Source organism: Odocoileus virginianus, chromosome 3 (assembly GCF_023699985.2).
Source record: "Odocoileus virginianus isolate 20LAN1187 ecotype Illinois chromosome 3, Ovbor_1.2, whole genome shotgun sequence".
Taxonomy (NCBI): domain Eukaryota; kingdom Metazoa; phylum Chordata; class Mammalia; order Artiodactyla; family Cervidae; genus Odocoileus; species Odocoileus virginianus.
In genome coordinates, this window is record NC_069676.1 from 11,334,709 (window position 1) to 11,406,797 (window position 72,089).

At 39.1% G+C, this 72,089-nt stretch overlaps 6 protein-coding genes across 6 annotated transcripts; 1 reads left to right on the top strand and 5 right to left on the bottom strand.

Annotated features, from left to right (window-relative positions):
- Positions 1-3,674: 3,674 nt before the first annotated feature.
- On the bottom strand, positions 3,675-4,613 carry LOC139032157 (olfactory receptor 7G1-like). The gene has a single exon (XM_070458455.1). It carries the CDS (start codon positions 4,611-4,613, stop codon positions 3,675-3,677), a length of 939 nt encoding a protein of 312 aa, XP_070314556.1.
- A 5,157-nt stretch (positions 4,614-9,770) lies between these two features.
- Positions 9,771-10,709, bottom strand: LOC139032162 (olfactory receptor 7G1-like). Its single transcript, XM_070458461.1, has one exon. The coding sequence runs from the start codon at positions 10,707-10,709 to the stop codon at positions 9,771-9,773; it is 939 nt and encodes a 312-aa protein (XP_070314562.1).
- A 7,415-nt stretch (positions 10,710-18,124) lies between these two features.
- On the bottom strand, positions 18,125-19,048 carry LOC110127097 (olfactory receptor 7G2-like). Its single transcript, XM_020877174.2, has one exon. The coding sequence runs from the start codon at positions 19,046-19,048 to the stop codon at positions 18,125-18,127; it is 924 nt and encodes a 307-aa protein (XP_020732833.2).
- Positions 19,049-28,016: 8,968 nt separating this feature from the next.
- On the bottom strand, positions 28,017-28,955 carry LOC110123202 (olfactory receptor 7G2-like). Its single transcript, XM_070458477.1, has one exon. It carries the CDS (start codon positions 28,953-28,955, stop codon positions 28,017-28,019), a length of 939 nt encoding a protein of 312 aa, XP_070314578.1.
- Positions 28,956-56,367: 27,412 nt separating this feature from the next.
- LOC110123201 (olfactory receptor 7E178-like) lies at positions 56,368-57,297 on the top strand. Its single transcript, XM_020870954.2, has one exon. It carries the CDS (start codon positions 56,368-56,370, stop codon positions 57,295-57,297), a length of 930 nt encoding a protein of 309 aa, XP_020726613.2.
- Positions 57,298-67,963: 10,666 nt separating this feature from the next.
- On the bottom strand, positions 67,964-68,899 carry LOC110144084 (olfactory receptor 7G1-like). Its single transcript, XM_020903922.2, has one exon. It carries the CDS (start codon positions 68,897-68,899, stop codon positions 67,964-67,966), a length of 936 nt encoding a protein of 311 aa, XP_020759581.2.
- Positions 68,900-72,089: the final 3,190 nt, after the last annotated feature.

The following is a 72,089-nucleotide window of genomic DNA, read 5'->3' on the forward strand; positions in this document are numbered from 1 at the left end:
GTATATGGCTGAGTCCCTTTGCGGTCCACCTTAAACGGTGACCACATCGTGTGTATGTGTGTGTGACCATGCTCAGTTGTGTCCAACTCTCTTGTGACCCCATGGACTCTAGCCCGCCAGGCTCCTCTCTCCATGGAATTTTCCAGGCAAGAATACTGGAGTGGGTTGCCATTTCCTTCTCCAGCGGATCTTCCCGACCCAGAGATGGAAACCATGTCTCTTGCATCTGCTGCCTTGCAGGTGGATTCTTTGCCACCGTGCCACCTGGGATGCCCATTAACTGGTTCTAGTCCAGTGTAAAGTAAAAAGTTCAGAAAAGGGAGATGCAGATTTCAACTCAGGAGGAAATGCTTTCGGTTACAGTAAGAGTGAATACAGCATTAGTCAATGATGGGCATTTGAGTGCTGGTGCGAAGTACAAGGAAACGTGAGAAGAAGATGAGAGACAGGAGGCCTGGAGTAGCTTATTTCTAATCATCTGATGTATATTCTTTCCTCGTAGGTTCCTCTGGATAAGTATAGCGAGACACCTGTCCTCTTTTCCAAATCTTACTGAGGGACATTAGGTTACCTGAGTGGCATCACAGCGGAATGATGGTTGACATTTCTCCTGAGGGTTCCATGCAGATCTGTATTCAAGAGGGGCAGAGGCACTGAGTGAATCACAGGCTCCAAGGCAAGAAGGGTCATCTATGGAAGGAGGCTCAGGCGTGTTACTGCCTTTCAGGGAAAGGACTGTTGTATGGGATGCTCGCAGGCAGATCACAATCTCTGTTCTCCCTAGAGGTTCAATTTCCAAAGCTCCTCATTAGTCAAGCAATTGTATTATCACTGTGATCCCAGGACTGTGCCGATCCTTAAAGACCCAGGATATAATTATATAATGCTTAGTATATTATACTAACCTATACTATATATAATCCTATATATAATAAGCTATAGTATTATGTTTTATATATTGTAATTACTTATAAAATATATGCTATGTATTACAGAAATAACATTTTTAAAACATAATGTAAAAAAACCCACAAAAATTTCAGGGTTTCATGTTTCCTGAATCTTAATCTTGACCATGTATTTTTCACACAAATTTTATTCATTGCTATATATTCTCTATGACAATACCATCTCTAATCAATTAGTATATCACAGCCATCTTTTCTCATTTATCAAAAGAGCTTCAATATGTATTAATGTTTTTCTTCACTTTCTGTCTCTGTGTGTGCCCAGTCATGTTCAACTCTTTGTGACCCCATGGACTGTAACCTTCCAGACTCCTCTGTCCATGGGATTAAGGCAAGAATTCTGGAGTGGGTTGTCATTTCCTCCTCCAGGGGATCTTCCTGACCCAGAGGTTGAACATGGGTCTCCTGCATTGCAGGCAGATTCTTTACCACTGCGCCACCTGGGAAGCCCATTAATCACCTCTACTCCAGCATGAAATAAAAAGTTCAAAAAAGGGAGATGGAGATTTCATCATCTGAGCCATAGAGGAAGCTCTTTAGCTGAATGGTTTGCTACAATAATTAAGACCTATTATACAATTGGTACAGGAGTTAATACGACTTGCTGATGATAATGTAGAGCCCCGCCTAAGACCACACAAAAATGGACAGTTTATTCATGGATAGAAAAATGAATTTGGATCTCTGCCTCACATCAAGGCAAAAGTAAATTCCAGGAAAGGTTTGTTTCAAATGTAAAAGCAAAATGATGAATCCCTCAAATTGAAGTAACTCTGGCATTTATAAAAATCATCTGGGGAGGACAAACCATTACAGAAGGTATTGACAAGTGCACTGCATTACAATTAAACACTTGTATTCATACCCTGTCCCCGCCGAAAACCCAAAAAATAGATCCAAAAGAAAAAACACATGTGAAAGTAATTGCAGTGCATTCAGGTAAAAATAATAACCTGGTGATACAAAGTCACATGAATCAATTAGAAAAAGCTAAGGAATTCAGGAGAAATGCCACAAACAAAAACTTAACAGATAGGAAAGAAGTACATGAAATAACAAAAAAAAGAAGTACATGAAGATAATATCAACCATTTAATAATAAGACACACATGAATTAATGAAATCACTTTCATACCCATTAGACTGTCAGTATTCCTGGAAACATTGGTGATGAAATAGATCACTAGTACTTTCCAGTGTATGCATATTTGTTCAAAGGAAAGCTTACTGGAACTACCCAAAGGAGACTTGATATCTCTAATACTCAATATTTCCATCCCAATTACAAAACACTCTCATTAATACCAGACACATATAAGACACTATTCAAAATGATTTATCTATACCACTAGAACACTAGTTACAAAGAAATAAAACATCCAGCAGTATCATAAAGAACATATATTTTGAAAAGATATAGCACATATGTAACAAGTCCAGAGTATTGGAAATGAGTTCATTTTTGTTGCATAAATAACATTTATTTTATTGTGTGACATATCAGAAAAGCAAGTTGATAAATACAACATGAAAGAAAACAAAACTAACCTAATTGCCGAAGCAAGTGGCAAAAATATGTGAGACCAGTAAGTTTACAAATTAGAATATAAGCACACTATGGAACACAATAATACTAGTTAATTTTCCAAGGTGATTTGTATTTTTACTCTAGGGAGTACAAACCACTATGGAAAGTATTGACAAATGCACTGCATTAAAATTAAGCACTTGTGTTCATACCCTGCCCCCATCAAGAAAAAAAACTACAAAAGATATTCAAAAGCAATATCACATGTAAAAAGAAATATGCAGTGCATACAAATCTCCACATGTCTCACAGTAGGCTTGAGCCTGGGATGCAGTTCTGTTGTTGTTCAGTCACTAAGTCGGGTCTGACTCTTTGTGATCCCATGAATGGCAGCACACAAGCCAGGCTCCTCTGTCCTTTATTGTCTCCTGAAGTTTGCTCAAATACGTGTTCATTGAGTCAGTGATGCTATCTAACCATTTCATCCTCTGCCAACCCTTCTCCTTTTTCCTTCAATATTTCCCAACATCCTAGCTCCAGTAAGTCAGTTCTTCCCATCAGGTGGCCAAAGTATTGGAGCTTCGGCTTCAGTATCAGTCCTTCCAATGAATATTCAGAGTTTATTTCCTTTAGGATTGATTGGATTGGATCTCCTTGCAATTCAAGAGATTGTCAAGAGTCTTCTCCAACACCAGAGTTCGGAAGCATCAATTCTTTGGCATTCAGCCTTCCTTATGGTCCAATTCTCACATCTTTACGTGACTACTGGAAAACCATAGTTTTCACTCTATGGACCTTTGTTGGCCCCAACCATAAGATCAGGCAAAATCAAGGCTATTATGTCCACAAATTTATTAGACCCTCTCCCTGACATACCGAAATTTTCCACATTTCTTCCTTTGATGTTCCAACAATATCAGTATATCTCCTGCCTCCAATAGCTTCTTAAGGAATGCACGGAGGAAACCTAGATTAGGGAATGGGACCAATTTTGAAACGTCACTGAGCCAAGCAAACACCAAGTTGGGTTTTAACCTCAAATTAAAACTCACTTAGCCATTACGTTATCTAGTCATTTTAAAATAAATTGGTGGTTCAAGATTCAGGCTTTCTGGTTCACCTGACATTCTGAGACTCTGGTTCATTCTAGAAATGCCAGTACAAAGCAGAAGAGACAATCACAGAAGAGAAGCAGTTCTAACAATGAGTTTCTTCAAGGCTCCTTTCATGTCCTTGTTCCTCAGGCTGTAAATGAAGGGGTTCATCATCTGAGGAACAACAGTGTACATCATTGAAAGCACGGCAGTGTTTCTGGAAGAGTTAGTAAGAGCAGAACTAATGTACACCCCAAAACCTGTCCCATAGAATAAGGACACAACTGAGAGGTGAGACCCACAGGTGGAAAAAGCTTTGTACTTTCCACTTGCTGATGGCATTCTCAAGACAGAGGACACTATCTGAATATAAGAGAAAATGATTCCACACACAGGAATACCCCCAAATATGCTAGTTGCCAAATATATCAGGATGTTATTGGTGAGGGTGTCAGAACATGCAAGCTTGATGACCTGAACGACTTCACAGAAGAAGAGGGGGATTTCCAAGTCTGTGCAGAAGGACAGCTGTAAGAGCATCAGAGTGTGGAGCAGGGCGTCCATAATAATAATAAACAGAGGGAGTAATATCACCAGCCCACAGAGCTGGCGGTTCATGATGACAGTATACCTCAGTGGGTGACAAATGGCCACATAGCGGTCATAGGCCATTACCGCAAGGAGAGAACTTTCCAAACTAGCAAACACCAGGACAAAGCAGATCTGTGTGAGGCAGCCTGTATAAGTGATGCTCTGATTCTGTGTTTGGATGTTCACTAGCATCTTTGGGATTGTGGTAGTGCTTAAACAGATGTCGTTCACAGACAGGTTGGAGAGAAAGAAGTACATGGGGGTGTGGAGGTGGGAGTCAGAGCTGACGGCTAGAATGATGAGCAGATTTCCCAGGACTGTGACCAGGTACATGGACAGGAAGAGGCTGAAAAGGAAGGACCACAGCTCAGGATCCTCTGTCACTTTCATGAGAAGAAAATCTGAAGCACGTGTTTCATTCCTCTGTTCCATGCTGAAGATAAATCTGATGGGAAAGGTGGAATGACAAGACAAGCAAATGTGTGTTTCCTAGACTAGAAGGAAGAACGTCATCAGAATAAAAAACCATCTAAAGAATAAAGGAAGCAGATTGAAAGAGGGCAATTAAAAAGATGTGCCTGGGACTTCTCTGGCAGTCCAGTGGTTGAGACTCTGCCCTTCCAATGCAGGGGGCGTGGGTTCCATCCCTGTTAAGGGAGCTAAGATTCCCTTGCTGTGTGGTGTGGAAAAAAATAAATGTGTCTTGTGTATGTGAATTATTCTATTTCTTTAAAAACTTTTTTTTTTTTTTCAGTTAAAAAAACCTTAAGCTGATATAGCGGCATCAACAAATGTTAATTCTGGAAAGGGTTAACACGTGTCATTAAAAAATTACACTGTGTACATTGTTTTAGCTATTTAGAACCTGGTCATTTTATAAAAAGAAACAGGGAGAGGCTGCTTGAACATTTTATCTGGATCCCCTGAGACCTCAGAGGCAGGCAATTGAGGTAATACACGGATATGTCAGGAACCAGCAATAGGATGATAAGGTGAACTTTACCAAGTTTCTTACCACAAGATTGCAAGTGAATGTTAGAGAATTAGAACAGTCAACCTGTTTTAAAAGAGACAGATTTCTACTCAGAAAGAGATGCTCCGGGTCATAGTACAGTGAGTACAATATGAGTAAATGAGAGATGCTTTAGCGTTGGTGCCAAATACAAAGAAACATGTGAAGAAGACGGCAGACAGGCAGGAGGAGTGTGGGTGGCTTAGTTCTAAACCATCCGATGCAGGGACTCTCCTCACAGCTTCCCTTGGATGAGCCTATGGCGTAATACCTGCCTTCATGTCCAAACATTCACTGAGAGACGTTAGGTTAGCTGGCTGGCATCACAGTGGAATGATGCTGGATGTCTTCTTGGACTTGCCACATAGGAGATGTGTCCTCGGGAATGGCAGAAGGATTGAGTGAGAGCAGAGCTCCTGGGCAAGAAGGATCACAGTTGGGAGACGGCTTACGTGTGCTGTAACTTTTCACGGAAAGGATTGTTGAATGATGTGGTCACAGGCAGAATACTGTGTCTGTATCCCTAGAGGTTCAATTTCCAAAGCTCCTCATTAGTCAAACAATTCGATCGTCACTGTGATCCCAGGACTGTGCCAATCCTTAAAGACCCAGGATATAATTCTATAACGCTTAGTATCTGATATTAACCTATACTATATATAATCCTATAATAAGCTATAATATTATGTTTTATATATTGCAATTACTTATAAAATATATGCTATGTATTACACAAATAGCATTTTAAAAACATTACTGTTAATGTAAATCAAACCCACAAAAATTTTTTTTTCTTTCTTTTTTTTTTCCATTTATTTTTATTAGTTGGAGGCTAATTACTTTACAACATTGCAGTGGTTTTTGTCATACATTGAAATGAATTAGCCATGGATTTACATGTATTCCCCATCCCGGTCCCCCCTCCCACCTCCCTCTCCACCCCATCCCTCTGGGTCTTCCCAGTGCACCAGGCCCGAGCACTTGTCTCATGCACCCAACCTGGGCTGGTGATCTGTTTCACCCTAGATATACATGTTTCGATGCTGTTCTCTTGAAACATCCCACCCTTGCCTTCTCCCACAGAGTCTACAAGTCTGTTCTATACATCTGAGTCTCTTTTTCTTTTTTTGCATATAGGGTTATCGTTACCATCTTTCTAAATTCCATATATATGTGTTAGTATACTGTAATGGTCTTTATCTTTCTGGCTTACTTCGCTCTGTATAATGGGCTCCAGTTTCACCCATCTCATTAGAACTGATTCAAATGAATTCTTTTTAATGGCTGAGTAATAGTCCATGGTGTATATGTACCACAGCTTCCTCATCCATTCGTCTGCTGATGGGCATCTAGGTTGCTTCCATATCCTGGCTATTATAAACGGTGCTGCGAGGAACATTGGGGTGCACGTGTCTCTTTCAGATCTGGTTTCCTCAGTGTGTATGCCTAGAAGTGGGATTGCTGGGTCATATGGCAGATCTATTTCCAGCTTTTTAAGGAATCTCCACACTGTTTTCCATAGTGGCTGTACTAATTTGCATTCCCACCAACAGTGTAAGAGGGTTCCCTTTCCTCCACACCCTCTCCAGCATTTATTGCTTGTAGACTTTCGGATAGCAGCCATCCTGACTGGTGTGTAATGGTACCTCATTGTGGTTTTGATTTGCATTTCTCTGATAATGAGTGATGTTGAGCCTCTTTTCATGTGTTTTTTTTGCCATCTGTATGTCTTCTTTGGAGAGATGTCTGTTTAGTTCTTTGGCCCATTTTTGGATTGGGCCATTTATTTTTCTGGAATTGAGCTGCAAGTGTTGCTTGTATATTTTTGAGATTAATCCTTTGTCTGTTGCTTCATTTGCTATTATTTTCTCCCAATCTGAGGGCTGTCTTTTCACCTTGCTTATAGTTTCCTTTGTTGTGCAAAAGATTTTAAGTTTCATTAGGTCCCATTTGTTTATTTTTGCTTTTGTTTCTAAAATTCTGGGATGAAACCCACAAAAATTTCAGGGTTTCATGTCTCCTGAATCTTAAGCTTGACCATGTATTTTTCACACAAATTTTATTCATTGCTATATATTCTCTGTGACAATACCATCTTTGATCAATTAGTATATCACGGCCATCTTTTCTCATTTATCAAAAGAGCTTCAATATGTATTAATGGTTTTCTTCACTTTCTGTCTCTGTGTGTGCTCAGTCATGTTCAACTCTTTGTGACCCCATGGACTGTAACCTTCCAGGCTCCTCTGTCCACGGGATTAAGGCAAGAATTCTGGAGTGGGTTGTCATTTCCTCCTCCAGGGGATCTTCCTGACCCAGAGGTTGAACATGGGTCTCCTGCATTGCAGGCAGATTCTTTACCACTGCGCCACCTGGGAAGCCCATTAATCACCTCTACTCCAGCATGAAATAAAAAGTTCAAAAAAGGGAGATGCAGATTTCAACATCCGAGCCATCGAGGAAGCTCTTTAGCTGACCTACAAAATTGGTATAGGAGTAAATATGACTTGCTGGTGATAATGTAGAGCCCCGCCTAAGACCACACAAAAGTGGACAGTTTATTCATGGATAGAAAAATGAATTTGGATCTCTGCCTCACATCAAGGCAAAACTAAACTCTAGGAAGGGTTTGTTTCAAATGTAAAAGCCAAAACGATGACTCCCTAAGATTGAAGTAGCCCTGGGATTTATAAAAAAACATCTGGGCGCACAAACCATTATGGAAAGTATTGACAAATGCACTACATTACAATTAAACACTTGTGTTCATACCCTGTCCGCCCCAGAAAAACCTGAAAAAAAGATATCCAAAAGCAAAAACACATGTGAAAAAAGTTGCAATGCATTCAGGTGAAAATAATAACCTGGTGATACAAAGTCACATGAATGAATTAGAAAAAGTGAAGGAACTCAGGAGAAATGCCACAAACAAAAATTTATCAGATAGGAAATAAGTATATGAAGATAATATCAACCATTTAATAATAAGACACACATGAATTAATGAAATCACTTTCATATCCATTAGACTCTCAACATTCTTGAAAACATTGGTGATGAAATAGATCAGTAGTACTTTCCAGTGTATGCATATTTGTTCAAAGGAAAACTTACTGGAACTACCCAAAGGAGACTTGATATCTCTAATACCCAATATTTCCATCCCAATTACAAAACACTCTCATTAACACCAGACACATGTAAGATACTATTCAAAATGATTTATCTATAACACCGGAAAACTAGTTCAAAGAAATGAAATTTCCAGCAGTCTCAGAAAGAACATATATTTTGAAAAGATACAGGATACATGTACAAGTTCAGAGCATTGGAAATGAGTTCATTTTTGTTGCATAAATAACATTTATTTTATTGTGTGACACATCAGAAAAGCAAGTTGATAAATACAACATGAAAGAAAACAAAAGTAATCTAATTGCTGAAGCAAGTGGTAAAAATATGTGAGACCAGTAAGTTTACAAATTAGACTATAAGCACACTATGGAACACAATAATACTAGTTAATTTTCCAAGGTGATTTGTATTTTTACTTTAGGGAGTACAAACCATTATGGAAAGTACTGACAAATGCACTGCATTAAAATTTGCACTTGTGTTCATACCCTGCTCCCACACACACACACACAAAAAATTCAAAAGATATTCAAAAGCAATATCACATGTAAAAAGAAACATGCAGTGCATACAAATCTCTGCATGTCTCACAGTAGGCTTGAGCCTGGGATGCAGCTCTGTTGTTGTTCAGTCACTAAGTCGGGTCTGACTCTTTGTGATCCCATGAATGGCAGCACACACGCCAGGCTCCTCTGTCCTTTACTGTCTCCTGAAGTTTGCTCAAATATGTGTTCATTGAGTCAGTGATGCTATCTAACCATTTCATCCTCTGCCGACCCCTTCTTCTTTTTCCTTCAATATTTTCCAATATCCTAGCTCCAGTAAGTCAGTTCTTCCCATCAGGTGGCCAAAGTATTGGAGCTTCGGCTTCAGTATCAGTCCTTCCAATGAATATTCAGGGTTTATTTCCTTTAGGATTGATTGGGTGGATCTCCTTGCAATTCAAGAGATTGTCAAGAGTCTTCTCCAACACCAGAGTTCGGAAGCATCAATTCTTTGGCATTCAGCCTTCTTTATGGTCCAATTCTCACATCTTTATGTGACTACTGGAAAACCATAGTTTTCACTCTATGGACCTTTGTTGGCCCCAACCATAAGATCAGGCAAAATCAAGGCTATTATGTCCACAAATTTATTAGACCCTCTTCCTGACATACCGCAATTTTCCACATTTCTTCCTTTGATGTTCCAACAATATCAGTATACCTCCTGCCTCCATTAGCTTCTTAAGAAATGCATGGAGGAAACCAAGATTAGGGAATGGTACTCTTTATTGAAACATCACTGAGCCAAGCAAACAGCAAGTGGGTTTCAAACTCAAGTTAAAATTCACTTAGCCACTATGTTATCTAGTCATTTTAGAATAAGTTAGTGGGACAAGAGTCAGGCTTTCTGTGACTCTGGTTCGTTCTAGAAATGCCAGTACAAAGCAGAAGAGATAATTACAGAAGAGAAGCAGTCCTAAGGATGAGTTTCCTCAAGCCTCCTTTCATGTCCTTGTTCCTCAGGCTGTAAATGAAGGGGTTCATCATCTGAGGAACAACAGTGTACATCATTGCAAGCACGGCAGTGTTTCTGGAAGAGTTAGTAACAGCAGAACTAATGTTCACCCCAATACCTGTCCCATAGAATAAGGACACCACTGAGAGGTGAGACCCACAGGTGGAAAAAGCTTTATACTTTCCACCCGCTGATGGCATTCTCAAGACAGAGGACACTATCTGAATATAAGAGAAAATGATTCCACACACAGGAATACCCCCAAATATGCTAGTTGCCAAATATATCAGGATGTTATTGATGAGGGTGTCAGAACATGCAAGCTTGATGACCTGAACGACTTCACAGAAGAAGAGGGGGATTTCCAAGTCTGTGCAGAAGGACAGCTGTAAGAGCATCAGAGTGTGGAGCAGGGCGTCCATAATAATAATAAACAGAGGGAGTAATATCACCAGCCCACAGAGCTGGCGGTTCATGATGACGGTATACCTCAGTGGGTGACAAATGGCCACATAGCGATCATAGGCCATTACTGCAAGGAGAGAACTTTCCAAACTAGCAAACACCAGGACAAAGCAGATCTGTGTGAGGCAGCCTGTATAAGTGATGCTCTGATTCTGTGTTTGGATGTTCACTAGCATCTTTGGGATTGTGGTAGTGCTTAAACAGATGTCGTTCACAGACAGGTTGGAGAGAAAGAAGTACATGGGGGTGTGGAGGTGGGAGTCAGAGCTGACGGCTAGAATGATGAGCAGATTTCCCAGGACTGTGACCAGGTACATGGACAGGAAGAGGCTGAAAAGGAAGGACCACAGCTCAGGATCCTCTGTCACTTTCATGAGAAGAAAATCTGAAGCACGTGTTTCATTCCTCTGTTCCATGCTGAAGATAAATCTGATGGGAAAGGTGAAATGACAAGACAATCAAACGTGTGTTTCCTAGACTAGAAGGAAGAACGTCATCAGAATAAAAAACCATCTAAAGAATAAAGGAAGCAGATTGAAAGAGGACAATTAAAAAGATGTGCCTGGGACTTCTCTGGCAGTCCAGTGGTTGAGACTCTGCCCTTCCAATGCAGGGGGCGTGGGTTCCATCCCTGTTAAGGGAGCTAAGATTCCCTTGCTGTGTGGTGTGGAAAAAAAAATGTGTCTTGTGTATGTGAATTATTCTGTTTCTTTAAAAACTTTTTTTTTTTTTCAGTTAAAAAAACCTTAAGCTGATATAGCGGCATCAACAAATATTAATTCTGGAAAGGGTTAACACGTGTCATTAAAAAATTACACTGTGTACATTGTTTTAGCTATTTAGAACCTGGTCATTTTATAAAAAGAAACAGGGAGAGGCTGCTTGAACATTTTATCTGGATCCCCTGAGACCTCAGAGGCAGGCAATTGAGGTAATACACGGATATGTCAGGAACCAGCAATAGGATGATAAGGTGAACTTTACCAATTTGCTTACCACAAGATTGCAAGTGAATGTTAGAGAATTAGAACAGTCAACCTGTTTTAAAAGAGACAGATTTCTACTCAGAAAGAGATGCTCCGGGTCATAGTACAGTGAGTACAATATGAGTAAATGAGAGATGCTTTAGCGTTGGTGCCAAATACAAAGAAACATGTGAAGAAGACGGCAGACAGGCAGGAGGAGTGTGGGTGCTTAGTTCTAAACCATCCGAGGCAGGGACTCTCCTCACAGCTTCCCTTGGATGAGCCTATGGCGTAATACCTGCCTTCATGTCCAAACATTCACTGAGAGACGTTAGGTTAGCTGGCTGGCATCAGAGTGGAATGATGCTGGATGTCTTCTTTGACTTGCCACATAGGAGATGTGTCCTCAGGAATGGCAGAAGGATTGAGTGAGAGCAGAGCTCCTGGGCAAGAAGGATCACAGTTGGGAGACGGCTTACGTGTGCTGTAACTTTTCACGGAAAGGATTGTTGAATGATGTGGTCACAGGCAGAATACCGTCTCTGTATCCCTAGAGGTTCAATTTCCAAAGCTCCTCATTAGCCAAACAATTTGATCGTCACTGTGATCCCAGGGCAGTGCAAATCTGTAAAGACCAAGACGAGAAAGGAGGAGTCAGAGCAGCTGCTTTCCTGCTCCTGTGAGATCGGTTGTACACCTTGTAGTTTTTCTCCATCTGGGTCTGCTCACCTCTTTTTCTAATTCTTAAATATGGGCACATCATCTTTCTCTAATTGGGTTCCAGTCTTCATTTTTGCAGTATGAGCAAAGGGATCTCTACCTGATTAGTTACATCACAAAGTCTGATACCAAGTTTAAATGTGAAAATATAGTTATATGTGTGCATATAATTAGTATATCTTTAAATGTTATTATAAAATTGGAAACTCTCAGGAGTTTTTCTCTTTAACAGTCACTAATGTCTCCTCAAACTTAATCTTCACTGTGTATATTTCTATAGCAGATAATAATTTATTTCCTGACAATTGTCTCTGGTCAATACATAAAAGTCTGTTACTCCTTTTTTTTTCCTTTTTACCTTTCACAACCATCTTTTCTAATCTTTTCACAATAGTTTCACTGTACATTTTGGTGTATTTTAGGGGAGTGTGGGTTGAAATTATATAAAGAACTCATATGAATTAAAAAGAAAACAAAGGACTTCCCTGGTGGTCCAGTGGCTAAGACTTCAAGCTCCCAACACAGGGGGTCTGTGTTCTATCCCTGGTCAGGGAACTGGATCCCACATGCTGCAACTAAAGATCCCAAATGCCACGACTAAGAACCAGTGCAGCCAAATAAATAAATAAAAATTTTAAAAAATAATAAAAAGAAAAAGATAACTCATTTGAGATACCACCAACATATATTTAAAAGAAAGAGAAATTAATATGTGGGAAAAACCCTCAACCAAATAATAAAAACAGATATGTCAATTAATGAAATGATTTTTACATTAGGTTATCAGTTTACTTGAAAGTGTATCAGTTATGATACAGATCACCAAGATTTTCATCAGAAAGTGTGTATACTTGTTTCAGACACTTAGGAGAACTCTTAGGTGCAATCCAAGGGAACATTCATACCCACTTAACATTCAGTAATTTCATTGCAAGTATTTATGCATGCAAGCATAAAACTGGTCTCATTTCCACCAAGAAATATATACAAGAATACTCAGGTTTATTTTTAATAGAGAAAAAAAATTACAAACAGAATTTTCATCAGTATTGGGCAGGATGCTTACTTTGAAAAGACACTGCACATAATGTGAAAATACAAAGGATTAGAAATAAATTTGTTACTGATATGCCCAACAACTTGATTAAATCTCAAAGTGACATAATGAGAGAAGCAATCAAGATTAAAAAACTCATACATTATATCAAACTTTAAATAAGTTTCAAAAGAAGTCAATTTATAAGTTGGGCAGGAACATGTATTGGGGAGATAATACAATGACATTTAATTCTATTGCCACTTTCATAGGACAAATATGAGAAAATATTGGCAATTTCATAGGATTCAACCCCAAAGAAGAATTTCAAAGAAAGTTAGTACAGGTTAAGGGTAGTATTTGTACCGGAAGAGGAGAGGGTATTGTGACTGTGAAACACTTCAGGTGGATTCTGTGGTAATGACATTGCTCTATTTTTAACCGTTACAATATAGGTTCATATCATGTTCTTATCTATTCTTTTAAAACTACAGATATATCTTATGCAATACTTAACATATACTATATTTAAGAAGTTGGGGGAAAGCCTGCTATCATCATAATTCTAGACACATTCTTCCATGTTGTTTAATATTGAAGTCAAGCATCTCAGATTTCAGAGGTCATCAGAATCTCATAATGCTTAATTTTTTTCCCATTTATTTTTATTAGTTGGATGCTAATTACTTTACAATATTGTAGTGGTTTATTAAAAATATTCATTCAATGTAAAAGTTTTAAAAATTTTTTCAATTTAAAAAAATTATTTATTTTATTTGGAGGCTAATTACTTTACAATATTGTAGTGGTTTTTGCCATACATTGACATGAACCAGCCACGGGTGTACATGTGTTCCCCATCCTGAACCCCCCCTCTCACCTCCCTCCCCATCCCATCCCTCAGGGTCATCCCAGTGCACCAGCCCTGAGCACCCTGTCTCATGCATCGAACCTGGACTGGCGATCTATTTCATGAATAATAATACAAGTTTCAATGCTATTCTCTCAATTCATCCCACCCTCACCTTCTCCCATGAGTCCAAAAGTCTGTTCTCTACACGTCTCTTTTGCTGTCTCCCATATAGGGTCATTGTTACCATCTTTCTAAATTACATATGTATGTATTACTATACGTCCTGGTGTTTTTCTTTTTGACTTACTTCACTCTGTATAATAGGCTCCAGTTTCATCCACCTCATTAGAACTGATTCAAATGAATTCTTTTTAATGGCTGAGTAATATTCCATGGTGTATATGTACCACAGCTTCCTCATCCATTCGTCTGCTGATGGGCATCTGGGTTGCTTCCATGTCTTGGCTATTGTAAACAGTGCTGCGATGAACATTGGGGTACATGTGTCTCTTTCAGATCTGGTTTCCTCGGTGTGTATGCCCAGAAGTGGGATTGCTGGGTCATATGACAGTTCTATTTCCAGTTTTTTAAGGAATCTCCACACTGTTTTCCATAGTGACTGTACTAATTTGCATTCCCACCAACAGTGTAAGAGGGTTCCCTTTCCTCCACACCCTCTCCAGCATTTATTGCTTGTAGACTTTTGGATAGCAGCCATCCTGACTGGCGTGTAATGGTACCTCATTGTGGTTTTGATTTGCATTTCTCTGATAATGAGTGATGTTGAGCATCTTTTCATGTGTTTGTTAGCCATCTGTATGTCTTCTTTGGAGAAATGTCTGTTTAGTTCTTTGGCCCATTTTTTGATTGGGTCATTTATTTTTCTGGGATTGAGCTTCAGGAGTTGCTTGTATATTTTTGTGATTAATTCTTTGTCAGTTGCTTCGTTTGCTATTGCTTTCTCCCATTCTGAAGGCCGTCTTTTCACCTTGCTTATAGTTTCCTTCGTTGTGCAAAAGCTTTTAAGTTTAATTAGGTACTATTTATTTATTTTTGTTTTTATTTCCATTACTCTGAGAGGTGGGTCATAGAGGATCCTGCTGTGAAAATTCTTTCAATTTTTAAATAAAAATGGGTCATACTTTCAGAAAAATATCAAATAGAGTTATGGGTGTAAAAATGAATGTAGGCCCTCCACAAGTCTCTGCCAGAGGTTCAAAGTCAGTAGTTTTTGCTGGAGGTCAGAGAAATCTTAGTACAAAGTCTCAGATGATCTGTTTCTTTTTATATTAAAAGATGGTAAACAGTCTGCCTGTAATGGGGAGACCCAGGTTCCATCCCTGGGTGGGGAAGATCCTCAGGAGACAGAAATGGCACCCCACTCCAGTATTCTTGCCTGGAACTCCCATGCACAGAGGAGCCTGGCAGGCTACAGTCCACGGGGTGGCAAAGAGTTGGACATGACTGAGCAACTAACATTTTCACACTTCCATTCATTTATTTTTGGCTGTGCTGGGTCTTTGTTGTTGCTTGTGGACTTTCTCTAATTGCAGTGAGCAGGGGCTACCCTCTAGTTGTGGTGCACTGGCTTCTTACTGCAGCGGCTTCTGTTGTCGTGGGGCGTGGGTTCTAGGGCATGGGCTCAGTAAACGTGGAGCAGTGGCTTAGTTATCTCTTGGCATATGGGCTTTTTCTGGGATTGAACCCATGTCCCCTGCATTGGCACATGGATTCTTAAGCGTTGGACCACCGGGGAAGTCCCAGGTGAGCTATTTCTGCATCTGTTCTGTGGGGCAAGCTCTGCTTGCGTGTCAGCCAGGGAGCTGTTTCCCAGGTGTGGTGCTGAAAGTAAAACAACGCCTCAGCCACCAATGAGAACCAGAACAGAAGGTTCCACAGTCACTCCTTCAATTCTCCTTTGAGACCTCCATTGTTTCACTTGCATACTCACACAGAGATAATTCTAACTTATGGCCCTGCTTTTCATTTGCTCACAGGAGAAGTTATGCCCTTGTCCTTATCAAATCCCCCTCTTTTTCCTCTCTTGTCTTTAATTCAACATCTCCATTTCAAAAGAATATAGTTCTCCATAGAATAAATTTCCTCATAAAGACACATTAAAACGCTTTGCACTGGACTTCCCTGGTGGTGCAGTGGATAAGAATCCTCCTGCTGGGCTCCGTATCAACCTAGAAGGGTGGGATGGGGAGGGAGATGGGAGGGAGGTTCAAAAGGGAGAGGATATATGTATACCTATGGCTGATTCATGTTGAGGTTTGACAGAAAACAACAAAATTCTGTAAAGCAATTGTCCTTCAATTAAAAATTAATTAATTAAAAAAAGAGTCCTCTTGCCAACGCGGAGGACATGGTTTTAATCTCTAGTCCAGGAAGATTCCACATGTCATAGAGCTACTGAGCCCTTTGACCACAGCTAATGAGCCTGTGCTCTAGGGCCAGAGAGCCGAAACTACTCATGTGCTGCCACTCCTGAAGCCTAGAGCTTGTGCTCCTCAGCAAGAGAAGCCACCATGATAAGAAGTCCTAGCACCACAATGAGGAGCAGCCCCCACAGGCTGCAGCTAGAGCAAGGCTGTGAAAAGCAAAGAAGACCCTGTGCTGTCAAAAATAAACAAATATAATGGAAATAGAAAAAAAGTTTGGCACTAAGATCCCCAAGACTGCACCCAGTCCTCTGTGACATCAATGATACAATTCATTTTAATGTTTTTTTTTTTTTTCAGACTCCACCAGGGATGTGTAACAAGTATAGCAATATAAGATGACAGAGGAGAGAATTAATAGCCCAATGAGAAAGCTCAAAGCAAATAAGATGCTAGAAGATTATCAACAGATGGCTAACAAACACATGAAAAGATGCTCAACATCACTCATTATCAGAGAAATGCAAATCAAAACCACAATGAGGTACCATTACACGCCAGTCAGAATGGCTGCTATCCAAAAGTCTACAAGCAATAAATGCTGGAGAGGGTGTGGAGAAAAGGGAACCTTCTTACACAGTTGGTGGGAATGCAAACTAGTACAGCCACTATGGAGAACAGTGTGGAGATTCCTTAAAAAGCTGGAAATAGAACTGCCATATGACCCAGAAATCCCACTCCTGGGCATACACACTGAGGAAACCAGATCTGAAAGAGACACGTGCACCCCAATGTTCCTCGCAGCACTGTTTATAATAGCCAGGACATGGAAGCAACCTAGATGCCCATCAGCAGAAGAATGGATAAGAAAGTTGTGGTACATATGCACTATGGAATATTACTCAGCCGTTAAAAAGAATTCATTTGAATCAGTTCTAATGAGGTGGATGAAACTGGAGCCCATTATACAGAGTGAAGTAAGCCAGAAAGACAAAGACAAATACAGTATACTAACACATATATATGGAATTTAAAAAGATGGTAATGATAACCCTATTTGCAAAACAGAAAAAGAGAGACAGATGTACAGAACAGACTTTTAGACTGTGTGGGAGAAGACGAGGGTGAGATGTTCTGAGAGAATAGCATTGAAACAAGTATACTACCAAGGGTGAAACAGATCACCAGCCCAGGTTGGATGCATGAGACAATTGCCCAGGGCTGGTGCACTGGGAAGACCCAGAGGGATGGGATGCAGAGGGAGGCAGGAGGGAGGATCGGGATGGGGAACACATTAAATCCATGGCTGATTCATGTCAATGCATGACAAACACTACTACAATATTGTAAAGTAATTAGCCTCCAACTAATAAAAATAAATGGAAAAAAAAGAGATTATCAGTAATTACCCTGAATACCTGAACACAAAATTATTTTATTACATTACGCAGACTAGAAAAAGCAGCTGATAAACATAACATGAAGGAAAACTAATCTTGTTGCTGAGGCAAGTGGTAAAAATATGTGAGAACACTAAGTTTACAAAACTGATGAATACAGGCAAGTATGGAACACGGTGATACTAGTTAATTTTATTGTGTACTTACTAGGCACAAGGCATTGCCCTAAGTAGTGTTTATAAGTGTGAACTTCCTAGCAGGAGTCATACTTTATATAGTCAAGCTAAGGTTCTCATAGTAATCAAAACCTAAAGTTAAAATGAACTTTTCATTATGTTATATTGTTATTTTCAAAGAATTTGGTGGTGGAAGAAGCAGGCAAACATTCTGGCTTGCCCAGTTTTTCTATCACTTTGACTCATTCCAGAAACCTCAGTGCAAAGCAAACGAGACATCCCAGAAGAAAAGGTGTCCTAGATACTGACAAGTTTCCGCAAGGCACTTTTCACATCCCTGTTTCTCAGGCTATAGATGAAGGGGTTCATCATTTGAGGGACCACAGTGTACATCATTGAAAGCACTGCAGTGTTTCTGGGAGAATTAGTAAAAGCAGAGCTAATGTATACACCAAAAGCTGTCCCATAAAATAAGGACACAATTGAGAGGTGAGACACACAGGTGGAAAAAGCTTTATACTTTCCGCTTACTGATGCTATTCTCAACACAGAGGACACTATCTGAATATAAGAGAAAATGATTCCACACACAGGAATACCACCTAATATGCTAGCTGCAAAATATATCAGGATATTGTTGATGAGGGTATCAGAGCATGCAAGCTTGATGACCTGAACAACTTCACAGAAGAAGAGGGGGATTTCAAGATCTGTGCAGAAGGACAGCTGCAAGAGCATCAGACAGTGGAGCAGGGCATCCACGATGCTAGTAAACAGAGAAAGAAGAATCCACAAGCAACAGAGACGAGAGTTCACGATGACAGTGTACTTCAGTGGATGACAAATGGCCACATAGCGATCGTAGGCCATTGCTGAAAGAATACAACTATCCAGGCTTGCAAACACCAGGACAAAGCAGACCTGCAGAAGGCAGCCTGCGTAAGTGATGCTCTGATTCCGTGTGTGGATGTTCATCAGCATCTTTGGGATCGTGGTTGTGCTTAAACAGATGTCAGTAAAGGACAGGTTGGAGAGGAAGAAGTACATGGGAGTGTGGAGGTGGGGGTCGTAGTTGATAGCCAGAATGATGAGCAGATTTCCCAGCACGGTGACCAGGTACATGGACAGGAACAGGCTGAAGACAAGGGTCTGCAGTTTTGGATCCTCTGTCACTTCCATGAGAAGAAATCCTGAAACACTTGTTTTGTTTCTGAGCTCCATGTTATTGATAAATCTGATGAAAAAGATGAAATAGAAAATGAAATATATCATCCCTAGACAAGCAGCAGGGGAATCACAAGAGGAAGAAACCACCCTTGGAAGGGAAGGGGACTAATGGAGGGTGGTAAAGAAGGAAAGTCTTCTGATGCATAATTTTCTGTTACTGTAAAAAAAACCTAAAGCTGAATAACAGTCGATAATCAAAATTAAACCTGGAAATGGTTAAGAGGTGACTGTTTTTTAAAACTTGTACTAGTCTATCTATGGGATTTCCCTGGTGGATTACCAGTAAAGAACCCACCTGCAATGCTAGGAGATACAAGTTCAATCCCTGCTTTGAGAAGATCCCCTGGAGAAGGAAATGGCAACCCACTCCAGTATTCTTGCCTGGGAAATCACATGGACAGAGGAACCTGGCAGGCTATAGTCCATGGGGTTGCAAAAGAGTTGGACACAACTTATCAACTGAACAACAACATTCTATTGATATCTATGCTGCTCTGATTATTTAAAACATTTGGTCATTTTATAAGAAGAAACAGACCAGGGAGGCAGTTGAAGATTCTGTCTGAATCCCCAGTGACCTCAGACTCAAACAATGGAGATAATTCCTAGGTGTGTCAAGGACCAGAAATGGGATGATAAGGTGAAATCTATCAATTTTTTTGCATACCTGCCATGTTCAAGAAACACAAAGAAATCTCAGACAATTTTTCAAAATCACCATGATTTAGAATGGGCAACTTTCTGCTCAGGAAGAATTGGTCCTTTTCATAGCAGAGAGTCAGTAAAATATTAATAAGTGAAAGGTTTTTTGAGTACTGGTGCGAAGTACAAGGAAATATTGAAGAAGATGACGGACAGTTAGGCAGGAGACCCATGGATGACTTAGTTGTGATCATCTAATATATGTACGCTCTTCACAGCTTCCCCTGGATGAACCCATTGCAAAAAACTTGCTATAATTTCCAAACATTGACAGAGGGAGGTTAGGTTACCTGCCTGACATCACAGTGGAATGATGCTTCATGTGTCTGGTACAGAAGAGCTGTCTTTAGAAAGAATAGATGATCTGAGTGAGTCACCAGCTCATGGACAGGAGGGATCTCTTATGGGGAGTCTCAGGTGTGCTGTTTCTTCTCTGAGAATGAACTGTTGATTGAGATGGTCACAGGCAGATTGCAGTGTGGAACTCTGGAGATTCAATTTCCAAAGCTCCTCATTAACCAGTCAATTTATTGTCACTGTGATCCCAGGACAGTGCAAACCTGTAGGTCAAGACTCTACACTGGGACTTCCCTGGTGGTGCAATGCATAATTTGTCTGCCAACACAGGGGACTTGGGTTCGATCTCTGATCTGGGACAGTCCCACATGGTGCTGAGCAACTAAGTCCATGCACAGCTACTGAACCTGTGCTCTAGAGCCCATGAGTCATAATTACTGAAATCCATGCGCCTAGAGACTGTGTCTGCAACAAGAGAAGCCCCCGCAATGAGAAGCCTGTGCACTGCGATGAAGAGCTCCTGCTTGCCACAACTAGAGAAAGATCGTGGGCAGCAATGAATATACAGTGAAATCATAAACAAACAAATAAAATAAAAAGACTACACTGGAGAAATTCAGGATGTTTTTCCAACTCCATGAGGCCAAGTACACACTATCCACTTTTCGACATCTGTACCTGCTCATGTCCATTCCTTAATTTTTCATAGACTCATAAGCAGTTAAAAAGTCATGGTAAAACAATAGTGGGCAAGTATAATCTGAGTACATTTATTTAGATTTATCCATTATCTAGTAGGTGGAGGTGATAATCCACATTAGTATTGATTAAAGTATTTTTCATCTTTAAGGAATTCAATATTTTCATGTATCTATGGATTTATTCCCTCTTTTGTTCACTGCTACAGTATGGCCTATGCTAACCTGCAATTTTCTTGATATATTAAAACAAACATATACACTATGGAATATTACTCAGCCATTAAAAAGAATTTATTTGAATCAGTTCTAATGAGATGGATGAAACTGGAGCCCATTATACAGAGTGAAGTAAGCCAGAAAGATAAAGACCAATACAGTATACTAATGCATATATATGAAATTTAAAAAGATGGTAACAATAACCCTATATGCAAAGCAGAAAAAGAGACACAGATGTACAAAACAGACTTTTAGACTCTGTGGGAGAAGGCGAGGGTGGGATGTTCTGAGAGAATAGCATTGAAACAAGTATACTACCAAGGGCGAAACAGATCACCAGCCCAGGTTGGATGCATGAGACAAGTGCTCGGGGCTGGTGCACTGGGAAGACCCAGAGGGATGGGATGGGGAGGGAGGCAGGAGGGGGGATCGGGATGGGGAATACATGTAAATTCATGGCCGATTCATGTCAATGTATGGCAAAAACCACTACAATATTGTAAAATAATTAGCCTCCAACTAATAAAAATAAATGGAGAAAAAAGAAAACAAGAGAAAAGATGACATTGGTAATGTCATCCCTTACCTTCTTAACATTATTGGCTCCAAACACATGAAATAACAGAAAAATACAAATGGTATAAAGATTTAAAATTTTAGCTGCCAAGGGCCCAGGTGGAAATTTGGTGTTGATACAATTTTGCTTCTGTTTTTTTTTTTGTTTTGTTTTTGTTCTTTTGGCTGCAAGCCATGGTGGGATCTTAGGTCCCCGACCAGGAATCTTACCACAGGGATCAAATCCTTATCTCTTCCATAGACCTCATGATCTCCATCTCTCCTGGAGATCCAACATGCCTCATGGGCAAAGAAACCAAAACATAAAACAGAAGCAATACTGTAACAAATTCGATAAAGACTTAAAAATAATGATTCTTTAAAATTTTTAAATTAAGATTCTAAGAGATCTTTCCACAACATTGGGCATGAGTTTGAACAAGCTCTGGCAGTTGGTGATGGACAGGGAAACCCGGCGTCCATGGGGTTATAAAGTCAGACATGAGACTAGCAGCTAGCCTCTGCCAAAATGTGTGCTTGACTGCATGCACCCTCTTCACTAAAATCATATGTAACACTGACCTTCCCCTCTACCTCTTTGGAGCAGTTTCTCAGCTATCTGAAATGCTGTCTTTCGGGCTATACTTCTCATTTTGTCCCAAATAAACCTTAACTCACACACATACACACACAAAGGGTCAGACATGACTGAGTGTCTGAACTGAACTGAACTTGTTCATGAAAGTGAAAGTGGCTCAGTCGTGTCCAGCTCTTTGTGACCCCCTGGACTGTACAGTCCATGGGATTCTCCAGGCCAGGATACTGGAATGGGTAGCCGTTTCCTTCTCCAGGGGATCTTCCCAATCCAGGGATCAAACTCAAGTCCCCCACATTGCAGGCAGATTGTTTAGCAGCTTTACCAGCTCTACCAGCTTTACCATCAGGAAAGCCCAAGAATACTGGAGTGGATGGCCTGTCCCTTTTCCAGCAGATCTTCCTGACCCAGGAATCGAACCGGGGTCTCTTGCATTGCAATCAGATTCTTTACCAGCTGAGCGTTCATAGTAGCACAATTTATAATAATCAGGAGGTGGAAGCGACCCAGTGTATGGATGGATAAACAAAATGTGCTATATACAGACAATGGAATATTATTCAGTCTTGGAAAGGAAAGAAATTTTGCCATGTGCAACAATATGGGTGAGAATTGAGAACATTAGACTAAGTGGAACAAGTGAGTCACAAAAAGACAGATTTCACTTATATGAACCATCTAAAGTATTGAAATTCATATAAGTGGAAAATAGAATAGTAGTTATCTAGGGCTGTGAAGAGGCAGAAAAGGAGAATTCTTGTTTTAAGAGAATAGAGTTTCTGATTTGCAAGATGAAAATGTTCTTATACCAATATTTTTACACTGCATCATAAGTTATCAGAGAAGCACTCAAGTTGTGACACAATGTACCTTGTGATTGTCATCAACAGAGTCTGAAGCTTCTCTGTTATCACAATAAATTTAATTTTAGTAGTCTGGTGAGCTAAAATAATTAAAATGTTTTATATTGGCTCAGGGGTAAATAGAAGACCTATTGATCAGAAGATAGCATCCATAAAGAAATCTCTACATAAGTGGGCAATTTATACAGGTACATAAAAATGAATTTGGATCCTGCTTAACATCAAAGGGAAAACTAAATTCATATTTCAAATGTAAAAGCCAATACTGGGAATTCTTCAGACTGAAGTACTATCGTTTTCATTTGAACCCAGGTCTCCCGCATTGCAGGCAGATTCTTTACCAGCTCCGTCAGGGAAGCCCAAGAATACAGGGGTGGGTAGCCTATCCCTTCTCCAAGGGGATCTTACTGACTCATGAATCTAACAGGGGTCTCCCGCATTGCAGGTGGATTCTTTACCAGCTGAACTACCAGGGAAACCCTATTGTTTTCATAAATAAGACCTGGTAAGTAATACCACCATGTAAAGTATTAAGAGCTATTAACTACATAACTAAAACGAAGCACTTGTGTTCATACAAAACAAAACTGTACAGGATATCCAAAAAGAAGTCATACACTTAAGAAATAATTTTGCAGTGGGTATATTGTTTTTGTTGTTCAGCTGTTTTGTTGTTCGACCTTTTGCGACCCCAAGGACTGCAGCACGCCAGTCTTCTCTGTCTTCCACTATCTCCTGGAGTTTGCCCAAATTCATGTCCATTGAGTTGGTGATGCCATCCTACAATCTCATCCTCTGCCTCACTTTTCTCCCTTTGCCTCAAATCTTTCCCAGAATCAGGGGTCTTTTCCAATGAGTTGGCTATTCGCATCAAGTGGCCAAAGCATTGGAGCTTCAGCTCAGTCCTTCCAATGAATACTCAGGGTTGATTTTGTATAACTAACACTAATATCTTGATTATGTAAAAAAAAAAGCTCATATGAATTAATGAGAAAATTATGAACAATTCAGTAGGTCTATCACAATTAGATATTTAAAAGAAAATAAATGCATCAAAAGCCTCTCAGTTATGTAATGATAAGAGGTATGTCTGTTGATGAAATAATTTTTACATTGTTACTATAAATGAAAAGGTGTTGATGACGATATGGATCCCCTCATGCTACCATGAGAAATAGAAAAGAATACTTAGATTTACCCATAACAGCATAAAATTAGCTACAAACAAAATTTCCATCAATATAATAAAAAAATCTATTTTGAAGTCTCCAAACACAATGTAAATATACAGAATATTGCAAATTAATTATTTACTGATACACCCTAAGATAACGATGAAATCTCCAAAGTGCAATAATGAGAAAAAATCAGGATAAAAGATTAAAACATAACAATTAAATTTTAATGATCTCATTAAGTTATAAATTGCAAAGGAATACAGACAGAGGTGATAAGACAGTGATATTTCATCCTATTGTCAGTTTTACGGTGTAAACATGATCAAATAATGGCGAATTCATAGGAGTCAACCCAACAGAAGATCAAATGAAAGAAAAAGAATTAAAAAGTCAAGATTTTGTTTGTTACTGGGAGGGGAGAGTGTGATGTAGGTGGGAGAAAAACTGCATTCTATAATTAAGGGATTGTTTTATTTATTTAACTTCAGGATCGGGTAGGTACATGCTTGGCTATTGTGTTACCATTCTTGTAGAAGTACACATAGACTTTAAGCACCACTTTGCATACGCTACTTTAATGAGTAAAATTGAGGAAAGATCCTTCCATATTCCTAATTCTAAATGTAATGATAATATATTTCCTCATGTCCTCATACAAAAGTTATGCATCTCAGGTCATCATAGTCTCACAAAGTGTTTATTAAAAATTCTCTCATCCTTCACATGCCCAATTCCCCTGAGGCATAAAATCCACAGTTCTTGCTAAAGATCAGGGAACTCACAGTATGAACTGAGGTCTACGTTATTCAAATCTGCAGTTGTTCTGTGGATCTCAGTGAAGGAAGCTCTGGAGTTAACAAGAGTGCCAAGCAGGAGCTGTTTCCCAGATGTGGTGCTGAAAGTAAAACTACCCCTCTGGCTTCCCCAGTGCTTCAGTGGGTAAAGGTATCTGCCTGCAATGCAGGCTTGATCCCTGGGTGGGGAATATTCCTCTGGAGGAGGAATAGCAGCCCACTCCAGTATTCTTGCCTGAAAAATCCCAAGGACAGAGGAGACTGGCGCACTACAATCTGAAGGGCTACAAAGAGTCAGACGCAAAGAAGCACAATCTACAATGAACAAGGTTCTTCACCTTTTTAAAGTTCTTTTCCCATGGCTGATTCGTGTCAATATATGGCAAAAACCACTACACTATTGTAAAGTAATTAGCCTCCAACAAATAAAAATAAATGAAAAAAAATAAAGTTCTTTTCCACTCCCTGGACTCTCTCTTAACAGTTCCACTGTTTCTGCCCCCTCGCCCACATGTGGTTCTGAATGATGGCCTCAAATTTTTGTCCTTCTGGGAAGGTGATCTCACTAATCTTATCTACTCCCCTTTTCTCCTCTCTTGTCTTACTCTCAACATCTCCCTGTCAAAGGAAAGTAGAGCAACTTTCCTCATAAAGACACATGAAAAAGTTTTCCATGAGAGTCCTAAGACTAAACCCAATACACTAAGACATCCATGACACAGTTAATTTTATTCAATGATGTTTCTCTGCATTGACTCCACCAGAATGTGTAAGAAACACAGCAAAAACTCAGACAGGGGCTCTGTAACAATTTAGAGGGGTGGGATGGAGATGGGGGAGAGATTCAAGAGGCAGGGGACATATGTATACCTTTGACTGATTCTCATTGATGTTTTAGAGAAAACAACAAAATTCTGTAAAGCAATTATACTTCAATTAAAAAGAAATTAATTAAAATTAAAAAAAAAACTAAAAATAAAAAAGATGACTAAGAAGAGAAGTGAAAACAGATACATTCTTATAAATAAGCCAATGAGAAAGTTTCAAAGCAAATAAGATGTCAGAGGAAGATTAAAAACATTTGCCCTGTCTACAAAACAATAGTTTATTTTATTATATTACTCAAACCAGTGGGGGAAAACCTGATAAATATAGCAATAAAAGAAAACAAATCAAAGACTTCCCTGGCAGTCCAGTGGTTAAGACTTCACCTTCCAAAGCAGGCGATGGGGATTCAATACTTGCTTGGGAAGCTAAGATCCCAGATGCATCACGGCCAAAAAAACCAAAACATAAAACATAAGAAATATTGTAATGAATTCAATTTCTTAAAAAACTGGAAATAGAACTGCCATATGACCCCGCAATCCCACTCCTGGGCATACACACCAAGGAAACCAGATCTGAAAGAGACACGTGCACCCCAATGTTCATCGCAGCACTGTTTATAATAGCCAGGACATGGAAGCAACCTAGATGCCCAACAGCAGACGAATGGATGAGGAAGCTGTGGTACATATACACCATGGAATATTACTCAGCCATTAAAAAGAATTCATTTGAATCAGTTCTAATGAGATGGATGAAACTGGAGCCCATTATACAGAGCGAAGTAAGCCAGAAAGATAAAGACCATTACAGTATACTAACACATATATATGGACTTTAGAAAGATGGTAATGATAACCCTATATGCAAAACAGAAAAAGAGACTCAGATGTATAGAACAGACTTTTGGACTCTGTGGGAGAAGGCGAGGGTGGGAATTTTCGAGATAACAGCATCGAAACATGTATATTATCTATGGTGAAACAGACCACCAGCCCGGGTTGGATGCATGAGACAAGTGCTTAGGCCTGGTGCACTGGGAAGACCTAGAGGGATCGGGTCGAAAGGGAAGTGGGAGGGGGGATCGGGATGGGGAATACATGTAATTCCATGGCTGATTAATGTCAATATGACAAAAACCACTACAATATTGTAAAGTAATTAGCCTCCAACTAATAAAAATAAATGAAAAAAAAACTTTAAGGGTGGTCCACAAAAAAAGTAAAAATTAAAAAAATTAAATTGCTGAAGCAATTGAAAAAATACATGGACTCAAGTGTATAGGAAACCCATGAAACACAATAATACTACTTAAATTTTATTGAGGCATTGTCCTAAGTGTTTATTGTTCTTATAGAAATTAACTTTCCAGCAGTATAAGGCTCTAGGAGTAATCAGTTCCCAATATCAGGAATTAGATTAAGTAGGTGGCATATGATCCATTTCTCAGTGATAAGATTGAAGGTTATACCTTACGGGTGATGCCATGTAAATATCTTTTATAAATAGAACTTCAATTAACAACAGACTTATTGAAGGACAGTCAGTTTTATTTGTCTCTGGTAATCATGTCTAGATATGCCTGCATCTATTTCAGCCATCTGAGTCCATGAGGGGAATCAGCCTAACATGAAGCCTCTTCATGGAGGAATGAATAAATCTCTAATTTCCTGCTCCTGCACATTTCCTGCCTCTGAAGTCCTTGTGATGAAAGATAATTATTGTTTGAGCATATTAAGAGTCAGAATTTCTTTCTTTTACTAGAAAGAAAATTTTCCTCACTGATCAATTTCAAATATCCCACAATCATTTCAAACTGCTGAGATAATCTAATCACAAAATTTTATGGATGATGAAGTAGAGTGTTATGGATGCTAATGTTGCCTAACATATGTCCAATTTGCCAGTGACCAGTCTTAAAGATTCCTGAACTGAGGTATGAAAGATCAATAATAATGTCTTGAAAATAGGCTTTACTCTGGAGTACGATTTACATGGTGTCATCCAAGGAATTAGGCAGATTCTATTTCTGCACCACCATAGACTTGCTTAAATTCTTTCCTTGACCTGCCCACCTTTTCCTACTTCCCTCGGGCTGGGGATATTGCCCACAAAATTACTATACCATGAACCTCTGCCTCAGATTCAGCTTTTATTGGCTCTAACCAAAATCTTATAATAGAGAACGGAAAGTTTATGTCAAACATCAGAGAACTAGAAAATGACACAATCATAGAATAGAAAGTACTCTACTAAAGAGTTTCCTCAAAGCTCCTTTCATGTCTCTGTTCCTCAGGCTGTAGATGAAGGGGTTCATCGTGGGAGTGACCACGGTGTACATCAATGAAGCCACTGCAGTCTTCCTGGGAGAGTCAGGAATTGCAGAGCAAATGTACACCCCAAAACCTGTCCCATAGAATAAAAACACAACTGAGAGGTGAGACCCACAGGTAGAATAAGTTTTATACTTTCCACCTACTGATGACTTTCTCAAAATAGAGGAGACTATTCGAGTATAAGAGAAAATGATTCCAGAAACAGGAATGCCACCTAATAGGCTAATTGCAACATAAAGAAGAGTATTATTAATGAGGTTATCAGAGCAGGCAAGCTTGATGACTTGAACAACTTCACAGAAGAAGAGGGAGATTGCCAGGTCCTTGCAGAAGGATAGTGGCAGCACCATCAGAGTGTGGAGCAGGGCATTCCCAATGCTAATGAACAAGGAGAGTAGGGTCAGCCTAACACAGAGGTGGGGGTTCATGATGGCTGTGTACCTCAGTGGGTGACAAATGGCCACATAGCGGTCATAGGCCATTGCTCCAAGGAGAAAACTTTCCCAACAAACCAAAATCAGGACAAAGCAGATCTGAGTGAGGCAACCCGTGTAAGTGATGCTTTGACTCTGTGCTTGCATGTTCACCAGGATCTTTGGGATCATGGTTGTGCTTAAACCAATGTCTGTAAAGGACAGATGGGAGAGAAAGAAGTACATGGGAGTGTGGAGGTGGGAGTCAGAGATGACAGCCAGGATGATGAGCAGGTTTCCCAGGACAGTGACCAGGTACATGGACAGGAACAGGTTGAATAAGATGGTCTTCTGTTTTTCATCCTCTGTCAGTCTCATGAGAAGAAATTCAGAAACAGCTGTTCGGTTTCTGGGTTCCATGATGTTGATGAATCTGATGAACAAGATGTGGTAACAAGACAATAAAATGTGTGGTTACTAGGGAAGCAGCAGGAGTGTCATAAGAAGCATAAACCATCTTGGGAATGGAAAGAGACTAAAGGAGTGGGAGGGGAAGAAAAGCATGCATATTTATCTGTAATGTCAAAAAAATCCTAAAGGAAATCAATCCTTAATATTCACTGGAAGGACAGATGCTGAAGGTCCAATGCTTTGGCCACGTGATGCCAAGAGCTGACTCATTGGAAAAGAACCTGATGCTGGGAAAGAGTGAAGGCTAAAGGAGAAGTGGGTGGCAGAGGATGAGATGGTTAGATAGCATAACTGACTCAATGGACATGAATTCGAGCAAACTTCAGGAGATAGTGGAGGACAGAGGAAACTATGCAGTCCATGGGGTTGTAGAGTCAGACATGACTAAGTGCCTGAATAACAATTGAAAAATCCAAGGCTGATAACAGCAGAGCATAAACAGTTCTAGAAAAGGTTACCCCTTGGTTGGTTTTTGAAAATATTTACTGGTATTCATAAATCAGAGATGCTTAGTTATTGGTACAAAATAAAAAAAGAAGTGTGAAGATGACATAAGTTATGAACAGTGACTTGGTTCTAATCATCTGATGTGTGTACTCTTTTTATAGCTTTCTCAGGATAAACTTGTACCCAAACACCTGTCCTCATTTCCAAACATTCACTCAGGATCATTAGGTTACCTGGCTGGCATTGCAGTGGAATGATGTCTGACATCTGTGATATCCCAAACCAAAGATCTGTCCTTCAGAAGAGAAGGGTCTGAGTGAGTCACCAGCTCCTGGGCAGGAAGGGTCATCTATGGTAGGAGTCTGTGTGCTGCTTATATCCAAGGAAAGGACTGTGGACAGAAATGGTAACAGATAGATTGCAGTCTTGAACCCTAGAGATTCAATTTCCAAAGCTCCTTGTTAACCAAGCAATTTAATGTTGCTGTGATCCCATGAGGGTGCAAGATTCTACATGGGAAAATTCAGGATGGCTGCTTTCCTGACTGTGAGGCCAAGTGTACACTGTCTACTTTTCTGCTCGTGTCCATTTCTAAGTTTTTCATAGAGTTGTAAGAGGTTACAGGATCAAGGCAAAACACTAGTGTGCAAGCACATTCTCAGTTCATTTAGTTAGATTTTACCCATTATCTAATAAGTGGGGCTGGTATCCCATATTAATATTAATTAAACCACCTTCGTCTTTAAAGAATTCAACATTTTCATGTCCCTGTGAACCTGCCTGCCAATGCAGGAGACATAGGAGACGTGGGTTCAATATCTGGGTGAGAAAGATCCCCTGGAGGAGGGCACGGCAACCCACTCCAGTATTCTTGCTTGGGGAATTCCCATGGACAAAGGAGCCTGCAAACGACAGTTCATAGGGTGAAAAGAATCAGACATGAGTTAAGCAACTTAACACGCAGACATCAATTTATTTCCTCTATTGTTCACTGCTATTGTATGAAATGTGTTAACCTACAATTTTCTGGATATAGTAAAACCAACAGGAAACAAGATAGTGTTGCAATTTCATCCCTTACTACTTTAACCTCACTTGCTTCAAACACATAAAATAACGGAAAAACAAAAGAGATATAAAATTTTAAAAACTAAAGCAGAGGGATGGGATGGGGAGGGAGTTGGGAGGGGGTTCAGGATGGGGAACACATGTACACCCATGGCGGATTCAAGTCAGTATATGGCAAAAACCAATACAATGTTGTAAAGTAAAATAAATAAATAATTAAAACAAACTTACAAAACTAAAGCAGAAGTGGAGATTTGTTATTGAGAAATGAGAGTGAACATAAGAGTTGTGGATACTGTTTGAAACCATGATTGTGAGTGTAGAGCAACAGAAAGGTTCAAAAGAACCTCCCAGACAGAACTCAACCAAGCTACTTGATGGATGGATTATTGATACCAAAAAAATAGAGAGATGGGAACACAAGCATATCACTAAATGAAAACATCACACCAAAAGGGAAGAAACTTAGAGAATATGAAAAGGACAGAGAACTACAAAAACAACCAGAAAACAAGTAACAAAATGGCAAGAAGTACATACCTATCAAAGGGGTTCCCAAGTAGCTTAGGAAGATCCCCTGGAGAAGGAATGGGAACCCACGCCAGTATTCTTGCCGGGGAAATCCCTTGGATGGAGGAGCCTGGCAGGCTACTGTCCATGGGGTTATAAAAGACTCAGACATGACTTAGCTACTAAACAATAGCAACATACCTATCAATAGCTTTAAATGTCATTGAACTAAATACACCAATCAAAAGACACAGGGTGGCTTATTAGATAAAACAACAAGACCCACCTATATGATGCTTACAAGAGACTCACTTCAGAGCTAAAGAACACAGACTGAAAGTGAGGGAATGGAAAAGATATTCATAAAAATAGAATTGAAAAGAAAGCTATTGTTGAGCATAGCTTTTCATGTGTTTGTTAGCCATCTGTATGTCTTCCTTGGAGAAATGTCTGTTGAGTTCTTTGGCCCATTTTTTGATTGGGTCATTTATTTTTCTTGAATTGAGCTTCAGGAGTTGCTTCTATATTTTTGAGATTAATCCTTTGTCTGTTGCTTCGTTTGCTATTATTTTCTCCCAATCTGAGGGCTGTCTTTTCACCTTGCTTATAGTTTCCTTTGTTGTGCAAAAGCTTTTAAGTTTCATTAGGTCCCATTTGTTTATTTTTGATTTGATTTCTAAAATTCTGGGATGTGGGTCATAGAGGATCCTTCTGTGATTTATGTCGGAGAGTGTTTTGCCTATGTTCTCCTCTAGGAGTTTGATAGTTTCTGGTCTTACATTTAGATCTTTAATCCATTTTGAGTTTATTTTTGTGTATGGTGTTAGAAAGTGTTCTAGTTTCATTCTTTTACAGGCGGTTGACCAGTTTTCCCAGCACCACTTGTTAAAGAGGTTATCTTTTTTCCATTGTATATCCTTGCCTCCTTTGTCGAAGATAAGGTGACCATAGGTTCGTGGATTTATCTCTGGGCTTTCTATTCTGTTCCATTGATCTATATTTCTGTCTTTGTGTACACATGAAAAGATGCTCAACATCACTCATTATCAGAGAAATGCAAATCAAAACCACAATGAGGTACCATTATACGCCAGTCAGGATGGCTGCTATCCAAAAGTCTACAAGCAATAAATGCTGGAGAGGGTGTGGAGAAAAGGGAACCCTCTTACACTGTTGGTGGGAATGCAAATTAGTACAGCCACTATGGAAAACAGTGTGGAGATTTCTTAAAAAGCTGGAAATAGAACTGCCATATGACCCAGCAATCCCACTTCTGGGCATACACACCAAGGAAACCAGATCTGAAAGAGACACGTGCACCCCAATGTTCATCACAGCACTGTTTATAATAGCCAGGACATGGAAGCAACCCAGATGCCCATCAGCAGACGAATGGATGAGGAAGCTGTGGTACATATACACCATGGAATATTACTCAGCCATTAAAAAGAATTCATTTGAATCAGTTCTAATGAGATGGATGAAACTGGAGCCCATTATACAGAGCGAAGTAAGCCAGAAAGATAAAGACCATTACAGTATACTAACACATATATATGGACTTTAGAAAGATGGTAACGAGAACCCTATATGCAAAACAGAAAAAGAGACTCAGATGTATAGAACAGACTTGTGGACTCTGGGAGAAGGCGAGGGTGGGATGTTTCAAGAGAACAGCATTGAAACATGTATATTATCTAGGGTGAAACAGATCACCAGCCCAGGTTGGGTGCATGAGACAAGTGCTCGGGCCTGGTGCACTGGGAAGACCCAGAGGGATCGGGTGGAGAGGGAGGTGGGAGGGGGGACCGGGATGGGGAATACATGTAAATCCATGGCTAATTCATTTCAATGTATGACAAAAACTACTGTAATGATGTAAAGTAGTTAGCCTCCAACTAATAAAAATAAATGGGAAAAAAAAAGAAAAGAAAGCTAGTATAGCAATATTCATAGCAGGCAAAGTAGAGTAAAGTAAGTCTATAATAAAAGACAAATAAGGACATTATAAAGACAAAAAAATCAATAAAGAAGAGGATATAATAGTCATTAATGTATATGTACCTAATACTTAAGAAGCTAAATATATAAAGCAAACAATAACAGATAAAGGGAGAATTTCACAATAAAACAATAATAATACATGACTTTAACACTTCACATACTTCAGTGGACAGATTATCCACACAAAAAAATCAGTTAGGAAATAGTGGCCTTAAATGACACATTAGACTAGTGGCAATCAATATATATCTATAAGATATTCTATCCAAAAACAACAGAAGACACATTCTTCAAAATTTTTTAAATTTTATATAGGGTTATAGTTGTTTTACAATGTGTTAGTTTCAGGTGTATTGCAAACTGATTTATTTATACATATACATATATATCCATTCTTTATCAGGTCTTTTCCCATACAAGTTATTACAAAATATTGAGTGGAGTTTCCTGTGCTATATAGTGGGTCTTTATTGTTTGTCTATTTTATACATAGTGATATAATACATATTCTTTTCAAGGGCACATGGAACATTCTCCAGGATGTATCACCAGCCAGGCCACAAAAGATGTCTCAACAAATTTAAGAAGGTAGAAACTATACCAAGCATCTTTTCCAACCATGTATGAAACTAGATATCAATTATGGGATATCAATTATGGGAATAAAAATGGAAAATGATTACTAGGAAGCACTGTGCAAATTAAATTGTGCAATAGTGTAACTAATGAGGAAATACAATCTTAAGTAAGCAGAATTGAGGCAAGCTCTTCTAAGCAATCAAGGAATAGCTAATATTAAGAATAAAAGTAAGGACTTTCCTGGTGGTCCATTGGATAAGAACCCCCCTTGCCAATGCAGAGGACATAAACTTTGACCCCTGGTCTGGAAAGATTCCACTTGTCACAGAACTAAGCCCGTGAGCCACATTTACTGAGCCTGAGCGCTGCAACTGCTGAAACCTGCGCACCTAGGGCTTGAGCTCCACAATGAGAGAAGTTAATGGCAATGAGCAGCCCATGCCCTGCAACAAAAACTAGCCCCTGCTCACTGCAACTAGAGAAAGACTGCACACAATGAAAAATAAAATAAAATAGAATAAAGGTACGGTTTTAGAAAATATAGGAAAGGATACCCTCTATCTCATTTCATAAGGCCAAAACAACCTGGATACCTGAAGCACACAAGTTTAGAAGAATGGAAAATCACAAGGCATTCTTACTCCTGCAAAATTACTAACACGCTTTTTTCTTTTTTTTTTTTTCATTTATTTTTATTAGTTGGAGGCTAACTACTTTACATCATTACAGTAGTTTTTGTCATACATTGAAATGAATTAGCCATGGATTTACATGTATTCCCCATCCCGGTCCCCCCTCCCACCTCCCTCTCCACCCCATCCCTCTGGGTCTTCCCAGTGCACCAGGCCCGAGCACTTGTCTCATGCACCCAACCTGGGCTGGTGATCTGTTTCACCCTAGATAATATACATGTTTCAATGCTGTTCTCTTGAAACATCCCACCCTCGCCTTCTCCCAGAGTCCACAAGTCTGTTCTATACATCTGAGTCTCTTTTTCTGTTTTGCATATAGGGTTCTCGTTACCATCTTTCTAAAGTCCATATATATGTGTTAGTATACTGTAATGGTCTTTATCTTTCTGGCTTACTTCGCTCTGTATAATGGGCTCCAGTTTCATCCATCTCATTAGAACTGATTCAAATGAATTCTTTTTAATGGCTGAGTAATATTCCATGGTGTATATGTACCACAGCTTCCTCATCCATTCGTCTGCTGATGGGCATCTGGGTTGCTTCCATGTTCTGGCTATTATAAACAGTGCTGCGATGAACATTGGGGTGCACGTAACACGCTTTTTTCAAAATTAAATCTAACAAAGAATAAAAATGGATAGTGCATTCTGAAAAATCCAATTTTCCTCCAGGATCACAGGTTGATTTTTGCTCCACAAAGACATGTTGTTTTCTCCCATGCCTCTTTTAAGCCTTTATTAAAATGCCAATTCTCAGCAAGCCTTCTTGCCCTTCTGTGTAAAATTGCACACATTTACTTATTCTTGTCTTTTTATCATTGTTTGTTGTAGTGCAGTCACTAAGTTATATCCGACTCTTTGCAACCCCATGGATTGCAGCACACCAGGCTTCCCTGTCCTTCACCACCTCCTGGAGTCTGCTCAAATTCATGTCCAGTCAGTGATGCTATCTAACCATCTCATCCTCTGTCCCATCGCCCTTTTCCTTTTGCCTTCAGTCTTTCCCAGCACCAGGATCTTTTCCAATGAGTCAGCTCTTCCCATCAGGTGGCCAAATATTGGAGCTTCAGGTTCAGCATCAGTCCCTCCAATGAATATTTAGGGTTGATTTCCATTAGAATTGACAGGTTTGATCTCCTTGAAGTCCAAGGGACTCTCAAGTCTTCTCCAACTCCGCAATTTGAAAGCATCAATTCTTCGGCCCTGAACCTTCTTTATGGTCCAATTCTCACATCCGTACAAGACTACTGGGAAGACCATAACTTTGACTATATGCTCTTTTGTCAGCAAAATGATGTCTCTACTTTTTAGTATGCTGTCTAGGTTTGTCATAACTTTCCTTCCAAGTGTCTGTTCTCCATAGCACCTTTCACCATATGTCAGTTGATATTTTTCTTATGGCATTGAATTAGGTTACTGAGAGGTAGACACAGAGAAGAGATCAGCATGCAGGAGTCTGGGGGAAATGCTCCTAGATATAACCCTTGTGGGAGAGAAGGGAAGAAAATAAGAGTGGGCAGAGAAAGTGAGTGAGGCACAGTGGAGTCCAAGAGTCAGGCTCCAGAGACCCTACAGGAAGCTTAAGCCTGGACTGTCCCTTCAGAGCTATTCCAAGTCGATGCAAGAGAGCAAGGACTTTAAACACCTTTAATAACTGTACTAGTCAGCTATTAGATGCAACCCTGGAAAAGGGAATGACTTTGGGTGAAATGGCTTTCTTCTGAAGTTTGCCCCAAAGGGAGTTGACAGTGAAGGGCTGTCTGCCAGCAGCACACTCTTCCACTGGAGCAACGATTACTGCCTGCCTAAAAGATGATAAGATCAATACATCAGTTTGTCCTCCATAATATCTCTCATATGTCACCTGTTTCCTCTTTTGAGCTTAAAAATAAAAGTTATTTTACTAGCAAAAAGTAGCTTGTTTGAGAATAGCAGAGCACTGCAATTATGGCAAGCACGTTATAGCAAAAGCAACAGGCAAGACCAACAAACAAAGAACAAAAAGTTTGTTTTACAGACAAAAAAGGAAGAAGTTAGGAGCAGTTGTTTTGAATGAAAGTCCACTGGAGAAAAGCAAAATTTCAGGGTGATGACAGCATCTCACTGGCTGAGTTGATGGTGTGGTCAGTTCCTTGTGGGAGATCCAAGGTACATCTTTTCTTTGGGGGCCAGTCATTGCTGATTCTTTACTGCTGATGATTATTCTGCTAGGGTCTATAATTGACAGACCTTTGGGTAATGGTCCATGAGTGGTATTGTGTGAGAGCTCACCTTTCTGGACTCCTGATTCTGTTTTAGTGAGGCTTTCTTTTATTAAATTTCACCCTCCCCTCATGGATGAACACTCTCTGAGCACTGGGACTTCCACCTGTTTGTGCACTGTTCTTTATCAGCATGACAACAGGGCCTGGCAACAGTGTGTTCTAAGTTAACATTTGATGAAGGAATGAATGAAAAAGTGAAAAATATGAATAAGTGAAAAAATATGTTTATTAGAATTCTTGAATATTATTTGACACACTTATAAAGAGAAAAACAGAATTATTTTCTATAAATGGAGAAAAACCATTCGAATGAAATTTCCCTCCATGATGATAAAAAAAATAGTGAAACAAGTATAGAAGAAATGGCCTTAACTCAAAAAAGGGTATTTCAGATAACTGGAAGTAAATGAAATACTTTATGGTCAAATATTCAAAACATTTCTTTTACTATTGTTTTATTTGATTATAACTGACATACAATGGAGCATTAGTTTCAGTCCAAAATACAGTGATTCAATATTTTTTGTACATATGAGATGATCACCATGATAAGTCTTAGTTATTATCTGTCACAAGTTATTACAATATTATTGACTATTTTCTACATGCTATATATGACATTCCTGTGACATATTTTATGACTGGAAGTTTGTACCACTTAATCCCTTTCATTTTTTTGGCCAACCCCATATCCCTTCCTTTCTGACAACCACCAGTTTGTTCTCTGTATCTATGAATCTATTTCTGCCAAAACATTCCCTTAAAAATCAAGAATATGTGCCAACAAATGCTACTTTCATTAAAAAAAAAAGTGTAAGTTTGAGTTATTGAGGGCAAATAAATGTGCAACCATTAGCAAATAATATTAGCATCTAAGTAGAAAATGTAAAAAAACCATAGGTAATTTATTAGAATGAACAATAGAATGTAGGAAGTTTGCTGGAATCAAAATGACTATACAAATATTAATCACATGTTTTACAAAGTAAAATTTATTTAGAAAGCATGATTTCTAAAAGATATCTTTGAGAAAACATCAGATATACACATGGAAATATTCTAAGAAAAGATGTGAAAGCATATTATACAAAAGTCTGTAACATTTTATAGAAGAATATTAAAGTAAGCCTAAAAAATGGAAGGAATATTCTAATTTTGGATAGCTATACACAGTATATATCATAGACATGTCAATTTTCCTCACATTTCCTTATAGATTCAAAGTAAATCCTGAAATTTTATTATTATTGGAAAGGCTTATTTTATGAAAATTTATATGAAATTTTATATTAAAAAGCAATAGAGAAAGAATATTTGATTTACTAGCATATGGGAAAAAAGTGAAGTACTTGCCTTACCAAATATCAAGATATGGAGTAATAGTAACTAAAATGGCATGGTTCTGGAACAGATAGAAAAAGAGGACCAATTAAATTCTCACTTGTATCAAAATTTTACTGAGGACAGGGGAGGCATTGGACACTCTTAAAAACAATGTGGTATTGCGGAGAAAGGATCTGGCCTTTCAATAAATAGTGCTGAGAATAGAAATTATTGAATCTATAGAATAACAGTAGAAATGACAATAGAAATGATAGTCATTCATATCTTTGGATGAAATTTGATTCTCTTACAGCATAGTCAGTAATCACTTTAAAGTGCCAAAGCCTTAAACGTGAAAGACAAAATGATTAAATGTTTAGAAAACAATACAGGAAGATATCTTTACAAATTTGCAGACTTAATCATCTCTTAAATAAAATAAATGCAATCCAATGATGAAAAATGTGATTAATTTAGCCAGTTTATAATTAGATGATCATGGTTTAATATCCTACAATTACAATGAACTCCTACAGCTCAACAATAAATATATAAACAAAACCATGACTAAATAATGGGGAAAGGGCTTGAACAGATTTTCTCCAGAGAAGATATACAAATGGCCACAAGCACATAAAAAGATGTTCAACATTTAGTCATTAAGAAAGTGCATATAGGGTTATCGTTACCATCTTTCTAAATTCCATATATATGTGTTAGTATACTGTAATGGTCTTTATCTTTCTGGCTTACTTTGCTCTGTATAATGGGCTCCAGTTTCATCCATCTCATTAGAACTGATTCAAATGAATTCTTTTTAATGGCTGAGTAATATTCCATGATGTATATGTACCACAGCTTCCTCATCCATTCGTCTGCTGATGGGCATCGAAACATGTATATTATCTAGGGTGAAACAGATCACCAGCCCAGGTTGGGTGCATGAGACAAGTGCTCGGGCCTGGTGCACTGGGAAGACCCAGAGGGATCGGGTGGAGAGGGAGGTGGGAGGGGGGACCGGGATGGGGAATACATGTAAATCCATGGCTAATTCATTTCAATGTATGACAAAAACCACTGCAATGATGTAAAGTAATTAGCCTCCAACTAATAAAAATAAATGGAAAAAAAGAAAGAAAGTGCAAAACAAAACCACAATGAGATACCACCTGATAGGCAGAATTATTATTATCTCTAAAAAGAAGAATGAGGAGAAGGAAGGGGAGGAGAGGAAGAAGAAGCAGAGAAGGGGAAGAAAAAAGGAATTCTTTGGCAGTGCAGTGGTTAGGACTCCATGTTTTCACTGCTGTGGGCCCGAGTTCAATCTCTGGTTGGGCAGCTAAGATTCTGCAAGCTGCTTGGGAAAAAAAAAAAGAAGAGGAAGAGAATAAGTGTTGGCCATAATACAGAGAAATTTGAACCCATGTGGAATGTCGGTAATGTAAAACAGTGTGACTACTATTGAAGACAATATGGCATTTCCTCAAATATTAAAAGTAGGATTAACATTTGAATGCAGAGTTCCAAAGAATAGCAAGGAGTGATAAGAAAGCCTTCCTCAGTGATCAAAGCAAAGAAATAGAGGAAAACAATAGAATGGGAAAGACTAGAGATCTGTTCAAGAAAATCATAGATACCAAGGGAATATTTCATGCAAAGATGGGCTCAATAAAGAACAGAAAATTTTATATTTATATATTGAATTATTACAAGTGACAATCCATAATAAAAATAAACCTGTAGAGCAAAAAAAAAAAAAAAAATATGAAGGGCTTAGTATCCACCCAGTCAATAGTACCAAATTCACACACTTAATGGTTCTCATTCAAGGTGTTTTTATTGCAATAAATAATGCAGATATATGTGAATAACCCACATCATGTGTTGGCACAATCTTATATTCCTTCCCAAGGGAACCACTGCATGAATGTCATATACATTAATTTTCAGCAATTTTTATTATAACTAGTGTTACTGCTCCAAAAATACATTGTTTTTTATTTTGAAAGCTTTATATAATCAGGACCATAAAGTACATGTCATTTTCAATTGGTACTTTTGTGTAATTTATCTTTTCTTTATTGTTGATATAGTTAATTCCTCTTCATTAATTTTAAATACTAGAGAGTATTTTACTATATTGTTTCATCATGTTTTATTTCTTTATTTCCTAACTGATAGGTATTATGATGAATGCCTTTATTTTATATATGTTTATGAACACATATGCAATATAAAGCAATGAATGGAAGATAGCATCACATTCAAGGTGGTATTGTCTCTAGGAAGAGGGGACAAGAACGATAACTTTTGTATATGTATTATTTTTTTTACTGTGTATATTTTAAAAAGACTTGAAGTTAACATATCAGAATATCTGGGACTTCCATGGTGGTCCAGTGGTTAAGAATGTCTTGCGATGCAGGGGATACAGGTACAATCTCCAGTTGGGGAACTAAGATCCCACATTCTGGGAGGCAACTAAACCTGCGAGCCACATCTTTCTATGCGCTGCAAAGAAAGATCCTCTATGACTCAGTGAAAATCCCACATGCCACAATTAAAACCTGATGCAGCCTAACAAATATTTTATAAAAAAATGTCCACACCTGTTGCTTCTGGAATGAGTTGAAGTATGGTCATTTTTTTCCCATTTATTATGCTATTTCTGTGGTTCTTATATGAAAAAACTGGTAATTCTATAAAAAGAAACAGATGTACTAAGAAGGCAGTGAGCGAAGAGTACCTGTATCTATGCTTTCTTCCCTGCATCTTCACAGCCCAGCTATAGGGATAATATAAACACACTCCTGTGCATGAAACACACTCCTGTGTATGAAAGGATATTAAAGAAGTCAGTCAAACCCTTTGCCCTATGACCACCAAGCCATTTAAATGTCAGAAAATTGTATAATAGTTGCCTTGTTTCAGAAGGGGCAGATTTCTGCTCAGGAAGATAATTTTTTTCATCTTTTTTAGAGAAAATAGGAGACCAGAAGATTGAGTGGGTGGGCATTAATATATACATGAGAACTTGTCAACAAGGAAACAGGCTGGAGTCTCATAGGACACTTGGTTCTGGTCATTTCACGCATGTACTCTGCTCATTGCGTCCTGTAGATGAATTTTTCATAGAACACCTGATCTCATTACAAAAATATTAAAGAAGGAACTTTAAGTTACCTGGCTGGCATCATTGTGGAATGATGCTTGACAGGACATCTGGATATTGGAGACAGTTCTGTCATCGAGAAGGACAGGGAGAACAAGTGAAACAATGGGCTTTTGGTCAAGAAGGATCATCTCTAGGAGGAGACTCAGGTGTGCCTTTCCTGAGTAGTCAAGGGCTGTTGAATGAGGTTTCACAGGCTGACTGCTTACAAGAGCTATATCCCTGGGGAATCAATATCCAGAGCTTCTCATTAGACAAATATTTTTAGTGTCATTCTTATCCCTGGGCTGTGCAAACCCTTAAAGACCAAGATTATAGAGGAGAAAAATTAATGATGACGCTGACACTGTTAGACCAGGTATTATCATCCAGCTCTCTCACCTGTTTCATCTCAACTGCCTTCCATATATCTTGCACACATATATACACACTCCTTTTCTAATTAATTTCAGACGTTTTTAAAGTTACAAGAAGAAATAGCTCTAGCTGGTATTAGAAAACTTGACTCTAATTTTAGGTGTGAAACATAGTTTATCTATTGGGTACAAATAATGCATTTACAGTTAAATGTAAAATTCAAGCACTTGAGGACATTTCACCTTTAGAGTCACTGAATGTTTACCATACCTTCATTTCTGTTTTATACATTTTGCACAGTAGACTGTTGTATTTTCTAGAATCAGTTATGACTATTCTCAATGAGAGAGAGTTCATGCTCCTTTTTTAGACTCATAATCATCTTTTCCAATTTCTCCACAATAGATACATGTATCTTTTGCTTCACTTTAGGGGGACTTTGAATTAAATTATGGTTATTCATTTTAATTGTTTTGACAAAATACAATGTCAGTCAAAGTCAGTAGTATGCATATTTTCCATAAGTCAAAGAAAGACAAGTATTGCATGATCTCATTTACATGTGGAATCTAAAAAACTTAATTCACAGAAACAGAGTAGAATGGTGGCTACCAGAGGCCATGGGGTTGGAGAAATAGAGAGATGCTGGACAAAGCATACAAAACTTTCAGTTATAAGATGATAAGTTCCAGGGATCTAATGTACAGCGCTGTGACTTTAGTTAATCGTACTGTATTTTATAACTGAAAGTTTCTTACTGTATCAAATCATCACATTCTGAACCTTAAACTTACACAGTATCATTGGTAAAAGTGAAAGTGAAAGTGTTAGTTGCTCAGTGGTGTACCACTTTTTGTGACCCCGTGGACTATATAGCCCACCAAGCTCCTCTGTCCATGGGATTCTCCAGGCAAGAATCAAGAATAATGGAGTGGGTTGCCCTTTCTCCAGGGCATCTGCCCAACCCAACCCAATCTCCTGCATTGCATGGAGATTCTTTACCATCTGAAGCACCAGGGAAGCCCATTATTGGTCAATTGTATCTCAATTTAGTTGGGAAAAAATAATAATACCAACGCATTATTCTATTATAATAAGAATAATATTATCCTTATTATTTAATAAGGATAATATTATTGTGCAATAATATTCTATTTTAATAGTGTTTGCAATATTCTATTTTAATGGTGATCTGCTTCTCCCCCAAGAAAAATTTCATATTCTGATTTGTAAAGCAGAGTTTCATGGATTTTCTTGGTAATTTCTCTACTATGCCTAAATCTGAAAAAGTTATAGATTAATTTTGCTGAGGCTTGATCTTTTAAAAATTGAATTGAAAGGTATGTTTTCTGACCAGGGTTGGGGGACTCTATCATGCCGGCCACCAGGTGCTAGTAAAGGCTCCCACTAGGGCTGGATCTTCCATGCCTGTGGCTGCCAGCTTCCCCACTCGCTTGGTGTAGCTGGGGCTCCCACAGCCCTGGGCAGCTGTGCTGCCCCCTCTACGCCCTGTCCTCATAGGCAGATTTGAGCTCCAGGGCAGCCTCAGGAGTAAATATACACAAGTGGGGCTAAAACCACAGCTGAGCCCCAGGGGTGTGGCAACTAAGGAAGAGGAACAAAAATCTTTCCTTGAAATTGCAGGTTAAATTCCTGTGATCATCTGTGAAAAGTCTGAGTAGACTATGAGTGTTCCTGCAACTGAGACCCGTGTAGCGGTAGCAGCTGTGGACTCTGGGGGCAAGCACATGTGGGAGCTGGGCCAGGTCAGAGTCTAAGCTGCTCCCACAGTGCCCACAGCGGGTCCAGAGACCTACTTAGAGATGTTAGAAAGTCTCCAGGGGAGGCGGAGGTTGGCTGTGGCTCCTGATGGGGGCAAAGACACTGACAGGTGAGATGCCAGGAAAATATTATTATTTTGCTTTGTTCTGTCGTTTCTCTTATTGTTTTACTTTTATTTATTTAAATAAAAATTTAAAAAAATATTTTAAAATTTTTTCTATTTTTACTTTTCTTTGTTGTTTTTTCCTTATTTTTGTTTTAGGGTTTTTTTTATTTTTATTTTTTTTTTCATTTATTTTTATTAGTTGGAGGCTAATTACTTTACAATATTGTAGTGGTTTTTGCCATACATTGACATGAATCAGCCATGGATTTACATGTGTTCCCCATCCCAATCCCCCCTCCTGCCTCCCTCCTCATCTTATCCCTCTGGGTCTTCCCAGTGCACCAGCCCTGAGCACTTGTCTCATGCATGTTTTAGGGTTCTTTTGTCTGTTGTTCTCTTGTTTTTTAAAATTTTCTTAGTTTTTCTTTATTAATTTTATTAATTAATTATATTAATTAATTAATATATGCTTCTTTGTTTTTAAAATAAATTTGTTTATTTATTTATTTTTAAATTTATTTATTTATTTATTTTTAGAGGCTAATTACTTTACAACATTGTATTGGTTTTGCCACACATTGACATGAATCCACCACAGGTGTACATGTGTTCCCCATCCTGAACCCCCCTCCCACCTCCCTCCCCATCCCATCCCTCTGGGTCATCCCAGTGCACCAGGCCCGAGCACCCTGTCTCATGCATTGAACCTGGACTGGCGATCCGTTTCACATATGATAATACACATGTTTCAATGCCATTCTCCCAAACCATTCCACCCTTGCCCTCTCCCACAGAGTCCAAAAAAACTGTTCTGTACATCTGTGTCTTTTTTGCTGTCTCACATACAGGGTTATCATTACCATCTTTCTAAATTCCATATATATGTGTTAGTATACTGTATTGGTGTTTATCTTTCTAGCTTACTTTACTCTGTATAATAGGCTCCAGTTTCATCCATCTCATTAGAACTGATTCAAATGTATTCTTTTTAATGGCTGAGTAATATTCCATAGTGTATATGTACCACAGCTTTCTTATCCATTCATCTGCCAATGGACATCTAGGTTGCTTCCATGTCCTGGCTATTATAAACAGTGCTGCAATGAACACTGGGGTACACGTGTCTCTTTCAATTCTGGTTTCCTTGGTGTGTATGCCCAGCCATGGGATTGCTTGGTCATATGGCAGTTCTATTTCCAGTTTTTTAAGGGACCTCCACACTGTTCTCCATAGCAGCTGTACTAGTTTGCATTCCCACCAACACTATAAGAGTGCTCCCTTTTCTCCACACCCTCTCCAGCATTTATTGCTTGTAGACTTTTGGATAGCAGCCATTCTGACTGGCATGAGATGGTACCTAATGTGGTCTTGAGTTGCATTTCTCTAATAATGAGTGATATTAAGCATCTTTTCATGTGTTTGTTAGCCATCTGTATGTCTTCTTTGGAGAAATGCCTGTTTAGTTTTTTGGCCCACTTTTTGATTGGGTCATTATTTTTCTGGAATTGAGCTGCAGGAGTTTCTTGTAATTGTATATTTTAATTATTTTAATTGAAGAATAATTACCTTACAATATTGAGATGGTTTTTGCCATACATCAGTATGAATTAGCCATAGGCATACATGTGTCCCTTCCATCCTGAAGCTCTCTCCCACCTCCCTCCCCACCCCATCCCTCCAGGTTGTCACAGAGCACCAGCTTAGGATGCTGCTGCGCATCATACACCAAACTCCCACTGACCGCTTTCCATATGGTAATTTATACATTTCAATGCTATTCTCTTAAGTCATCCTACTCTCCCCTTCTCCCACTGAGTCCAAAAGTTTGTTCTTTATGTCTGTGTCTCCTTTGCTGCCTTGCATGTAAGATCGTTGGTGCCATCCTTCTAGATTCCATATATATGTGTTAATATACAATATTTGTCTTTCCCTTTATGACTTACTTCATTCTGTAAAATAGGCCCTAGGTTCATCCATCTCATTAGAATTGACTCAAATGCATTCTTTTTTTTATAGCTGAGTAATGATCAATTGTGTATATGTACCACAGCTTCCTTATTCATTCATCTGCTGATCATTCATCTTCTAGGTTACTCCATGTCCTAGCTGTTGTAGAGAGTGTTGCAGTGAGCACTGGGGTACATGTGTCTTTTTCAATTCTGGTTTCTTCAGGGTATATGCATAGTAATGGCATTGCTGGGTCATATGGTTTTGTTTTTATTTATTTAACTTTGCTTTTACCATCTGTCTTGGGCTTTGCATGCCCATTTGTTTTCTTTTCTTTTTTTTTTAAACTCTTTTGCTGCTGTTTATTTGTTTTTGTCTTTGCTATTTATCTTAGGTTTTGTTTGTCTGTTTGTGTCCCCTCCCCACATCTCTTTTTGCTCTTTCTCTTTGGCTGTGTTCTGTGGCTTGAATCAATATTGTGAAAATGACGATACTCCTCAAAGCAATCTATAGTTTCAATGAAATCCTTATCAAATTATCAATGGTACTTTTCATAGTACCAGAACAAATAATTTTACAATTTTTATGGAAACACAAATGACCCTGAATAGCTAAAGCAATCTGCAGAAAGAAAAAGGGAGCTGAAAGAATTGGGATCTCTGAGTTCAGACTATACTATAAAGCTACAGTAATCAAGCCTGTATGTTATTGGCACAAAATAGAACTATAAATCAAGGGAACAAGATAGAAAGCCCAGAGATAAACCCAGACCACACCCTCTGTGGTCACCTAATCTATGACAAAGGAGGCAAGAATATACAGTGGAGGAAAGTCTCTTCAATGAGTGGTTCTGGAAAAACTGTACAGCTCCATGTAAAAGAATGAAATTCGGACACTTCCTAACATCATACACAAGAATAAACTAAAACAGATTAAAGACCTAAATGTAAGGCAGGAACTATAAAATTCTTTAGGGGAAAATATAGGCAGAACGTCCTTTGACAGAAATTTCAGCAAGATCTTTTTTCATCCACTTCCTAGAGTAAAGCAAATAAAGTAAATAAGTGGGATCTAATTAAATTCAAAAGATTTTTCATATCAAAGGAAATCAAACAAAACAGTAAGACAACCCTGAGAATGGGAGAAAATATTTGCAAATGAAGCAACAGACAAGGGATTAATCTCCAAAATATAACAACAGCTCAGTGGTTGAAAGGCACATGAATAGATGCTCATCATCACTAATTATTAGAGGAATGCAAGTCAAAACTACAATGAGTTATCACTTCACACAGGTCAGAATGGCCATCATCAACAAAATCTATGAACAATAAATGCCAGAGAGGGTGTGGAGATAAAGGAACCCTCATGCACTATTTACAGCCACTTATAGAGAAAAGTATAAAGGGTCCTTTAAACATGAAAAAATAGAACTACCATATGACCCAGCAATCTCACTCCTGGGCATATTCCCTGGTAAACCATAATTCAAAAAGATATAAGCACCCCAATATTCATTGCCACACTATTTACAATAGCCAGGATATGGTGGTGGTGGTTTAGTTGCTAAGTCGTGTCCGATTCTTGCGACCCCATGAACTGTAGCCCACCAGGCTCCTCTGTCCATAAAATTTTCCAGACAAGAATACTGGAGTGGGTTGTCATTTCCTTCTCCAGGGGGCCTTCCCAACCCAGGGATTGAACCCAGGTCTCCTGCACTGCAGGCAGATTCTCAACCGACTGAGCTACCAGGGAAGCACACCTTCCAGGACATGGAAGTAACCTAATTGTCCATCAACAGAGGAATGGATAAAGGTGTGGAATATATATACATTGGAATGTTAGTCAGCCATAAAAAAGAACAATATAAATCCATTTGCAATAACATGGGTGGCTCTAGAGTTTGTCATACTGAGTGAAGTAAGTCAGACACAGAAAGACAAAAATATCACGTGATAACGTTTATATGTGGAATCTAAAAAAAACGGGTGCGAGTGAACTTACAAAACAGAAGTAGAGGACTTCCCTGGTGGCACAGTGGATGAGAAGCCACCTACCAGTGCAAGGGACACGGGTTTGATCCCTGTTCTGGGAAGATTCCATGTGCTGCAGGAAAACGAAGCCCATGAGCCACAACTACTGAGCCCGTGAGCGAGAGCCTGTGACCTGCAACTACTGAAGCCCGCGTGCTCTAGGGGCCATGAGCCACAATTATCAAGCCTGTGTGCCACAATTATTGAAGCTAGCAGACCCTAGAGCCCACACACCGCAACTGCCGAGCCCGAGCGCTGCAAATACTGCTGAAGCCCAGGCGCACTGAGCCTGTGCTCTGCAACAAGAGGAGCCACAGAAACGGAAGCCGGAGCCCCGCAGCTGGACAGTCACCCCTGCTTGCTGCAGCTAGGGAAAAGAACACACAGCTATGAAGATCCAGCACAGTCAAAAATACATTTTTTAAAAAGTTGTCTCTAATATGGCATAAGAAAATATCAATAAAATGTTGTAATCAATTTATTTTATTTTTATTGAAGTATAATTGCTTTACAATGTTGTGATTCTTCTGTACAATGAAGTAAGTCAATTATATATATATACATATATCGCCTCCCTCTTGGATCTTCCTCCTGACCGCCCCCATCCCACCCATCTAGGTCACACGGAGCTGAGCTTCCTGTGCTTTATAGCAGGTTCCCACCTGCTATCAATTTTACACATGAAGTGTATATACGCCAATCCCAACCTCCCAGTTTATCCCTCCCTCCCCTCCCCCTCTGTGTCCACTTGCTTCTCTATGCCTGCTTTGGAAATAGGTAAAAATCTTTTAAAAAGTGGATATATGCATATGTATAACTGATTCACTTTGTTGGAGAGCAGAAATGAACACAGTACTATAAGTCAATTATACTCCAAAATGTTTTTTTAGAAAATCTAAAAATGGAGCTAATGTGTGATTCAGCTATTCTACTTCTGGGCCTATATTCAGAGAAAATCATGGTTCCAAAAATGCATGCACTCCAATATTCATTGCAGCACTATTTACACTAGCCAAAACATGGAAACAGCCTAAATATTGATCAGTAGATGAATGGATAAAGAACATGTGGTACATATGTACAATGGAATATTACTCAGTCAAAGAAAAGGATGCAATAATGCCATTCACAGTAACATGGATGAACCTAGAGATTATCATGCTAAGTGAAGTATGCTAGTTAGAGAAAGACAAGTATCATATGACATCACTTATATGCAGGATCTAAAAAAATGATTAAAATGGATTTACTTACTAAACAGAAACAGACTCACAGACACGGAAAACAAAGTGATGGTTACTAAATGGGTAAGGAAGGGGAGAGATACATTGGAAGTTTGGGATTAACATATACACGCTATTGTATATAAAATAAACAAGAACCTGCTGTATAGCATAGGAGCTATATTCAATATATATATTCAATGTATAAAATCTATAATGATAAATAATCTGAAAAATTATATATATATATTTAAAAAGGAAATGTTGACATTTTGATAAACAACTTGGACATCAGATAAACAACTTGAACATCAGAGATAAGGAGAGAGGTCAGTCTCCTTGTGAAAAGAGGAAGGATCAAGATCCTTACTAATACTTACTTTTGAAATTTTCATCCTTCATTAAATTAGCAAATCCTTAGAGTTTGAGAGACCATGGACCAATTTGTCTAATTATCTGCTATGTGCATGGAGACCTCGAGCCTGCATCACTGTAAATAATTAGCCTGTGCTTCCCAGCCCTTCAAATAGCCAGCTTCATTCCAGTGAGACCCATACCTGTGTATCTCAGCTTCCCAGAGTTGTGGTCTGCACCAGGAGTTCTATTCCTGAGTCTGCTTTGCTGCCAGTTCTCATGACACAGCCTCAGCCCTCATCCAACAGCAGGTAGGAGGGGGCAGCTCGTCTGTAATCCTGTCTTGGTCCAGCAGAGACACAGCACAGCCCAGAGAGTGCCAAGTGCAGTGGAAGACACTGAAGGCAGGAGGGATGGGGGAGACATGTTTGACCACTGTCAAGGCAGTGGGACAGTTGAGACAGCCAGTGGGAGGGCACCAAAATACATAGATAAGGTCAAAGGCTTATGAAGTTGATTTGTTGTGAGTGTTGGGGATCATAGGACTCTTATTTAAAATTCTTTTTTATTTCTATTTTTCTAATTGAAGGACAATTGCTCTATAATTTTGTTTATTTAAAATTCCATTTCATCCCACACTTATTGTCTTCCATCCCCATCTTTTCTACCTGACAAAGAAATAGGTCCTTCTAAACTGTGCTTCGGAGAAGGCAATGGCACCCCACTCCAGTAATCTTGCCTGGAAAATTCCATGGATGGAGGAGCCTGGTAGGCTGCGGTCCATGGGGTCATTAAGAGTCGACATGACTGAGCGACTTCACTTTCACTTTTCACTTTCACGCACTGGAAAAGGAAATGGCAACCCACTCCAGTGTTCTTGCCTGCAGAATCCCAGGGACGCGGGAGCCTGGTGGGCTGCCGCCTATGGGGTCACACAGAATCGGACACGACTGAAGTGACTTAGCAGCTTAGCAGCAGCAAACTGGGCTTAAGCACTCCAGATGATCATGAAGATGATAGTGATGAAAATGGTATCAGGAACCATAGTATCACAAACCTTTACTTTGGATTCCAGCTGCCAGGAGCCAAGCTAAATTTTTCTGTTGCTTGTTTCATTTTATCTGCATTACCTCTCGCACAACACGCATGAGCATCATTTTACATTTGAGGATAGGAACACGATATTTTTATGAAATTTTTATCAGGCCCTGGAGTGGAAAAGAGTGTAAAGTCAGATTTGAATGAAGACAGTGAAACTCTATACGTAAGGCACCTAGAAAATATCCTCCCCTGCTAATACAGCCTGCATTCCAGGACTGAATGTAGGAGAAATGCAAACTCTCTATAAAGAAATACGGAGTTGAAAAACTCCTAAGCTGGCACAAGAAGGCCAGTTTAGAGTTTGGTACCTGACTTTGGTCCTAAATTTCTCAACTGTTCTTAAGAGGATTGGATTTGATGAGAAATCAACCTTTTAAAATGTTTTAGGATTTGAGACATCTTTAAGATGCTTTTCCTAGCCACTAAAACAACAAAAAGCAAACTCTCATCCTTTTCATCCCAGGCAGAGACGTCCTGCTCACTGGGCTCTTCCCTTTAGGGGTTCGTGGTAGACACAGTGGAAAGCAGTGGTGGTACCTGCTTAACAACTATAGGAAGGAAGGTGGAGGTGGGGATTCCAGGAAGAATGAGCTCATGCAATTCAAGGCAGTTCTCTCTCTTGTCCCTGCTCTTGAAATTTGCTTGCCTGTCCACTTGCTCTTTTATTCTTGTAATTTTCTTCTTGATCACTAAGGGATTATAGTGTCAGTGTGTTGGTTTGTATTCTTAGGCAGGAAACAAGAAATGTGTCCTTTAGAAAGCTTGGAAGAGACTTCTGATCCTCTGCTTAAACTCTCTGAAGTGTGGGGAAGCAGAGTAAACAAGTTCAGTGCATGGACCTCAGAGACCCACAATCTAATTTTGAATCTTATCTATTTATTATCTGAACGATACTGAGCAAGTCCTTAACATCTCTGATCCTCAATGTTGCCATCTAAATTGATATCCAGTTGATACAACTGTGTTGACAAAGCATGAAAGAAAATGGATTCTAACACATGCCTAGATGTGTGATGGAGGTATTACAGTTAAAGCAAAGTAAATTTTAGGTAGTTTTATTATTAATATTATCCTTAAGGCTAAGTACTTAACTAAAATAACTGGTGGTCTGAGGTTTGGTTTTCCCTAGATCCTAAGAGAACATTCTGTTGTTGTTTAGTTGCTCAGTCTTGTCTGACTTTTCCAACCCTATGGACTGTAGCTGCCAGGCTCCACTGTCCATGGAATCCTCCAGGCAAAAAAACTGGAGTGGGTTGCCATTTCCTTCTCCAGGGGATCGTCCCAACTCAGGGATCGAGTGTCTCCAGTGTTGCAGGCAGATTCTTTACCACTGAGCCACCAGGGAAGCCAGAGATAACATTTTACTTTTTTTTTTTTTTTTTTAATGCTAGTGGATTCTGACTGCCTATAGGGAAACAATTGAGACATATCTATTTTAGGTTCCTCAGAGCATTTCCTTCCTTACACAGAATAGGGTACAAGAACAAAAATCTCTGTTGGATACTGATAGACCTTAGTTCTCAGAAACAGAGTGTGGGCTATAAAACTTCCACGCACTGGGCATTTTCCTGATTGTGTTTTCATTCCTTCCAGCAACATCTTGCTGGACTAGACAAAAGATAAAACAGTGCTTGTATGCCTCTGTGTCACTTTTTAAGGGACTCGTCAGTTTCCATTTCATAGAATCTACAACGTTCAATTATTTAAAAAAAAATAGTGACTCACAAAAATTAAAAAGAGAGAGAGGGAGAGAAAGAGAGAGACAATGAAAGAAAGAAAGAAGACTTTGCTGGTGATGCAGTGGACAAGAGTCTGTTTGCCAATGCAGGGGACACGGGTTTGATCCTGGTGCATGAGGATCCCACATGCCACAGAGCAACTAAGCCCATGCCACAACTGCCGAGCCCGTGTGCTGCAGCCGCTGAAGCCCACATACCCTAGAGCCCGTGCTCTGAAACAAGAGAAGCCACCCCAATGAGAAATTGTCTACAGCAACTAGACAGCAGTCCCTGTTTATTGCAACTGGAAAAAGCCTGTGCACAGCAACCAAGACCTAGCACAGCCAAAAATAAACAAATAAATATTTAAAAAGAAAGAAAGGAGGGAAGTCAACCTTATCATGTGGACTAAGACACATTTTTGGATTTCCATTCATTCTGCAAATGAATTTCTTGGGATATAATAGGCTTCTACCTCTCCTACATAAAATAGAATATAAGATCATTAAACTTTATTAGGATTGTGCTTCATCAATACCCAACTACTCCAGTAATGATTCAAATTCTGATTCAAAACCTATGACAGAATATTTTTTAAGTGCTGATCTCTTCAGATACCTCTATTGGGGATCAGGATGGGTTACCACAAAGCATACCGCAATGATCTATTGATCAGTTTGAAATGAAGTTGCTTCCGAAGCAGCCAGTGCAAAAAGGAGATTCTGATTCTCCTCTGTCTCCTTGAGAAGGAGGAAAATCTCTCATATGAAAGGGGCACTCCCTGTATCTAGAGGAAGATATGAGCGCTCAGTTGTTCAGTCGTGTCTGACTCTTTGTAACTTGGACTATAGCCCATCAGAGATTTCCCAGGCAAGAATACTGGGGTGAGTTGCTGTTTCCTTCACCAGACTTCTTCCAGACTCAGGGATCAAACCCACGTCTCCTGCATCTTCTACCTTGGCAGATGGATTCTTTACCACTGAGCCACCTGGGAAGCCCTAGCTAGGGGGAGGATATTCTTATTGTCAGACATAGGGAATTTAGGGCCCAGAAATCTGTTTAAACAAAACTCATTATTTCTTCAATATACTACCTCAAGCTCAAACTGTTTAGATTCTTCACTAACGAAGCACTCAAAGCCTAAGTTTCTTTGTCCTGTCAATTTCTTACAAATGTTTTGTTTCTTTTTCTTTTTCTAAAGAAGATAAAAGCCGCCTGCTTTGGCCACTTCTTAGGTTCCATTTTTATGTGACCTCCAAGTGCACAAATTAACATTTGATTTCTTTTTCTCCTGTTAATGTGCCCTGTGATAATTTTATTATTAGTCTAGCCACAAGAACTCCAGAAGGGTAGAAGGGGAAATTAGCCCTTCCTTGACACCCCACATGTCCTACAAATGGGTGTTATTGGCCCAACTTCAATGTAAAGAATACCTTTGCAGAGAGGTAGGGAGATTTACACCCACGCGATATTTAGTGTCTGAAAGGTGTGGGCCTCAGACAAGGGCTCCCAATTCCAGTCCCAGGACTATGTCCCACCAGAGTGGATTGCTTGTTTTCTTCTGAAACCTGCTTTAGTCCCAGATGATCAAATGGAAGTAGAACCATGGATTTCTTCTGCTGGGGATTTGGTGAGTTTATCTGTGAATCAACAAATGGACTAAATGGTTTTCAGGGGCTTTTATTGTATGAATACTATGGATGATAGGGCTTTCTGCGAATAGGAATGCATTTTCCAGCCCATCTAGAACATTTGAGTTACAGAAATATCATTCCCGATACAAATGGGAATTTTCCTGTGATTTTATCATGAAAAGACTATTGCCAGTGAGAGTTCAGAGATCTTTCTAATTTTATACCTTGACAATCAGAGCATGCACTTGCTTTGGTGTGATTTTTTAATCACACAAGGAAAACAAGATAGGAATAGGAAAACTGCAAGTTTCAATTTTTAAAACTCAAAACAATAATCTTACATGCATATGTCTTTTGGGATTTCTATTTGTGTAATATAGATAAGGGTGCAAGAATTTTCTTAGGTGTGTCATAATAAAAAATTGAAAAGGAAAATAAAATTTATCCCTCAGGTAATATCATACATTATATTATGTGTTGAAATACACGTATTTCATAGAGTGGTAAACAGGAACTCATCTATGATAGATAGTATGTAGTAAAGTTTTCAAGAAAACTTCTTATGAATACATAAATCAATATAAATGTTATGGAAACACTAAAAGAAAACACATTTACCCAACTCATGATGTGTTTAACTTGGGAAATATTGAAGTGCTAGGGAATAAGATCATGCAGGGGCAGCAAAATTCCCTCTAACTTTTTTTTTTTTTAATCTTTAGATCGATTTATTATATGCAAATATCATGCCTAGTACACAATCTACAAATTAGTTCCTCAGAGGTACTGAGGAACTTTTTGATGCCTTCTACGATATCAATAGGCTCTTTAACTACGGCCTCGGGAGTCTCAGCAGCAACATCTTCAATGTTGACATCACCGTGAGAACTTCCTATTAATACAGGGCCTTGAAATGACCTTTCCATTGTGATTGCAAAGTAGTATTCTCTCCCGGGATATCTTCGTTCACAAACTAATACTTGATTGCATATCCTGCCCTTTTCTCCTGTTTGCTTGGTAAACAACTTTTTCCCAATCATTTGTGAGGAAACAGCTTTTGCTTCTTCTGGAGATAAAACTATCTTCACTCCTCTGAGGCCACTTTCAAATGTTCGTTTTCCTCTGCCACCAGCCAAAACTTGCGCCTTTATCACAACATCTGTTGAACCTAATTTTTCGGCGATTGCATAAGCTTCATCTGGTGATTTAGCCACGTCTCCTTTGGGAATGGAGACGCCAGCTTCCTGCAACAATTCCATACCCAGGTATTCATGCAGCGAGAGATTCCTTTGCTGTTGATGCTGTATTTGGACTCTGTGGTTGTCAGACAATCCAGAGCTTCCCAGGACCCGGGTGGCGGCCGGCAGCGCCGTCCGGGGTCGGTGGCTCCTCAGGGTGGCGGCAGCCAAGAGCCGGCTGTAGAACGCGGAGGCCGCAATTTCTCAGTCCGACCAAGTCCCCTGGGCGCCGCCCGCAGCTAGGTTTTTTTTTTTTTTTTTTTTTTTAATTAGACAAATAAGGCACAGCTTCCCTTTTTGTGATAGCTACATCAACATTATAATGACTGTAAGTTCAATTAAATTGAGATACATACGTAGTTTTTGGTTTTTCAACTTTAAAACTTATCCTGGATATTAAAACAAGCCTCCAAAGTATAACTGACAGAAGTTGGGAAGTTAAAAGGGCATGTGAAAGCTAATTTTATGTGTTAGCTAGGCTAGACTATGGCGACCAGTTGCTTGTAACTGGGAGTACTTTAATTGCTTATAGCAAACTTGTAAGTTCAGTTCAATTAATGTACCCATTTTACAGATGCACAAACTACCCAACTGTTTGTGATATTACTATTTTTTCCCATTTTGATTTTTCCCAATTACACTCATATTTTGACCTGTCAGGAGAAATGAAGACTTGAGCTGCCTTCAGGGTGTTCAATGTTGATTGAAACTTGATTCCTCCATAAGAAAGAACTACTTGAACAGCTCTAATCTGGCATAAGAAGACCAATTTAGGGTTTGAGACTGGGCTTTGTTCTTAAATTTTTCAACTATTCTCAAGAGGACTGGATTTGATGAGAAGTCAACCCTTTACAAACGTTTAGGAGTAAAGACACAATTAAGAAGTTTTCCTAGCCCTACAAACAAAAACAGTAACATGCAAACTCAACCTCAAACCTATCTCCGAGAGTATATAGCACTGAGAAAAACACTACAAAAATGAAAAAAACTTCAAAGTATTTATTAAAATTTAATTATTACTTAATAATTGGTGCATCATACATTAATGCTATCTTCAGGATCGTGGATGCCATATGATTTTACACCTTTAACAAAAATATACTTATCAAAATGTGGAGTCCCTCAAGGTCAAATATTTATATTTGAGTTATATTTAAAGATGCATTGACCAGACAACCCACATATTTGAATGAGCAGTTACTTCCATGGAAGATGAATATCATAAAGATAAAATAAATAAATATAAATAAAGAAGAAAAACCCTTGAAATTAATTAGCCTATAATACAAATGTTATCTGATTGTGAACATTTTATTTTAATTTAGAATCCAGAGACAGTGCTTTTTAGCTCTCCGGGACTACAGTGCAAATCAAGGGAATTTCTTGTACTGCTTTTGAATAAGATATAGTGATTTTGATTGCTGTTTCTTGTACTTTAATTATAATAATCTTTTAAAAGAGAAGAATACTTTTTATTCTATATCTTTCTCTCAAGGTTAGGGTACAGATACATTACTGTGTTCATGGATTTGTGATCTCAAAATGTCCTTTCTTCTCTAATATTCTTTGGTCCCATGCTTCTAAAATAGATGCATGAAGAAAAAAAATGAACGTCTCCAGCATTAGTAAAGATGTGTTACACTGAGAAATATTGCTCAATGAATTGTGCTGTATGGTCCTCATGCATGCATGCATACCATTTCTGAATTCTGAATTGTTCAAATCCAAACTCCGGACACTTGTATCTGTGTCTCTATATTTCTGTTGTTTATTCAACATCTTCTTTCCTTTAAAAAGGTGTCCCTTCTTCATGGAACCACGCAATCGTACGTGTGTCTCACAGTTCTTCCTCCTGAGGCTCTCAGATGATCCAGACCTGCAGCCCCTCCTCTTTGGACTCTTCCTGTCCACGTACCTGGTCACTGTGCTCGGGAATCTGCTCCTCATCCTGGCTGTCAGCTCTGATTCTCACCTCCACACCCCCATGTACTTCTTCCTGTCCCATCTGTCCTTGGCTGACATTGGTATAAGCACCACGACTGTTCCCAACATGCTAGTGAACCTCCAAACACAGAGCAGATCCATCCCTTATGCAGGATGCCTAGCTCAGGTGACTGTCTTTTCTCTTTTTGCCTGTTTGGAGAGTCTCCTTCTGACAGTGATGGCTTATGATCGACTGGTGGCCATTTGTCACCCTCTACACTACCTGGTCATCATGAACCCCCAACTCTGTGGCTTGTTGGTCCTGGTGTCATTCTCCATCAGCCTTTTGAACTCTCAGCTTCACTACTTGATGATGTCACAGCTTACCTTCTGTGCAGATGTGGAAATCCCTCATTTCTTTTGTGAGCTTTCTCAACTTCTCAACCTTGCCTGTTCTGACATCGCCACCAGTAACATATTAATCTATTTCATTGGTGCCACCTTGGCTGGAGTTCCACTCTTGGGGATCCTTTACTCTTATATTCGAATTGTATCCTCCATTCTGAGAGTCTCCTCATCAGATGGGAAGTACAAAGCCTTCTCCACCTGTGGTTCTCATCTGTCAGTTGTTTGCTTATTTTATGGAACTGGCCTTGGGGTATATCTCAGCTCCACTGTCTCATCTTCCCACAGGAAGAGTGCAGTGGTCTCGGTAATATACACTGTGGTCACCCCTATGCTGAACCCCTTCATCTACAGTCTAAGGAACAGGGACATCAAGAGTGCCCTATGGGGGATTATCATCAGAATGGCCTAATTTTAATACCTGTGTCAACATTTTTCTTTCTGGGAAAAAAATACTGGGAAAGGCAGTAAATTCAAATATGTGCAACAATAAATTCTGAATCTGCAGTCCCATAGTGATTTGTACCTATTTGGCACTCTGCTTTCTGTTTACACAAGTTTTCCTTTTGTTGTTGAAATTGATGTTTAGTCGCTCAGTCATGTCTGACTCTTTGTGACCCCATGGACTGGAGCCTGCCAGGTTCCTCTGTCCATGGGATTTCCCAGGCAAGAATGCTTCAGTGGGTTGCCATTTCCTTCTCTAGGGTTTCTTCCTGACCCAGGGATCAAACTGGCATCTCCTGCATTGGTAGGTGGATTCTTTACCACTGAGCCACCAGGGAAGCTCCATTTTCCCTCCTAGAATAGCTTTAATGGAAATAATAAAAGCTCCCCACACAAGTCATAGCTCATCTGGACTTTGTGAAGCACATCAGTATACCCTTCTCACTCTCTTTATACATTATCCAGGACCTCTGTTCATAGGGAGTTTTATTTCTAGCACTGCAAAATAATCATAGCTCTTGCTTTCTTCTTATTTATGGTTTCTATACTTTTCCTATGATTTTTTTGGCCTACACCTTGATTTGAGGATCTAGACTCTACCTCAAGGACCAAAATATTTAGTGCATTTTTGTTTAATAGTTTTGGCCTATTTTTGAGCAAATAGGATGACTAATTTCCTGTTCAAACTAGGGTATTTTGAAATTGAAATGAGATATGATTAATACTGAGTTGTCAACTGGGACGTTCCTAGGAAACCTGACATGTATGCTTCCCAAGGAGTAGATGGAAGAGTAGCTACCAAAGTCAATTACTAACTTTTCTGATAATTCTTCCAATTCCAACCACCATATCCCCAATCATATTATGTATCCAGACACAAAGAACAAAAATGGAAAGATTCCACTTGTAAAAGGTACCTAAGGTAGTCAGACTCATGCAGACAGAGATTAGAATGTTGGTTACCAGAGGCTTTGGGAGGAGGAATGGCGAGTTAGTGCTTAGTGCAGACAGAGTTTCAGATGGGGAAGATGAGAAGTTCTTCAGACGGATGGTGGTGATGGTTGTAAAACCATGTGATGTTTACTTGGAAATCATTAAGACAGTAAATTTTATGTTATTTTATGTTATTTTACCACAATAAAAAAAATCTACTGTCAGAATGAGGGACATATTTCTCCAATGTTGTCTCAGCTCTCTGCAATTAACTCCTAAAGCAATCTGCCTCAGCTACCGAGAGCCACCAGGTAGCCCATATCCAACAACTATATGATGTGGAGATGTAAGCATTTATCTCCACTGTCCCAACTCCAGCCAACTCTAAGGGATCATTCTAGCTCCAGAGCTCTCTGGTGGTTTTCAGAGACCTTTGAGGGGCTTCAACTTGGCTTGATTTTTTTTCACCCCCTGCCTTGCTGCAAAGAGTTTGGCAAGCCACAAAGCTTAAGGGAACACTCCTCATGAGATTGCCTTCACTTCAGACACCAGCTAAAAGTTCAAGGATTCCCGGTACCACCCTTACTTATACAAATCAGGGACTTCTTCACATTCAATAATTTTCTAGAATAGTCAAATTAAGGGGAATCCCTCGGGTTCAGTAATGTGTTAGAATGACTCACAAAACTCAGGAGAATTCTATACTTATGATATTAGTTTTATTATAGCAAAGGATACAAATTAGAACCAAAGGAAGATACACATAGGGTTGGACCTAGAAGTCCCATAGATGGAGGTTCTTGTTATCCGCTCTCTGCAGAGTCCAGACCCATTATCTCTTCCTGGCTAAAGGGTGTGATAATATATGAAAACAATATTGCTAACTAGGTAGCTGACTTGAGCTTCAGTGTCTAGAATTTTTATAGAGGCTTTATAACATAAACACAATTAGTTAAATTATTGCCCATATGGTTGAACTCAATTTCCAGCTTCCAAGTTGAGTTGGTGTCATTTTGCCCAAAGCTCTATTCATTCAATGGTTAGCATGGCTATACCCCATCTTCAGTGATCTCATCAGCATAAACTATCAGGTATTGTCCACATTACCCACTATGAATAACCAGGATGACTAACATCACTCCTATAACTAAGGAAATTTCCAGCATTTAATGATTACCTGCCAGGTGCTGGGGCAAAGGTGGTATCTCTCTGGGTGGGGCCAAATTCCATACTGCACTTCTGCCCTTGCATAAGTTTTGAAAAATTGAAGACATTTTGCAACACACACTTCCACCATTTCCCTTCCTCCCTGGACCACCAGACCTTACATATAGAGCTTTATAAACTCCTGAGGCAAGCACCAGTTCATTTATTTCTGTTGTTGTTTGGTCTCTTAGTCATGTTGGGCTCTTTTGTGATCCCATGGACTGTAGCCCAACAGGCTCTTCTGTTCATGGGATTTTCCAGGCAAGAATAATGGAGTGGGTTGCCATTGCCTTCTTCAGGGGATCTTTCTGACCCAGGGATCAAATTAGTGTCTCCTGCATCGCAGGCAGATTCCTTACCACTGAGCCACAAGGGCTTCTATTTCTATTAGTAGCAACATTCAATAGGATATATTTTTGTCCATCTAATAGTATGTAAAACATTAAGTCACAAAATAAAAGGCGGGTTATAAGTTTCACAAATAACAAATGGATAAAAATGAGGATAGAAATTTCTCAGTTGGACATCTAAAAAGAGAATACAGGAAGGTGTCAAAACTGAAACAAAAAGGCAACCCTCAGGATGGGAGAAAATATTTGCAAATAAAGCAACTGGCAACAGATTAACCTCTAAAATATGCAAACATTTCATGCAGCTCAATATAAAAAAAAATCCACTGAAAAAATGGGCAGAATATCTAAACAGACGTTTCTCCAAGGAAGACAAGCAAATGGCCAAAAAAGCACATAAAAAGATGCTTAACAATACTAGTTATTAAGGAAATGCAAATCAAAACCACAATGAAATATCACCTCAATGGCCATCATCAAATAATCTACAAATAATAAATGCTGGATAGGGTGTGGATAAAAGGAAACCTACATGCACTGTGGTGGGAACGTAAATTAATACAGCCACTATGAAGTTCAGTATGGAGGTTCCTTAAAAAACTAAAAATAGAACTAACATATGACCCTGAAACCTACTACTGGGCTTATACCCAACAAAAACTGTTTGACAGAAAACAACAAAATTATGTAAAGCAATTATCCTTCAATTAAAAATATAAATAAAATCTAAAAAAATTTTTTAAAAAGACATATGCATCCCAATGTTCATTGTAACACTGTTTACAATAGCCAGAACATGGAAGCCATCTAAGTGTCCACTGACAGATGAGGGACTAGAGAAGATGTGGTTCATGGATACACTGGAATATTACTCAACCATAAAAAGAAATGAAACAGGGTCATTTGTAGAGATATGGATGGGCCTACAGACTATCATACAGGGTGAAGTAAGTCAGAAAGAAAAAAAAGGATTGTATATTAACGCATATATGTGGAATCCAGAAAAATGGTATAGATGATCTTATTTGCAAGGCAGAGATAGAGACACAGATGTAGAGAACAAACATATGGACACAGTGGGGTGGGAAAGGGGATGGGATTGATATATGTACACTATTGGTACTGTGTGTAGAATAGAACCTGATGAGAACTTACTGTATAGCTCCAGGAACTCTATCTGTGCTCTGTGGTGATCTAAATGGAAAGGGAACCCAAAAAAAGAAGGGATATATGTATATGCATAGCTGATTCACTTTGATGTACAGTAGAAACTCACACAGCATTGTAAAGCAACTGTACTTCAATAAAAATTAAATTTAAAAAATTTAAAAAGCTATTAGCAAAAAAAAAAAAAATGGTCATCATGAAAAAAACAAATCTACAAGCAATAGCTGTTGGATAGGGTATGGAGAAAAGAGAACCCTCTTACACTGTTGGTTCAGTTCAGTTTAGTTCAGTCACTCAGTCGTGTCTGACTCTTTGTGACCCAATGAATCACAGCACGCCAGGCTTCCCTGTGCATCACTAACTCCCTGAGTTTACTCAAACTCATGTCCATCGAGTCGGTGATGCCATCCAGCCATCTCATCCTCTGTTGTCCCCTTCTCTTCCCACCCCCAATCTTTCCCAGCATCAGGGTCTTTTCCAATGAGTCAGCTCTTTGCATGAGGTGGCCAACATATTGGAGTTTCAGCTTCAGCATCAGTCCTTCCAATGAATATTCAAGACTGATCTCCTTTAGGATGGACTGGTTGGATCTCCTTGCAGTCCAAGGGACGCTCAAGAGTCTTCTCCAACACCACAGTTCAAAAGCATCAATTCTTCGGCGCTCAGCTTTCTTCACAGTCCAACTCTCACATCCATACATGACCACTGGAAAAAACATAGCCTTGACTAGATGGACCTTTGCTGGCAAAGTAATGTCTCTACTTTTTAATATGCTATCTAGGTTGGTCATAACTTTCCTTCCAAGGAGTAAGCATCTTTTAATTTCATGGCTGCAATCACCATCTGCAGTGATTTTGGAGCCCCCCAAAATCAAGTCAGCCACTGTTTCCATTGTTTCCCCATCTATTTCCCATGAAGTGATAGGACTAGATCCCATGATCACAATGGTGTGATCACTCACCTAGAGCCAGACATCCTGGAATGTGAAGTCAAGTGGGCCGTAGAAAGCATCACTACCAATAAAGCTAGTGGAGGTGATGGAATTCCAGTTGAGCTATTTCAAATCCTGAAAGATGATGCTGTGAAAGTGTTGCACTCAATATGCCAGCAAATTTGGAAAACTCAGCAGTGGCCACAGGACTGGAAAAGGTCAGTTTTCATTCCAATCCCAAAGAAAGGCAATCCCAAAGAATGCTCAAACTACTACACAATTGCACTCATCTCACACGCTAGTAAAGTAATGCTCAAAATTCTCCAAGCCAGGCTTCAGCAACATGTGAACTGTGAACTTCCAGATGTTCAAGATGGTTTTAGAAAAGGCAGAGGAACCAGAGATCAAATTGCCAACATCCGCTGGAAATCATCGAAAAAGCAAGAGAGTTCCAGAAAAACATCTATTTCTGCTTTATTGACTATGCCAAAGCCTTTGACTGTGTGGATCACAATAAACTGGAAAATTCTGAAAGAGATGGGAATACCAGACCACCTGACCTGCCTCTTGAGAAACCTGTATGCAGGTCAGGAAGCAACAGTTAGAACTGGACATGGAACAACAGACTGGTTCCAAATAGGAAAAGGAGTATGTCAAGGTTGTATATTGTCACCCTGCTTATTTAACTTATATGCAGAGTATATCATGAGAAACGCTGGGCTGAAGGAAGCACAAGTTGGATCAAGATTGCCAGGAGAAATACCAATAACCTCAGATATGCCGATGACACCACCCTTACACTGTTGGTAGGAATGCTTATTGGTACAAACTCTGTATATAGAGGTTCCTTAAAAAACTAAAAATAGAACTATTGTATGATTCAGCAATCCCACTCCTGGGCATATATCTGGAGGAAACTGTAATCTGGAAAGATACATGCCCCGCAATGTTCACTGCAGCACTATTTATAATAGCCAGGACATGGAAGCAACCTAAATGTCCATTGACCTAGGAGTGGATAAAGAAGATGTGGTTCACAGATAACTAACAAGAACCTGCTTTATAACACAAGGAACTCTACTCAATAATCTGTAACAGTCTATATGGGAAAATAATCATTAAAAAAGGATGAACATATGTATATGTATAACTGATACTTCTCTGTACACCTGAAACTAATGCAACATTAGAAATCAACTATAATTCAAAATTTTTTTTAAAAAGAAGATTTGGTACATATATAAAAGGACTGTTAGTTAGCCATAAAAAAGAATAAAATAATGCAATTTGTAGCAGCTTGGATGGATCTAGAGATTATCATACTAAGTGGAGTAAGTCAAAGACAAATATGATATCACTCATATATGGAATATAATTTTTTAAATGATACAAATTAACTTATTTGCAAAACAGAAACAGACTTACAATATTCTTACCAAAAGACTTTCAATACTGAAAACAAATTATGGTTACCGAAGGGAAAACATGGGGGTGAAGACAAGTCAGGAGATAGGGATGAACATACACACACCACTACTATATATAAGATAGACAACCAACAGTGACCTACTGTATAGCACAGGGATGTCTATTCAAAATTCTGTAGCAATCTGTATAAGAAAAAAATCTAATAATGAATAAATGTATGTGTACAACTTAAATCGCTCTGCTATACACCTGAAACTAACACAATATTGTAAATCAACTATATTACAATAAGATAAGCAAAAAACAAAACAAACAAAAAATGAGCATGGTACTAATCTATTCAAACAATTTTCTTTTTTATCAGATTAGTAATCTAGGTCACTTGAGGTCTAATGGAGATGTTCATAGAAATGTGAGTTTTATAAATGAAGAGAATAGAGAAGATTTGAAATTGAAATATCATAATAGGGAGGTAACAGTTGGAAATAAATGAACTATTGCATATTAAAAATACATAAATGCAAGACCTATGGATTTCATAGACAAGACATATTGGGTACAGGCCATTATGGAAAGTATTGACAAACTACAACTATGTAATTAAAATGAAGCATTTGTATTCCTCTGAAGAAAAACTGTAGAGGATATCCAAATAGAAGTCATATACTTGAAGAAATCTGCAATGTGTATGACTAGCACTAATGTTTTGATTATGTAAATAACTCATGTGAATGAGTGAGAAAAGGATAAACAACTCAGTAGATGTATCATTTTAGACATTTAACAGAAAGGATGATCAAAAGACTCTCAACCATGTATTAATAAGAGGTATGCCACTTGAAGAAATAGTTTTTACACCCAGTAAGTTGTTACTATAAATGAAAAGTGTTGATGATGATATGGATCCCCTCTCTCATTCTACCAAGAAATATTAAAAAAAAACCCTCAGATTTACTCATAATGGCAGAAACCTAGCTACAAAAACTAATAATTATTTGTTTTATTATGTTACTCAGATCAGAAGAAAAAGGCTGATAAATATAACAAGAAAAGCAAACAAAATTTCCATCAGTATCATAAAGGATATCTATTTTGTAATCATCAAACGTAATGTAGATATACAGAATATTGGAAATAATCAGTTACTATCATATCCCAAAGCACAATGAAATCTCCAAAGTGCAATACGAGAAAAACAATAACAATGGCATTGCTTATTTTAAATTTCAGGTCAGTTACATGCTTTTTATTATGTTACTACTTTTGCAGAACAGCACATGCCCCTTGGGGCTTCCCTGGTGGCTGGTAAAGAGTCTGCTTGCAATGCAGAAGACACAGGAGATGCAGGTTCAATCCCTGGGTGGGGAAGATCCCCTGGAGAAGGGAATGGCAATCCACTCCAGTATTCTTGTCTGGAGAATCCCATGGATAGAGGAGCCTGGTAGGCTACAGTCCATAGGGTCGCAAAGAGTGGACACGACTGAGGCGACTTAGCAGGCACGCACATACGCCCACCTCTGAAGTTCAAAATCAGTGGTTCTTGCTGGAGGTCAGGGATACCTCAGTATGAACAAAGGTCTCAGGTAATTAATTTCTGCAGCTGTTCTAATGACAACAATGGAGGAACCTCTGCGCTGGAGTGAACAGGAGTGCCCGCCAGGGAGCTGTTCCCTAGATTCGGTGCTTAAAATAAAACCACCTCTCACTTTTCAGTGACTAGAACGTTCTTCATCCACACCCTTGATTCTCCCTTGACAGCTCCACTGTTTTCACCAGCTCACCACAGAAGTGATTCTGACTGATGACCATACATTTTTGTGCTTCTGGGGAAACTGATCCAGCTAATCTTGTCCACTTCCCTTTTTCCTTGTCTTACTCTCAGCACTTCTCTGTCAAATGAAAGTAGTTCTCCATAGAACAGCTCTCTTCAGAAAGGCACATTAAAAAGTTTTCCATGAGGGACTTCCCTGGCAGTCCAATGGTTAAGAATCTACCTCCCAATGCAGGGGACTCAGGTTCAATCCCTGGTTGGGAAAACAGATTCCACATGCCTTGGGTAACTAAACCTGCCCACTGCCCCATGCGCCACAACTAGAGAAAAGCCCATACACTGCAATGAACAGCCTGCACACCTCAACAAAGACCCAGCATAGCCAAAAAAAGAAAAAAAAATTAACTTTTCCACTACAGTCCTAAGATTACACCCAATTGCTAGGACTTTCATGATACAACTGATTTTATTTCAGGATGCTTCTGTGTGGACTCCACCAGCAATGTATAAGAAACACAATGATATAAGATGGCTAAGGAGAGAAGTGAAAATTCAGGTACATTCTTGTAAATAAGCCAATGAGAAAGAAGGTTTCAAAGCAAATAAGATGCCAGAGGAAAATTACCAACATTTGTCTTGCCTGACTAATAATTATTTATTTTTATTATTATATTACACAGACCAGAAGAAAAAGGCTGATAAATATAACAATAGAAGAAAGCAAATCAAATTTTAAAGCAAATGGAGAAATACATGGGGTCAATAACATTATAAGACTCAAGGTTAGAGGAAATTTGTGGAACACGATAATACTGTTAAATTTTACTAGGGCATTGGTCTAAGTATTTATAGTCCTTATGGAGATTAACTTTGCAGGAATAATTACACTCAGGTGGCTCAATAGTAAAGAATCTGCCTGCCAATGCAGGAGACACAGGAGACTCAAGGTTCGATCCCTGGGTTGGGAAGACCCCCTGGAGTAGGAGATGACAACTGGCACCAGTATTCTTGCCTGGAAATTCCACGGACAGAGGAGTCTGTCAGGTTATAGAGTTGGACACCACTGAGTGACTGAGCATACACACACGATAAGTATAAGGCTTTCACAGTAATCATGTGTTCTTTATCCAGAACTGGATTAAGTCACTGGCATATGATCCTATTCTCAGTGATAGGATTGAAGGTAATATCTTATGGATGATGCAGGGGAAACATCTATTGTTAATAGACCTCAATTAACAACAGACCCAGAGAAGGACAGTTGATTGTACTGGCCTCTGGGATTCATATCTAGATATGACGGCTGCATCTGATTCAGCCATCTGAGTCCATGAGGGGAGTCAGTCCTGGGTTGAAGGTACTTCATGGAGGGATGAATGAATCTCTGTTCTCCCACTCCTGCCCATTCTGTACCTCTGAAATCCTTGTAATGAGGATAACTATCTTCATTGTTTGTACATATTAGAGGAAGGATATCTTAACCTTATTAGAAAGGATTCCTCATTAAACATATCATGCTATCATTTCAAATCACGGTGATAATCTAATCATAAATTTTTATAGATGATGAAGTTGAGTGTTGCGGATGTTAATGTTGCCCCACATATGTCTGATTACCAGTGAGTGACCAGTCTTAAGAATTCCTGTGGAGAAGGAAATGGCAACCCACTCCAGTACTCTTGCCTAGAAAATCCCATGTACGGAGGAGCCTGGTGCAGGGTACTGTCCATGGGGTCACAAAGGGTCGGACACAACTAAGCGACTTCACTTCAGGACTAAATTTAAAATAAAGTTAATTAAGTTTACCTTTTAAATAAAGTAAACTGGTGCAGAAAAAAAAAAAAAAAGAATTCCTGAACTGTGGTAAGAAAGATCGGCCGCCATATCTCAAGCAGGCTTAACTCTGGGGTGCAATTCACATGGTGCAATCCACATTTCTACCTCTGTATGACCACAGACTTCTTTAAACCTTGACCTATCCAACTTTTCCCACTTCTCTTGTGCTGAGAACATTCCACCCAAAATTATCATACCAAGAAGATCTGCCTCAGATTCAGCTTCTGTTTGCTATAACAAAAAACCTTAGAGAAAGGTAGTCTGTGGCAAACATCACAGAGCTAGAGACTTCCCTGGTGGTCCAGTGGCTACTCCATGCTCCCAATGCAAGGGACCTAAGTTTGATCTCTGCTCAGGGAACTGGATCCCACTTTCTGCAACTAACAGTTCACATGTTGCAGCTAAAGACTTCGTATGCAGCTAAAGACTTCAAGAGAACAGCATCGAAACATGTATATTATCTAGGGTGAAACAGATCACCAGCCCAGGTTGGGTGCATGAGACAAGTGCTCGGGCCTGGTGCACTGGGAAGACCCAGAGGGATCGGGTGGAGAGGGAGGTGGGCGGGGGACCAGGATGGGGAATACACGTAAATCCATGGCTAATTCATGTCAATGTATGACAAAAACCACTGCAATGTTGTAAAGTAATTAGCCTCCAACTAATAAAAATAAATGAAAAAAAAATAAAAATAAAACACAAGAATCAAAAAAAAAAAAAGACTTCGTATGCCACAACTAAGACCTTGCACAGCCAAATAATTTTTTTTAAAAAAAGAAAAAACCACAGAGCTAGAAAAAAACAAGTCAGCCTTCAATGCTAAGTTAAAATGTACTTGGCCTTCATGTTATCTATTCACTTAAGAATTTGGTAACACAACATTGCAAATCAACTATACTTCAATAAAATAAAATAAAAAACTTGGTGATGAAAGTGTCAGGCAGAGTAGTTCATTCATATTATTTTAATTTTGATTCATTCTAGAGTACCCAGCCAAAATCAGGAGATACAATCACAGTAAAGATATTCTTCCAAAGAGTTTCCTCAATGCTCCCTTCATGTCTTTGTTCCTCAGGCTGTAGATGAAGGGGTTCATCACGGGAGTGACCACAGTGTACATCATGGAAGCCACTGCAATCTTCCTAGAAGAGTCAGTAACTGCAGAACTAATATACACCCCAAAAGCTGTCCCATAGAACAAGGACACGACTGAGAGGTGAGACCCACAAGTGGAAAAAGCTTTGTACTTTCTGCTTGATGATGGCATTCTCAGAATGGAAGAAACAATTTGAATATAAGAGAAAATGATTCCAAAAAGAGGGATGCCACCAAATACACCAGCTGCTAAATATATCAGGATGTTATTGATGAGGGTGTCAGAACATGCAAGTTTGATGACCTGAACGACTTCACAGAAGAAGAGGGGGATTTCCAGGTCTGTGCAGAAGTACAGTCGCAACACCATCAGACCGTGGAGCAGGGCGTCCACAGTGCTGATGAACAAGGAGAGTAGAATCAGCTGAATACAGAGGCGAGGGTTCATGATGACTGTGTATCTCAGTGGGTGACAAATAGCCACATAGCGGTCATAGGCCATTACTAAAAGGAGAAAATTTTCCCACAAAACAAAAGTCAGGGCAAAGCAGATCTGGGTGATACAACCTGTAAAAGTGATGCTCTGACTCTGTGCTTGGATGTTCACCAGGATCTTTGGGATCATGGATGTGCTTAAACAGATGTCTGTAAAGGAGAGATGGGAGAGGAAGTAGTACATGGGTGTGTGCAGGTGGGAGTCAGAGATGACAGCCAGGATGATGAGCAGGTTTCCCAGGACAGTGACCAGGTACATGGACAGGAACAGGCTGAAGAAGGTGATCTTCAGTTCTGGGTCCTCTGACAGTCTCATAAGACGGAATTCTGAAACATCTGTGTGGTTTCTGGGTTCCATGCTGTTGATGAGTCTGATTAAAAAGATATGATAACCAGGAAACTTCCCTGGTGATTCAGTGGCTAAGACCCCACACTCCCAATGCAAGGTGCTTGGGTTCAATCCCTTGTCAGGGAACTAGATCCCACAACTAAAAGATTCTACGTGCCACAACTAAGACCCCGGTGTAGCCAAATAAATATTCTTTTAAAAAGACGTGGTAAACAGACAATGAAATATATAGTCCCTGAAGAAGAATCAGGGGTATCGAAAGAGGTAAATGCCACTTGGGGAATGGAAGGAGACAAACTGAGGGAACAAAAAAGGAATGCCTTCTTTATGCATTTTTATTCCTGGGTTCCTTTTAAAAATATGATGTGGATGTTTCATAGCACAAACAATTAATTCTAGAAAGTTTTAAGACTTGGTTGTATTTTTAAGTTATACTATCTGTGCTCTTCTGATTATTAAAAACATTTGGTGACTCTGTAAAGAGGAAGAGTAGGCTAGGGAGGCAGTGAAGATTCTATGTAAGCAGCAACTTCAGTACCATGCATCAGAAATAATACAAAGATATATCAAGAAACAGGAACGATCAGGTGAACTTACCAACTTTTCTGCCCACCCACATCATCACAGGAACACAGAGAAATGTCAGAAAAAAAAATAAAAGTCACCTTATTTGATGTAGGGAATAAACCAATAGACAATAGATACCAAGGGGGGAAAGGAAATGGGATTAATTGGGAGATAAGGATTGACATATATACACCACTATGCATAAAATACATAACTAACACAAAGCTACTATATAGCACAAAGAACCCTACTTAATGCTCTGTGGTAACCTAAATGGAAAGGAAATCTAAAAAAGAGGGGACCGCTTTTTCATCGGTATATCTGTAACTGATTTGCTTTGCTGAACATCAGAAACCAATACAACATGGTAAAACAACTATGCTCCAATAAAAATTAATTAAAAAAATTACACTTTAGTTTAAAAAATCTGAAAAAAAGTCACCCTGTTGTAGAACAAGCAGATTTCTACTCAGGAAGAAAAGCTCAAGGTCACAGCAAAGAGTATGGTATCAGTAAAACAGATGTTTACAAGTATGGGTACAAAATGCAAAAAAAAAAAGTGTGAAGATGACATAAGTTAGGCAGAGACTGGGTTCTAGCCATCTGATGTAGGTACTGTCTTCACAGCCTTCCCTGGATAAACCTGTACCAAAATATTTGCCCTCATTTCCAAACATTCACAAAGGGATATCACCCGTGATACCTGGCTGGGATGACAACAGGAAGAGGCTTGACACCTGTGATGTACCATAGACAAGAGCTGTCCTTAGGAGGAAGTGAGCCACCGTGTCCTGGGCAGGGGGAGTCCTTTACGAGAGTCTCAGTTGCGCTTCTTCCTTCCTGAGAAAGACGGCTGACTGAGGTGGTCACAAGCATATTGCTGTCTTGAACCCTGGAGATTCAATTTCCAAAGTTCCTCATTAACCAGCCAATTCATTGTCACTGTGATCCCAGGACAGTGCAAACTCTTAAGGTGAAGACTACACGAGAGAAATTCAAGATGGTTGATTTTCTGACTCCACGAGGCCAAGTGGAAACCATTTGCTTTTCTGTGTCTGTGCAGGCTCATGCCCATCTCTTAATTTTTCCATGGAATTGTAAGAGGCTCCAATGTCATGGCAAAACACTAGTGTGCAGATTTAATCTCAGTATATTTATTTAGATTTTACCCAATAATTGGAGATGGTGTTCCACATTAATATTAAAATATTTTTCATTTTAATAAAATATTGATTTAAGGAGATCAATGTTTTCATGTGCCTATCCATTTCTTCCCTCTATTTTTCACTGCTACTGTATGAATTTTGTTAACCTACAACTGTCATGATATAGTAAAACCAACAGGAGACAAGAAGGCATTGTAAAGTCACTCCTTACCATCTTAGCTTCTTTTGCTTCAAACATGTAAAATAATAGAAAAGTATAAAAGACATAGAGGTATAAAAAGTTAAAAGCCAAGGGCTCAGGGGAGGTTTGTTATTGAGAAATTAGAGTGAACATGAAGTCTTGGACACTGCCTGGGACCTTAACTCTAGACTTAAAACAGTAGAAAGTTTCAAAAGAAGCCTCAAAGGCAAAACCAAATCAAGCTACCTGATGGATTGGTGGCTGGATTTTTTTATACTCTCAAAATCAGTGGGCAGCAGGAATTAGTTATTAGAGTGAATTCAAGGCTAGTTTTTGGTAAGGGCAGCTGTGAAGCTGTTGCATGATAAAACATGAGAAACGGAGGCAGGGAAAAACCATACCAATTAAAATGAATCCACAATTCAAACTTCAAAACAACCTGGAAGAACTAGATGCCAAAAAGCTCAACCTATCAAACCAAGAATCAGATCATCAATCCACTCTAGGGTAAGATTTTACATTTTTTATTTATTTTTTTAATTGGTGAAAAATTGTTTTACAGTTTGTGTTGCTTTCTGCCATACAACAATGCGAATCAGTCATAATTATATATATCCCTTCCCTCTGACCCTCCTTCCTCTCCCCTCATCCCACCCTTCTAAGTCATCATTGGCTCCCTGTGTTGTTTAGCAACTTCCTCCTAACTATTTTGCACATGATAGTGTATATATGTCAATGCTACTTTCTAAATTCATCCCGCCCTCACCTTCCCCCGCTGTGTCCACAAGCTCGCTCTCTACTAGGTTCATCAGTACCATTTTTCTAGATTCCATATATATATATATGTTCATATACAATATTTGTTTTTCTTTATCTGACTTTACTTCACTCTATCTGACAGGCTGTAGGTTCATCCACTTTTCTACAACTTTCAAATTCATTCTGTTTTATGGCTGAGTAATATTCCACTGTATAAACATACCACAACTTCTTTATCCATTCATCAGTTGATGGACATCTAAGTTGGTTCCATGTCCTAGCTACTGTAAATATTGCTACAATGAGTCTGGGGTATATGTACCTTTTAGAATTGTGGTTTTCTCAGAGTATATGCCCTGTAGTGGGATTGCTGAGTCATATGGTTGATTCACTCCTAGTTTTTAAAGGAATCGCCATACTGTTTTCCATAAGGGCTGTACAGGATAAGAATTTTTAAATAAATGTTTGCTTTTTACAGGGGACTTCTTTCACTCAGCATGCCTTTGAGAATTATACAAGTTGTTGA

Excerpts from the sequence above, each read along its gene's own strand:
- LOC110123201 (XM_020870954.2), top strand. The coding sequence starts at position 56,368 with ATGGAACCACGCAATCGTACGTGTGTCTCACAGTTCTTCCTCCTGAGG.
- LOC139032162 (XM_070458461.1), bottom strand. The coding sequence starts at position 10,709 with ATGGAACAGAGGAATGAAACACGTGCTTCAGATTTTCTTCTCATGAAA.
- LOC139032157 (XM_070458455.1), bottom strand. The coding sequence starts at position 4,613 with ATGGAACAGAGGAATGAAACACGTGCTTCAGATTTTCTTCTCATGAAA.
- LOC110127097 (XM_020877174.2), bottom strand. The coding sequence starts at position 19,048 with ATGGAGCTCAGAAACAAAACAAGTGTTTCAGGATTTCTTCTCATGGAA.
- LOC110144084 (XM_020903922.2), bottom strand. The coding sequence starts at position 68,899 with ATGGAACCCAGAAACCACACAGATGTTTCAGAATTCCGTCTTATGAGA.
- LOC110123202 (XM_070458477.1), bottom strand. The coding sequence starts at position 28,955 with ATGGAACCCAGAAACCGAACAGCTGTTTCTGAATTTCTTCTCATGAGA.